At 38.3% G+C, this 59,106-nt stretch overlaps 4 protein-coding genes across 4 annotated transcripts; 3 read left to right on the plus strand and 1 right to left on the minus strand.

The window, feature by feature from the left end:
• Positions 1-10,692: 10,692 nt before the first annotated feature.
• LOC146610463 (dihydroxyacetone phosphate acyltransferase-like) lies at positions 10,693-23,137 on the minus strand. The gene is made up of 16 exons (XM_085344388.1): positions 23,086-23,137; positions 21,185-21,385; positions 20,918-21,094; positions 20,118-20,247; positions 19,861-19,988; positions 19,689-19,764; positions 16,743-16,894; positions 16,508-16,638; positions 15,829-16,070; positions 15,035-15,292; positions 14,872-14,951; positions 14,479-14,619; positions 12,176-12,275; positions 11,123-11,216; positions 10,945-11,006; positions 10,693-10,760 (listed from the first exon to the last, which is right to left on the minus strand). The coding sequence occupies exons 1-16, from the start codon at positions 23,095-23,097 to the stop codon at positions 10,693-10,695; spliced, it is 2,052 nt and encodes a 683-aa protein (XP_085200514.1). The 5' UTR covers positions 23,098-23,137.
• Positions 23,138-34,038: 10,901 nt separating this feature from the next.
• LOC146610464 (taste receptor type 1 member 2-like) lies at positions 34,039-37,758 on the plus strand. The gene is made up of 6 exons (XM_085344761.1): positions 34,039-34,220; positions 34,429-34,726; positions 34,820-35,545; positions 36,128-36,334; positions 36,609-36,729; positions 36,830-37,758. Exons 1-6 carry the CDS (start codon positions 34,039-34,041, stop codon positions 37,756-37,758), a joined length of 2,463 nt encoding a protein of 820 aa, XP_085200887.1.
• Positions 37,759-40,758: 3,000 nt separating this feature from the next.
• Positions 40,759-46,342, plus strand: tas1r2.2 (taste receptor, type 1, member 2, tandem duplicate 2). The gene is made up of 7 exons (XM_085344988.1): positions 40,759-40,774; positions 40,892-41,039; positions 41,229-41,526; positions 41,645-42,370; positions 43,598-43,804; positions 44,103-44,223; positions 45,414-46,342. The coding sequence occupies exons 1-7, from the start codon at positions 40,759-40,761 to the stop codon at positions 46,340-46,342; spliced, it is 2,445 nt and encodes an 814-aa protein (XP_085201114.1).
• A 7,080-nt stretch (positions 46,343-53,422) lies between these two features.
• On the plus strand, positions 53,423-54,433 carry hes3 (hes family bHLH transcription factor 3). The gene is made up of 4 exons (XM_085345487.1): positions 53,423-53,476; positions 53,581-53,676; positions 53,789-53,870; positions 53,979-54,433. The coding sequence occupies exons 1-4, from the start codon at positions 53,423-53,425 to the stop codon at positions 54,431-54,433; spliced, it is 687 nt and encodes a 228-aa protein (XP_085201613.1).
• The last annotated feature ends 4,673 nt before the right edge of the window (positions 54,434-59,106 follow it).

Raw genomic sequence — 59,106 nt, forward strand, 5'->3', positions numbered from 1 at the left:
ATGTTATTTGATTTTTCTTTCTGTCAGCTTGGAGTGCCGATATTTAGGATCCTTTGTAATTCTAGTGTCCGCATAACTCCTGATTGTAACTGTAATGTAATTACTGAATTTAATACAGTAATACAACACATTACATTTCTATATTATTGAAAAATGTGATTACAGTAACACATTACATTCATCACTGCAGAGAAGGAGGACTGGACCAGGACAACAAAAAAAAAAGTCTCCGCCCTGCAGGTGGTCTACCCTTCAGGCTCAGGTCCTATATCAGAGGATTGGGAGCTTGAGGGTCCTACACAGTATCTTCCTAGTCCTGCGCTCTTCGGCACAGAGTTCTCGAATGTTGTTGCCTGGATCTGCTGGAGCCACCCACCCAGTTTGTTCACTTTGTATAGCTACATCTTTCACTACAGCCATCTTCCTATATTAATTGATCATAACTGTTGAGGGATGCCCAAAATTTCAATTATTTACTGTGTTTAATAAGTATTAAAACTGAATTTATCACTCTTCTTCATCTCTCTGCAGAAGAAATCAACAATACTACCAAACTACTGCCAAATGTGTCTCTTGGCTATGAAATATTTGACCATTGCACAGATACTATCAATTTCCCAGGGGCTTTTAACCTATTTTTTAATAGTTGGTTTAATCCGACCTCTGGAAGAACCACACAAGAATTTGTCCGAAGTGATAGCAGTGGTTGGGACTTATACAATATAGATTTATGTTACTGTGACTGATTATGTTGACATTTCTCTTTTACTTCTTTAACAGGTCAGTTATGAAGCTACCAGTTCAATTTTTTCAAGAAAACAGATTTTTCCATCTTTCTTGAGAGCAATGCATCCCAATAAAGACATAGCAGACCTGATTTTTAGCATTTTGAGGGAGTTCAACTGGAAATGGGTTGCCTTCCTTTATGCTGATGATGATTATGAGAGAAATGGTCTAGAATTATTTATAAAGAAAATTAAAGACACTGATATCTGCCTGGCTTATAACAAAGGCCTTGATCACAAGTCCCATTACAAAGTTGTATTAAAACAGATCAATTCACAAAACATAAATGTCATTATTGTTTTTGCACCAGAATGGACAGATGAAAAACTCCCCAAAAGCTGATTCTGTTCATCTGGACATAGCGTTTTCAGTGGGAGAAACATTTTATCACTCATCCAAGTGACGTCTTCAGTCTCAGGTGACTGCAGGTTTCCCCAACCTTATAAACAGTACATTTGCATAATGACTGAAACCAGCACCACTGAAGGAACAATGAGCTGGGAGGTCAGTGAGACTGAAGTCACTTTGATGAGTGATGTGGTTAGACTGGCTTTGTCCTGGGTGAGGAACCAGACAAAGGTTCAGAAGACCCCTATGAATACAATATCAAGGGAACAGTTCACCCTTCCCAGGATAGTGTTACCGGGGCTCTGCCCTGGAGCCAGGCCCAGGGAGGGTGGCCGAGGGCGAGTGTCTGGTGCCCGGGCCTTAGTCCTTGGGACCCGGCCGGGCACAGCCTGAAAAAGGGACATGGGCCTATCCTCCTGCAGGAGGCGCCATAGGGGTCAGGTGCAATGTGTACCGGGCGGCGGCATTCTCTACTTTGTACATTTGTCAATGAATGACCGCACATCATTGTGAGAGCGAGAGAAAAATGAACTAGCAATACAACAAAACTCATCAATAAACCAGGGCAGATAATGGTTTGAGCATGAGCTTTCTTTCATTAGTGGCAGTTTGCAGATTGATAAAGAAGTGAAACCATATTCTCAAAATCCAAACAATGAATTAGTTTAATGCAAACAATGTTAAGGCTTTACTGAATCTTTTAGCAAATTTTTATTAACCTTAAAAAACATCAAATAAATGAAAACATAAAACAAAACATTAAAAGACAGATAGGCGCGACCCTTTGGAAACATCCCATCAAATCAATAAAAATCTAAAACTGGTCCATTAGATTAGTTGGTTTTTATTTTGTTTGTTTTATGTCATAACATGAAAAGTCAAAAATTTATTGTAAATGAAGGATTATAACAGAATTGACAGAACATCTAAATCTAAACTTATCACTACTGTATCTTAAATACTAAAAGCTTTTTTTAAAGTTAACAAAAAGAGATGGTGAGATATTCTGAGCGTACTATTAGTACATTTCGAATAACTTATCATTACTACTCTATATCTTAAACTTAGCAGTAACTATGTAGGTAGGAAGAAAAAGAAATGTGAAAAGAAATGTGTGGCTGATGGATTTGCCACTTAAAGACTCTCTAATGGAGACTGCCCTTGAGTGAGTGAGAAATACTCCATCTGTGGTGTAAATGAAGACCTGTTCCACCACCCCGACACCATACCCAGTACATACAATATTAACATTAACAATTTTTGGTAGAAAACAATAAGGGAAGCGCACGGTGGGGAGGGACCCATCGATGTCAGTCTGGACTCTGTAGTACCCGCTCCGGAATCTTTGGCGTTCCTGCTGCAGTAACGAAAAGGAACAAACAGGTTAAAAATGCTTCAGTCATTAGAGATCAGAGGACAAACATTTAAAGCTGAAGTGAATACAGTGAATACATGACAGTATTTTTTTTTCTTGAAATATCCACCACTGATGCTTACAGCATTGTGCTTACTCACCTCTTCCTGGTCAGCCTCCTCTCTCCCATGCTTGAAGGCAGAGGTGGAGGGCTGAGGGCTGGATCTCCTTGCTCTCCAGTCACGGTTCAAGTGTAAACCAGAGGTGGAGGGCTGGGGGCTTGACCTCCTCACTGGCTGGGCAGTGTTTACCTGTTAGAGATGGAGTAATGTGTGTCAAAACTCTTGGCTTGTCTACAATGCCAGTTTGTATTTTTTCACCGCTCAGTTCTTGTTTTTGTAGGATTTAGAAGATGTCAAAACATTTACATTGTCTATGAGCTTATGAATATGCTTTCTACTCACCTCTTGATTGGCATACTTGGGTTGTCTATGCTGGAAGCCAGAGGTGGAGGGCTGAGGGCTGGAGCTTCTCGCCAGCAGAGCACCACATGTGGTCCAATATGTTTTTTCGGGAGGGTGTTGGAGGGATTCAGGGCTGCTGTCCTCTAGCCACTTTGTCTTCATCTTTGCCTGTCAGGGACATTCAACAACCAGGTAAACATAAAGGGCAAACATACTCAAATATATGAAGTCATGGTACAAGTTTTGTTGTGATCTGCTTTGTTTTATTCTTGCTATTATTTAGTTAAACCATTTCAGTGTTGATGTACTGATACCCATCAAAACACTGGTGCTGAATAAATGACAGTGACTGACACTGAGATCATAATTCTGATTGCCAAAGCTGCCAGACAGGATTCAAGGTGTAAAAAAAAAAAAGATTTAGTTGTATTTATTTCACTGTAAGACATTTTCTTAAAGAACTAAAAGAAGTTTTGTGGATTAAACAATAATGAAATGAAAAATATATTCTAGAAACCACTGTTCTGTTATTAAAATGTTAACTGTAGTGAAAAATATATTGTAGGTTTATGTTTTCTGTTTCAATACACATTTCAAGTAATTTTTTATCATGATATGACACCACATTTAAAGGAAAAAGCAGAGCATTAGAAATATTTCATTTTTACATAGATATAAACAAAATGAAAACAGTTCATTTTATCTGAAGATTTAAGTTTTGTAATGCGTTTTTTTGTTATCATTATTAATATTATTTTTGTTTTGTTTCGCTTTTTTAAATTTGGTCAGTGGTTATTATTTTGTTTACCTTTAAAATTTTAAATGAGTCAAATTCAGTAACTGTGTGTAAAGGCTACAGCTGTGTGGAAGGAAGGAGATAGGTGCCAAATGCAGGACTTGCAGGACACAGAGGGATGAACTAAACGAGCTTACGCTCTAGAGAGCTGAAATAGGGGTAACAGAAAATAAAGCATAATAACTAGAAGCTAAAGAAAGTAAGGTCTCAGGAAACTGGAAAACAAGACATTTGTGTCCCACAGTAAAGGCACAGAGAGACAAGACAGTGAACAGAGGGAAGGCACATTAACAAAAGGTAAAGACTGGAAATAAGGAGATGCTAAAGAGCTTACAGAACTAGAAATACAGAAACAAAAACCAAGAGACTAGCAATGAAAAATCATAACAAATTTAAGTTCAATTCATAACAATAATAATACGAAACACTGGGTCACCGACTGAGGACCGTGACAGAGTGTCTGTTATATTTACCACAAGCTGCTTTAAAGGTTCAAAATAAATACAATAACTAAAAGATGCTTTTTACTCTTGTTACAACAAAACAGTGATTCAAAAGGTTTCCTTTCACAGGACTGCACAGAAAAAATGCAGGAATGTAAAAAAAATTGTACAATCTTTAGATTTGCAAATATGAATTTCAAGTTTAAACACCTGAGCGATTCAAATGAAGTGACAGTTTAATGTATCTTTGCTAGATTTTGTTTTTTGGTGAGTTAGTTTTCAACATTCTGTATTAATTATAATATTTTCATGTACAGCTGTGTAAAAATCATTGATTTAATTAATAGCAACAACAATCAACAACAAATCGTATGTTTTTCTCGTTTTAGGATTCCTGTAATATTAATCTCACCGCTAGATGGCACCACTGCACAATGTCTTTCATTCCTGAGTTCATTACGTTGCTGAAAATGTTCAAACTGTCACTTCTGTCATTACATTACATGTAAATATACAGTATCTTTGGCTTAATTTTAAAAATAGGCCTAGTCCATTCAAAACATAGTAAACATCTCTAAGACAAGTTACTCTAGTGTGAATCAAACCAGCCACTTTACAATTATTTATTTGCTTATTTTCCAACATTGTTCAGGTTGGTGATAAGGCTATTATAGGCTATTATTGGATCAGAGATCAAATGTTTTGCTTCATATTCCTTCTTTTAGTTAATTGTGTACTAATGCTATGGGGATATTTTCCTGCCTCACACTTACTCTATAGTCAGACGTAGAGATACATGCAGCTGCTGAAGGCCAGGTGTAACGTGACCAATGGATGGAGTTTCACTGATGATGATTCCCTTTTATTTTTCCACAGAGGGAGTTTGCTGGTGGGTAGTGGAGCGCCAGGGAGGAGGTCAATTGAACAGTCATATGCTAAATACTACCTGGATATTCTTGGGGGACTGTTGTTAGTTCTGATAGGTGATGATGGCTAGAAGATGACTGTTTAGTGCTGAAGCAGTGATAGGTTATTTGAGTGGTTTAATGGAATGCAGACTTGTTCAGTAAGTGTAGAGTCTAAAAGGTTTTGTTCAGCTGCAACTAAGGTTTGCAGAGGTGATAGAGTCATAATTGTAACAGAGTGTGGCAGGAAGAGTAAGGCTGTAAAGTGCAGTTTGTAATAAGCCACCCACCAGTATCTCCAGCTTTACTGGATGTCTGGCCTCTTGGAAAGAAGCAATGAAATGACCTGGTTGACCACAGTAAATGCAAACTGTATGCACCTCTGCCACTCCTCCCATGATAGTTGGGCTCACCCAGTTTGCATCAGCTCTGGGTTGTTAACACCTGATGGGCGAGTCGGTTGACAATTAAGATAACTTCTATGACAACAAATGTACAGGGTGCAAGTCAGTTGTTATATATTGAACTTTAGCTACATTAAATTAAATGATGTTGACAACAAACCTATGTTTCTCTTTAATTTAGTGAAGACTATTATTTTAAACATACTCACTAGATTATACTGCATGTAACTTAACACACTCAGGACATTCAGTCTTTCAGTTCTTTCTCTTGGAAAATTTAAATTGCGTTAATTTTACATTTAAGCATACAGCGTTTTACATGAGAAAATGTCATTCAGTAAAATTTCAGTGTGGTGTCTGTTCAGCTGTGTCGAATATAAAGTGCCTTGAGGCGACTGTTGTTGTGATTTGGCTCTGTATAAATAAAATTGAATTGAAGTCCAAAATGTCCATCAGTTGTGTGTAATAATGAGAAAAGTATTGAACAAATACTTAACCCTAACCCCTTAGTACAAATTAATATCAGCTGGTACAGTCCAACCTGATGGCCTATAAAAAGGTATCTCATTACCAGGGTGTCACACAAGAAACTTACAGTATCACGGTTGTGGATTTTGGATAAAACCCTCCATGTATGCTTTCTATCATATCTACTCATGCCTTTTTTTTTTTTCATTTGTGGTAACACAAATGAGGAATGCTGACCCACATCCACCCATCCACATTAAAGGGACGGCTGTGGAGCGTGTGAGCAGCTTCAAGTTCCTGGGAGTCCACATCTCCGAGGATCTCACCTGGACGACCAACTGCTCCAAGCTGGTCAAGAAGGCTCACCAGCGCCTCTTCTTCTTGAGGATTCTGAGGAAGAACCACCTGTCCTCAGACATCCTGGTGAACTTCTATCGTTGCACCATCGAGAGCATCCTGACCAACTGTATAACAGTCTGGTACGGGAACTGCTCTGCCTCGGACCGGAAGGCGTTGCAGAGGGTTGTGAAAACTGCCCAGCGCATCGCCGGAGCATCACTTCCTGCCATAAAAGACATCTACAGGAAGCGGTGTCTAAAAAGGGCTGGGAAAATCATCAGAGACCCCAGTCACCCATCACATGGACTCTTCACCCTCCTGCCCTCTGGGAGGCGCTACAGGAGCCTCCGGACTAAGACCACCAGGTACCGGAACAGCTTCTTCCCCAAAGCTGTCAGACTCCTGAACTCTGCCTCCTGACATCTGACCCACGTTAACACATGGACTGAACATACACACACCCACAATGGACAACTGTACCCTCAAACACACAATAATAACATGGACTGAACCACCACTCACAACCACTAGCACTTTATATAGCCTCCATAGAAATTATCCACATATCTCACTTATCTTAACTGCACTACTGTATAGCTCTGTGTAAATAATCATTCTGTACATACGATAATTTTTAACCCTACAACTGTTTACAACTTGCATAGTTCCCATTTCTGTATAGCTGTATATCTCAGATTCTGTAAAGTTATTTATTTCATATTCTGTATAGTTTTTCATATTTATATCCTATTCATAGCCTGTACATAGCTTGTACTCACTACAGCCTGTACATACCTATAGTTATAGAATATTCACAACATACTTCATACCGTGTACATTATAACATACCATAATAGACCCATTTCTGTAATATGCTTACATATCTATATTATTGCTCATATATATTGTAATATATCTATATCACTAAAGCACTTCTGGATGGATGCAAACTGCATTTCGTTGCCCTGTACCTGTGCATGTGCAATGACAATAAAGTTGAAATCTATTCTATTCTATTTGTGAGTAATTTTAGCCTGCTTCACTTTGTCAGACTAGTTCTATTTAAGTGATTTATTGATTCAACATGTCTGCCAGTAATCAGACCTGAGCCAAAATTATTACCAGTTCACTGGTAATAATTTGCATTTTAGATTAAACAGTTAATAGCATACAGTGGTTAAATCTGTGTTAAACCTAACACAACACACCTAAACCTAATATATTTATCATTAGCTGAAAATGACAAGTGATGGAGGAATATTTCAAACCATCCCTTCAGGAAAAGAAGCAATAAAACACTATGAAAATACCTCAGTACACACAAAACTGTATTATTAGAAAATTGTACATAAAGTATCAAAAATGAAAATGATTATTCTGTAGAAATATTTCCTCCATCAGACTCCATCTCTTTATCTTATTCAGGACATGTAAGCCATCCCCAAAGTATCTTAATATGCTGTACATACCTTTATCAGATCTATTCCTCAGTGAATTTTAAAATGATGAATATGGTTGTTTCGATTTGGCTAAAGGATAAACCCTATACTTTTAAATGAATCTGGCATTAAAAGTGCTTAATCACGATGACTCAGTGTGTATACGTCACAGGAATCTGAGTACAGTTGCTGTGTAGACGCTTTTGGATATTGATTTGTGAAAAATCTCCCAACCATTTGTTTTGTTTTTGTTTTGCTTTTTTCCATTCGCATGGAAATGATTAGGCGTAATAGTCTGTTTCTCACAAGAAACTAAAAATCCAGGCAAATCCATTTAGAGTTTACAACAAAGGCAGTAATTATATATATTTGAGATTTTCTTACTGTTCTGTGTTAACTAGGAACATTTCTTCATGCTCTGACTTAAGGTACACCCTAAGCCTCAGACTTTGGGTAGGTGGACTACCTATAAACCTATATATAAGCTATAATACATATGAGTTGATATTTTCTAAGTTGTAACTACTGTATAGTGACTAGCAAAACAGGGACAACATTTCAAGGGATCCCTTGAAATGTTTCACTATAAATGCATAAAAAGATACACACAAACAGATTTCTAATAAATTACAATAACAGTAACTCTCCCGCTCTTCCTCTGTGAAAAGTTTGGGCGTCATTCTTGACAGTACATTATCCTCTAACTCTCACATCAATAATATCACTCGCTCAGCATATTTCCAACTCCGTATCATCAATCGCCTCACTCCACATGCCACTGCTATTCTCGTCCATAGTTTCGTTACCTCTCGGATTGATTACTGTAACTCACTTATCTGGCCTGCCACAAAAATTCATCAACAAGCTTCAACGTGTCCAGAACTCTGCTGCCCGTATTATTACTAGGACTCCCTCTCACCACATCATCCCTATCCTGAAGCAGCTTCACTGGCTCTCGGTTCAACTCCGTATTAATTTTTAACATACTCCTTTACACATTTAAGGCTATTCATTCTCTCTCCCCACCATATCTCTCTGACTTGGTAAAGATCTCCATCCCATCCCGGTGCCTCAGATCCTCCTCTTCTCTTCTTCTTTCTGTTCCTTCATTTCGTCTTATTACCATGGGGTGCAGGGCTTTAAGTTGCTCTGCCCCTCGACTTTGGAAATCCTTACCCCCTGACCTCAGAAACATCAGTTCTTTCCCCCTTTTTAAGTCCACCCTCAAAACCCACCTGTTCAAGATAGCGTACTCTGTATAACTACTCCATGCTCTTAAACTTTGTTTCCATTGACAGTGGAAAATGCTTCATGGTGGATGTCAATCGATTCACAAATTTTACAGTAAGATTTCTTGTTACTGATGTAAATGTTTTAACTAAAATCACTTTGATGCCAAATTTGCTAAAAATCATTGAGTTCTACTCTATTTACCAGTTGAGCAGAGCCTTTCAGTCAGTGATGCCAAGGCTGTGGTTCAGGCAACCACTGCCACTACATTTAGTTGACTCTAAGGACTCTTTGACAAAGCAGTTAAAAACATTGTCGTTTAAATGGGCTTCTGTTGAAAAGTTAATTAATTATTATTATTTACTTATTGTAAAACTACCTGTTTATTTTATTGTTTTACTGTATTTTTTATGGCACTTAATGTTCTTATTTATTTGACTCTTTATTTTATTTTGTCTATCTATAGTTCCATCCATCCTTTCTCTTCCACTTATCCAATTCAGAGTTTCTGGGGGTGAAACTGGAGCCTGTTCCAACTACCATAGGGCAAGAGGCAGAGTACACCCGGTTAGGAAAACTGTCAGGTTGTCCAGAATTCATGTTTTGCAGTTTTATAACAAAGAAAAAGTGTTTCCCACACACAGATTTTAAGATGTAGGTAAATGAACAGCTGCTAGCCCCAGACCTTTATGGCCCCTATTTTTCTTTACATAAAATGCCGCATCATCTGTTAGTCCAGGTTTTGGAAAATATCAGTTTTCACATGCCAACTAATCCTCCTCTATCAAAATCAATTTTGTTTACATGAAGTAGCTGTAGGATCATCTTTTTGGACAGGGACAGTAGCACAGCTTCTTGAACATCCTCTATCTCCTGCAGGTTTAGGATGTCATCAGTGGCAGCCTGGGAAAAGTGACTCTCACCTCACTAAACATTAGACATGCAGATCGTGTCTACAGTAAGGGTCCTTCTTCTAACTGCTGAGGGGTTAGAAGTACAGCACAGTGTTGATTGGTTTGCAGGGAGGGCAGGAGATTCAACTCAGACTTCTGGTTTTCATTCACTGTTGAGGGGAATTGGTGGGGAAAAACAACTATGGCGCATTTTGTTACATTTGTTTCACCTTTATGGAAATGTTAAGAAAAACAATGTCTCAAACAAAACCTGAGATCTTTGCTTTTTATGGTGTTTAGAGCCTTATTGCAACATTCTTTTACATACAACCAAGTGTTTTATGCCAAATCTTATTGGAAACCAAGTTTAATTAAAGTGCTCTCTTATTAATTTTCTCAGTTAGTCATCTATGGAAGTAAACAATACATCTATGGCAATATATTAAAAAAAAACCCCACAAGATCAGCAATGGAAAGTACAGTTATCTTAACCTAAATGTTAGTATTCACCTACTGATTTTGGTTAAAGTGAAACAAAATCAGTAATAGGCCACCTTTATATTACCAGTATTTATCCTGCAGGGCGTTTAGCTTCATCTCAGTCCTCTCAGGTCTATAAAGGACAGAGTGTTAGCCACCATTCAGTAGATTAAGTCTGGCCGGCATCAAGGATCAAGTATTTTGCCTGTGAGCACAGACTGTATTTGTACCGATTTGACTGTGTAAAGATAAAGAGACCACAGGGATGACAATGAGGTAGAAGTAGCGAATAGACGGGTAAGTTCATTGGGGAGGGGGCTGTGAGCTGATACTGAGGATGAATTTATTCCACTTGACACTGAAGCCTTGCGTCAGGTGTAGTGTGGAGGCTCTCAAGAGGGACTTTCCCAGCTACAGTGAGAGAACAGGAAAAATGGATCCCTTAGTCTACCGTACTAAACAGAATAGCAAACTCAACCACAGTAAAGACATTTTATAATCAGTATATTTAAAGACAGCAAGGTAAAATAAATAATAATTCTCAAGACGCACAAAAAAAACTTTATCGTTACTGGAATATCACAAATAAACTTACAGAGTATGTCACCAGTTCTGCTGACAGCTGCTTTGTTCACTTTGTATTCCTTCTGCTGGGACCTGAGATGAGAGGAGTGCATCTGTAACTTTGGCATCAGCATTATGGACAGCTCCTCAACCAGCAAAGAAAATGAACTTAAACCAAACAGGGATGTAGGTTTAATTTCATTACTCACACCCTCAACTTCGTCACCGCCTCCAGTCTCCGCAGTGCAGAAAGAACATTTTTCTGTGTGTCAGAAGACAGGACTTCAAAGGTGCGAAGGTCACCTGCAAAAAAAACAAACAAACAAACACCCCACAAACTGTAAGTTTGTAAGTTACCAGTAGGGATGGGAATTTATAAGAATTTTGCGATTCCATTATCGATTCTCACTGGCTCCACTTTGAGAGTCGTGACCATCTCTAAGCAGCATATCAATGACATTACATTCATGCAAAGTAATTACAAATTTCCCATCTTAGTTGTGATCAGTGTTGGGATCATTACTCAAAAAAAGTAAAGTAAAAAAGTACATTACTTAATTACACCCAGGAGAAAGACATTTGTTATTCTACTCATTACAAAAGTGATCTTTCTCTAAGTATTTAGCTATGAACACAAAGCTGACAACACAAATCAAAGATAAAAAACCAGCACAAAGACATTTTAAAGTGATCGTCACAGTGACTCTACTCTAGAAACATGAACAGGTAGAAACGGAGGTAGCAGCCTGACTGCTCATCAGTTTGTTACCTGTTGAAGTTAAGCAGCGGCTTCACCGCAAATGAAGGCTCACTTTATCATGGTGCTGGGCTGGGGTCAGCATTTACTCAGCTTTAACGCAACTCTTGGTTCTTGGCTAGCTTAGCATTAGCATGCTGTCTGTGCAGGTGCTTGCAAAGAGCCTAAGTTGTATTAACAGTATAATGCAGATGTTTCTGTTCTGGATCAGTCTCCACTTTACCATCAAGCTCTCATTCTTTTTTGCAATAAAAATAAAAGTGATGTCCATATCCACGCTGGAGACTGTGCCACTATTTTTCCAATTTGACACACAAATTAAAATCAGCTGATTGTAACGAGAGTGCAAGAATCAAAAAAAGGGACTGATAAGCAGGCTGACTAACGATTCCAAGGATTTGGGCTAATGGGAACCAGTTCTCTACAATAACCGGTTCTTGATCCCTAGTTACCAGGTGGGAGAGGTCTCTAGTGGTCAGAGGTCATTTCACACACTCAGTTGTACCTGAGAGGATGAGTTTTGTAGCCAGGTTTCGGACATCAGGTAGGAACTGTTCCTCAGTAAACACGTGATCTTCCTTTTCACACAAGTACCTGAACATCAGCTGGACAATAAAAAAAAACATTCCAGTGAATTTTAAAGCACATAAGTAGGACTCATCTTTAGTATCTCTTCAGATTCTGTGATATGAACTGCACCCCCTCTCTAAAGATGATCTTAATATATTTGTGCTGTATGCAGGCAAACCATGAAGTGGACAAAACTGTATTTGTCTTACTAAAGACAAAAAGTTTTCAAATTCTATAAATCAAGTTTTTAATACAGTTTTGTTTTATGGTCATAAAATGGCTTAGGGAAAATATTTAAATTTTATAAGTTTAAAAGATGAGAGTACAGCATGTCCTTTCATGTTGTTAGAAACAATGCCATGATTGTTAGTCATAAATATGTGAGAAATTTTTTAAAAGTGATTCATGTTTAATGACCTTTCTTAGATTACACTAAAAGGTCCATAATTTGTTGGACATTGACACTTTTTGTGGTTTTCTCCTCAAGTGAGGGAACCATCATTAGGCTGAAAAACCCACATAAACCCATCAGAGAGATAGCAAAAAAAACTTCAGGAGTGGTCAAATCACTAGTGAACAGAAAGGTTGCACCAGCTATAAAATCCACAATCAAAACATCTGAAAGATCACAGAAGACAACTTAAACTAGATTGTGACGGATCTAACCAAGTCAAGAACACTCTCAGGAAGATAGGTTTTATCATGGTCAGTGTTGAATCCAGAAAGTCTTCAAGAATGTAAACCCTCTGGAAATACAGAGGGTTTAGGTGTAGACCACTGATTACACATGTAAGAGGAAGGCCAGATTAGACTTTGGCAGAAAACATCTAAGAGACGGCACAAGCAATCTAAGGGTTTTATCAACAAAGAAATGGTCTGTAAAAATCAGTCATCTGACCTCAACTCAGAAACTGAAAGCCTCATAAACAAGAAGCAGCTGAAGGAAGCTGTAGTAAACGCCTGGCAGAGCAACTCAAGGGAGAAAGTACAACATTTGGTGTCCATGGTTTCTAGACTTTAGACAGTCATGGACGAAAATACTGTACATTCAAAGTATAAAAAAATCAGTTCATATATTTCAAAATAAAATCAGTAAATCTGTCTGCTTTCACTTATTCTTGTCAGGGTCACAGGGGGCTGGAGCCTACCCCAGGTACTATAGGCAGGGTACACCCTGGACAGATCGCCGGTCTGTTGCAGGGCTAACACATAGAGGCAGACAAACATTCGCACCTATGTGCAATTTACAATTACCCTAACCCCACTAACTGTATGTCTTTGGACTGTGGGAGGAAGCGGAGAGAACCCACACAAACATGGGTAGAAGCGAACTCAGGACCTTCTTGCTGTAAGGCAACAGTGCTAATCACCACACCACCATGCTGCCCCTATATTTAAACGGTGCAGGAATGATGGCTAGAGTGGAGCTGACACCGCTCCAACCGTGGAGCTACTTCTTTCCTGGCTCAGATTTTGCAAAATGGAACAACAGAGTTGTCAGCAACCTGCTTTATTATCAAACTAATTAAATGGCTTTGGTCACCGCTGTTTTCCTCTTCGTTGGGATCCTGAACCCTCCAGGGACATTCATAGCCATAGCTGTGGTGTCGGCAGACATATTTGGACCAAAGTAGTTGTTTATGCTGGATGCTCTGGTTCAGCAGGAGGAAACCATTCAAAAGATCCACAACTTTCAGGATTAAAAGTGAAACAGTTACTGAATTTGAGAAGAAGCAAATGCACGTGTGCTCTTTTCTTTCCAAAGATTATGACTTTTGTTTTTTTTTGCTAAGATTTCATTCCTTTCTGTTTCATGCACAGCTTGTGATTTGGAAAGCAAGATTGTTATCTGAAGGGCTTTATCTTCACCTCAGGGCTTCTGTCACTCTATCTAGGACTTGTTATTTCTATTCTTTGAAATCTCTAATGATGAAAAAAGATTATGTGATTGCTGCTTAAAGTAGAATTAGACTCCTCTATACATCAAGTTCATTCTTTAAACAAATTAGAAATGTGCGGTTGAAAACAGTTACAATTAGTGTACGTGGCAGCATGTCAAGCTAATAAAACTATATGACAAAAGTGGTATGTGTAATCAAATAAAGTTCCAAATTAAAATTGGATAATTCTGGATTCAGTTCTGCTCAGAAAAAACGGTGTGCATAATATGTTGTTCACAACAGTCACTCCTCACTAAATACACTTAGTCACAGAGAGAGATACTCAAGTTAAAAGGACCTGATATGAGTCTAAGAAGGGTTGCAGCAGCTTCTGCAGAAAGGATAAAACTTCCAGCCCCGTTTCCAACACGATCACTTCCTGCTGACTGATGTGGACTGCTCCACATTTCTGCAGGAGTGAACATGCCTCCTCAAAGTCCTAAATGATGGAGAGACAGATATATGCAAGATGAATAACAATAAATATATACCCATGATAATAATCTGCCTCATGGTTAACCATACAAGTGTGTATGAATATGACAGTAGCAAAAAACGTAAGGACCATAAGCACAAAATTTCTTAGGTCAGCTTTTCCCAAGAATGGGATAAATGAGAGGCTACAGTGACCTTGGCCTTTGACTCAATTCATGCACAAAATAATGCTGATCCTAACAAACATGGCTGTTACCTGCACTGCCCTGCCAGGGATAAAGATAAATTCATTGGAGAAGACGTCCTGCAGGAAGCAGAAAAAGCTGAAGAGCTCATCTGTGAACAGAAAAATGGGTCACAGCTAAACAAGATATGCCCATTCATGAGACTGAGAATCTGTAACCCCACCTAACTCTTACCCTTCCGTGTGTTTTTTGTGATGTGGATGGCTGTAGCAAGTATTCCTGGACGCACAAAGACATGCAATGCCTGATTCCTGTAGGAAACCAGCATCAGCACCACTACCGCCATCCTCATCACACCTTCCTCTGGGCTCAGTGGATCTTGCCTCGCAGGGTCTTCATCCTGAACCAGGTAGATACGGTCCTCTTTATGATGGACAATGGAGTGATGAAGAGCCACGGTGGATGACATCACTTCTGAGTCTGGGATGTGTGCTGCAAAATGCAACTTTCACATAAGTTTGAGGGTCATAAGACCTTCACAAAGTCATGTGTGCGAGTGTGTGTGCATGTGTAAGTGTGCACACGTGCCTGCATGTGTCAATGTTCACACACAGGACACCTGTGAAGTGAGACAGTTCAGTGGCATTCTCTTAGGATAAGTTACTTAAAGTGTATTAATCCACTGAACATCTCCTAAGTGATTCTGGACACTTGTGCCGACTTGCATTCACCTAATCTTTATGATCCACACAGGACCAGGTCAAAAAGAGCCATTGGTGCCCTGAGGTGAGACGCTGTCACATGCACCAACAGGGAAACTACTAACCTTTCTACATTAACTGTCTGGTTGTCTAGCATTGCAGTATCCTAAGGCCACCTACTGGTTACTGAAGGGAAAGCAAGCTTCATTAAAGGCCCATTATAAGCAAAGCCTATATTGATCTTAACCCTAAGCTTGATGCTGTGGCTTTTCTACACAGCATAATTCAAATAAATTGATATCTTTGAAATCTATCTGGCCCACCCACCAGGCCAGTTCAGACGGGCCCCGAAATCCAGCACCAGCTTCCTGAGCCAGAGGGTTTTTTCTGTGAGCTGATGCCACTGCAGACCCTCTTCCGTTAAAGTTGTGAATGGAGTCTGGAGCAACAGGCAGGCCATCAGAGACCAAGGGCTGATCAAAGAGCCCTCCTCCTGGGTTCGTACAATCAAATGGGCCAGCCAGTTCACACAGTCCTGGGTCTCTGCAGTTGGCCTCTGGGGAAGATTTCTGAATAGAAAACGAGACAGATTCTAAAGTTATATACAGGCTGTGTCTTGAAGTTTTGAAGGTTTACAGTGACACAAATATTAATTTAAGTTATATTATTATTAAACTTGTTAATGTTTTTGTTAATTTGGTGCATTTTACCAAGTTATTTTGGTTTAATTTTTTATTACTCACTGTAAGTAAAACCTTTATAAAATTACAATTTTAAAATGTAAAGGTTTTTATATTCTTCAGTTGAATTACCTGTATACAACTAATGGAGATTACAATTAAAGAATATATAGATGATAAATTACAGTTATTTAAGTTATTTAGTACTTAAGACTCTATAGACTTTTTCTATTTAGACTTTGGTTGGTAGATACTCAATATTCATATTTGTACCTACAGCCATGTGTGATATTGGCAAAAAAAGAGAAAAAAAGGGAAATCTGTACCTTGGTATGAGGTTGTACTCGCTCCAATTTATCTTTCCTTCACACAGCTGTCGGGCAGACAGGGGGCGGCCAAAGTTCACATGCATGCAGCCATAATCTTCCTGCAGGACTCCGCTAGCTTTAAAGAGTCCCTGCAGGGAAAGAGTGAGGGCAAGAGGCATGTAGTTTCATATCTTTTAGAAACAAAGATTATATGGGAATTTTTTATCAAGTCATAAATGAGGCTGAAACTTACGGTGATGCTTTCTTTTGGTCTGGGGACACCCAACAACTCAAGTGCAAGCAATGACTCCTCCAGCACTCTGTCATAGCTGATACTGATGGGCACCAGGGTAATATCAAACACCTCACCTTTAAAGTATGGCTCCAGCACCATGTCCATCATACCTACAGAAAAAAGGTGAACAATAAATATTAAAATTATACATAAAATGACCAGTAAACTTGTTTGACTTTTAACTCTTAAAATATCCTAAACCTAGAACAACCCTTCAATTTAAGAGAACTAAAATAATAGAAAAACATGACAATATGACCTAAACATAAATTATTAACCAGATAAAGATCTCTGTAATTAGGGTCGTGGAGAAGAGCTTTCAGAAAAGCAGAACAGAGAAAGTCCATCACATTCATATGCAATTGTAACAGTGTTTATGTTGTATGTGATTCCACTTGCCATGTTAACCACGATCTATTTGTGTATTGTGATGTTTACTGACTCAATGGTGCCCTTTTCTCATAGGCAGTGGATTAATACCACTGGCAGCGTTACAACATTGCCAGATTACGAGGGACAAGCCTGAGGTGGGTTGTATATCACAGCACTGCGCATGATCATTAGATTTTGGCATTTGTGCAACCACTATGGAGGATATTCAATTCAATTCATCCATCCATCCATTCGCTTCCGCTTATCCTTTTCAGGGTCGCGGGGGGCGCTGGAGCCTATCCCAGCTGTCATAGGGCGAAAGGCGGGGTACAACCTGGACAGGTCGCCAGTCTGTCGCAGGGCTAACACATAGGGACAGACAACCATTCACACTCACATTCACTCGCACATTCACACCTAGTGGCAATTTGAATTATCCAATTAACCTATCCCCACAAACTGCATGTCTTTGGACAGTGGGAGGAAGCCGGAGTACCCGGAGAGAACCCACGCAAACACGGGGAGAACATGCAAACTCCACACAGAAAGACCCCGGCCTGATGGTGGAATTGAACTCAGGACAGTGCTAACCACCGTGCCACCGTGCTGCCAATTCAATTCAATTTGGTTATATTTATACAGCGCCAAATCACAACATCAGTCACCTCAAAGCACTTTATATTGTAAGGTAGGCCCTATAATAATACATACAGAGAAAAACGCAACAATCATATGACCCCCTGTAAGCAAGCACTTTGGCGACAATGGGAAGGAAAAACTCCCTTTTAACAGGAAGAAACCTCCAGCAGAACCAGGCTCAGGGAGGGGTGGCCATCTGCCACGACTGGTTGGGGTAAGAGAAGGAAGATTAAATAAAAGACATGCTGTGGAAGAGAGCCAGGGATAATAACAAGTGTGATTCAAGAGAGGTCTATTAACATATGTTGAGTGAGAAAGGTGACTGGAGAAGAAATACTCAATGCATCATGGAAGCAGCAGCCTATGCCAATTGCAGCATAACTAAGGGAGGATTCAGGGTCACCTGATCCAGCCTAGCTATATGCTTTAGCAAAAAGGAAAGTTTTAAGCCTAATCTTAAAAGTGAAGACAGTGTCTGCCTCCCAAATCGAAACTGGAAGCTGCTTCCATAGAAGAGGGGCCTGAAAACTGAAGGCTCTGCCTCTCATTCTACTTTTAAATACTCTAGGAACAACAAGTAAGCCTGCAGTGTGAGAGCGAAGTGCTCTAATAAGGTGATATGGTACTATAAGGTCATTAAAATAAGATGGGGACTGATTATTTAAGACGTTGTATCTGAGGAGCATGATTTTAAATTCAGTTCTGGATTTAACAGGGAGCCAACGAAGGGAAGCCAATACAGGAGAAATATGCTCTCTCTTTCTAGTCCCTGTGGTACTCTTGCTGCAGCATTTTGGATTAACTGAAGGCTTTTTAGGGAGTTTTTGAGACATCCTGATAATAATGAATTACACTAGCCCAGCCTTGAAGTCATAAATGCACAAACTAGTTTTTCAGCATCACTCTGAGACAGGATATTTCTCATTTTAGAGATACTGCGCAAATGAAAGAAAGCAGTCCTACATATTTGTTTAATATGTGCATTGAAGAATATATCCTGGTCAAAATGACTCCAAGGTTTCTCACAGTGTTACTGGAGGCCAAGGTAATGCCATCCAGAGTAAGAATCTGGTTAGATACCATATTTCTAAGGTTTTCGGGCCCGAGTACAATAACCTCAGTTTTATTTGAATTTAGAAGCAGAAAATTAGAGGCCATCCAGGGTTTTACGTCTTTAAGGCATTTCTGCAGTTTAACTAATTGGTGTGTGTTATCTGTCTTCATGGATAGATAAAGTTGTGTGTCATCTATATAGCAGTGAAAATGTAAGCTATGCCTTCTGGTGATAAGAATATGGCCACTGCAAACTGTCTGACTGTTAATAAGAAGAGTTCAGGTGAATTGTTGCCAATGTGTGGTGATAAAACAGTCACATAATAGTACTGTACACTGGCTAGCTTAGCTAGCAAGATACTATGCTACCATAATATGCTATTACCTTTGCATGCAGCTCAAACACAGCACACTACAAATACATAACCAGAATATGACCAGTACATATTCTGTTCTTATCCAGGTACACAATATTTATATTAATGAACTTGTTATATTAGTTTTCAGCATTAAAACATTGCCAGATTATGAGGGACGAGCCTGAGTGCACTGTGTTTAACTCACCTGCAATGAGTCAACCTGCCTGGCCAGTACATACTTAGTACTTACCCAATTAATAAATGGCAGCACTAAAAGATAAGCAAGTCTCGTCCATCATTTACTACACAAGGCAGAGTCAAGTCATACTTTTGAACCAGTCAGTTACAGCAAAGTATAATTTAGCCTAGTTACACAATGAAATTAAAGCAAGACAGAAAAAGTCCAAAAGAATCAGATGCACGCACTTTGATATCCTGGGACACACTTAAAAAAAACAAGGTGGTAAATTTGGACACTTACCAAGCTTTGGCACTAGAGACTTCAGTGTGCGACTCCTGAAACCTTCTACATAAAACTCCAAAGGAGCATATCCTGTCTACAGAAAACACATTATGCTGTTGGAACCCTTCCTTTGATTGAAGTTTATTACCAAAGATGCATTCAGGAATATGCTGAAAAGTCATCGTCTTACCCTGACAATTGTTTGTACATATTCTAAAAGCACCGCCCAGTACAGCTTGTCAGAGCCGATTGCTCGTCGGATATAAAAAGCTCCAGAGCGACGCAGAAGCCCTCCAATAATCGCCACATCTGCAAGACCTTTAAAATGGAGCAGAAGAGACAAAAATTTAAAAATATATTTTTTTGTTGCTACACTATAATTAACTGGATATAATGTAGTATGATTTAAAAAAACATTTTGTTGTCTTAATATGAATAGATACTTGCGAATTCCTGCAGCAATGACAGGTACTGGGATGTCATAGGTGAACAGGATGTAGGATATAATCAAGAAGTCCACATAACTCCTGTGATTGGGTATCAAGATCACAGGACTCTCCTGGATGGCCTGCTGCAGCTGCAGTGACAGAAAAATTAAAATTTTCCAGAAATCAGTGAAATTACACACTGCACTAGTAGGTTCTATTTGTAGTATTAGTAAGATGGAACAAAAAAAATCCTAAGTGCTAAAAAGTAAAATAAATCTAATAAAATACTGTGTAGCTAAAGTATGTTAAATGGCAAACCTCCGAATCCTACAGCAAATATATGAAAATATATGAAAATACTGGTGGTGGCCAGTTTCACTTGAGGATGCACCAGTTGTTTCAATTTCAAAGTTCTACGTCGTCATTCTCAATTTATCAGATTCACAAGATGTACAGAAAATTACACCTCTGACCTCCAACCTTGAGGTCAAGGTCAATGAGATTCACACTCATCTGAGATTTTTAGTAGATACCCCTACAGTATTAATGTGAAACTCCTACATTGCTTCGTTTTCAAGTTATCAAACTCACAAACTTAGGTGTCCACGCTACCTGCCTGCTTGCCTGGTGACTACAATACTGTATCAGCCTTTTACGGCTGAGGAGTAAAAATGGTTTACTATACATATATATATATATATATATATATATATATATATATATATATATATATATATATATATATATATATATATTCATTCTACTATATATGTTGAAACAAACTGTTAAACAATTGATTAAAGTGTATTGAGTCCCCACCATGTTGAGTCCTTCCATGTTGACATAGATGCTCCTGTAGAGTCTCTTGAACACCTTGTTTAGAGTGTAGCCCATTAGCCTGATAAACCCCAGCTGCAGATTGTGAGACATTTCCTTCAAAATCCTAGAAGCATCTTCTTTCACCTTCTCCACAGATGACCCCGTCTCCATGGCAATCTAAGAGGGAATATGAGCCAAAAAGACTCACTCCATATTGGCAACGCTATAGTGTAAAGCTTCATTGCCTTAAATAAAAAAAAGACTCACCTCTTTGATAATATAGCACAGATACTGGGACTCCAGTACAGCTTTGTTGAGGTCAGAGGTGGAAAGGGTTGGGGCTCCTTTGTACGGTTGCGGGTTAAAGGTTCTCAGGGCATAACCAAGATCAGTGGTGCGCCTCCTCTCCTCCAATATATCCGTGAACTCTTCCTCATCCTTTAAGCTTGCAGTGGCTGAATCTTTATACTGGAGGAAGGAGTAAGGTTTATGTTAACAGTCGTAAAGTTAAGATGTTGGACACTTGTAACAGGATAGAAAACAACAGACCAGAGGTGTGGGCAGCAGCACAGGACACCATTGTTTGGATTCATTAGCATCACGTTTTATAGACTTTCAGCTTTAATTAAAGGAATTCAACAAAAGTATTTAATTATCTATTCAGGAATTACACCCATTTATATACACAGTATTTTTTTTCAGAGGTTCAAATTAATTTGACAATTGACAATAGAAGACAGCTCAAGTGCATTATCACAGCATTATTTCTAAAGTCGACTAAATCAAGCATACCACATCATCTGTCAAACATATTGGAGGCCTCGGTATGGCATCGGCATGTATGGCTGCCAGTGGTAACAGTTTATCAGTATTTATTAATGATGTGACTACTGATTAGAAGTACCAACATGAATTGTGAAGTGTACAGGGCTGCTCTTTCTGTTCATATGCAGTCAAATACTGCAAAATTCATTGGACACCACTTCACAGTGCATGCGGATAACAATCCAATCCCTACTGCAAAACCAACCCAAGAGTTTCTTAGGTCACGAAATAAGATTTTCTTTAGTGGCCAAGTCAATAATCTGGTCTCACCCAATAGATCATAGTTTGTTTGTTTGTTTTATGAGGACAAAGCTGAATGGAAAATACCCCAAAACAAGCAGCAACCGAAGGTGGCTTCAGTGGCTGCACTACCTTATATTTCAAATGATTTTAGTTTGTTCCATTACTTCATCGCTTTTTACCCTGTTAAACCTCTTGAATTTAAACAACCTGGAGGTCTGTAGTTTAGTCACTGTGAGTCCGTCTGATTTATAACCCAGTGTGATGGTGTACATAGGGAAAACTACAAAAAAGGGTCATTGTAATTAAGGATCCAACTGTATTTTTTTTTGCCAGAACAAAATGGTGAAGATATAAAATAAAATTTCTTTGCTACAAAAGCGGAAGCAATAAAAGCAAAAATGAAAGAACAACGAAAGAAAGAAGATGAATGACTGCTATTCACAAAGCGGGTTCTTTTGAACAATTATTTTGTAATTGTGCATCGCTATAGTTATCCAGTTAATCTGCTATTATGCTGTACTGTGCTCGCCTCACATTATAAGCAGGGGGTTGTTTTTAATTTTTGACACCCGAAATACCTTCGAAACCACTTTTGGCCTAAAGCACACGTGACTGGAATCGAAATCACATACAGTGGGTATTTATAGTTTCTGTTTCTCTTTACAATAAGGGAAAAATACGTTTTGGGCTTTGTTTTTATTTTGAAAAGTGAGTTAAGAGAAAATAAATACCCTATAAAGAATACAAAGTTTATCGAGGAAACCCCGTAAAAAGTCATTATTTCCTCTCTGCTCTATTCTGCAGGCTGCTGTGACCTGCCAACACTGGCTGGTGACAAACTATTAAGCAACACCGGCTTACATACACTTTTTTTGACCAGCTTACGGCTGCCAGTCTACATAGGACATCCCTGCCTGCGTAATTAACAGTAAAAAACATTCCTGCTTGAAGACAGACAACAGCGAACATCCCTACAAGTTTCGTTCAGCGGTCTCCTTCTGGCTTTTATATATCATGGTAACTTTGAAAGGTTTAGAGAAAAGCGTCGACAGGCCCGAAAGAAGACGATAAAACAGACACTTTTAACACTTGCTTCTTACCGTACTCGTCATTCTATAGGGGTACTAACACGACCAAGGGAGGTGATTGGCCTCATTGACTTTCGGTTTTTGTACTTGGACGTTATCTTCGCTCAACACTTGTGATGTATGCAGCACTTCGGGGCCCAGGGCCAATGGTGTGGCTGGGTTTTGGAAACTCCTCCTCCAAATTGTAATGCTCAGCCCTCTGCTCTCAAGTAACCCCTCCGATGTTGTGTAGGATAGATGTTTCAAATGAACTGGAGTTTGTCTATTGTAGAAAAAATGTCTGAATATTTTGGGGTGGCACATAACCAGGAATTAAACGTTAACTGAAAGGCACATGCAGAGGGGGGCTTGAGCACCTGCCTCTTTCCCGATGGGTGCCCCAAGTGCCCTTTTCTTGAGTCAAAGGAGCTTGCAAAGAAAAGCGTCTGGACTTCTTTAAGTTACTTGAAGACGTTTCACCTCTCATCCGAGAAGCTTCTTCAGTTCTAAGGTCAAATGGCATAAGGCCTTTTCTAAGGCCTTTTCTTGAGGCATTTTTTTTTATATGTGTGTGTGCGTGTGGAGTCCTGCCTCTGCCCCTCGACAATAACATTTAACTATTAATTAAAAATTTGAAAAGGATCTGGCTTGCATCAGTCACATGACTACCATTAAACAGTGCACGCCCCTGACGGCAGAGGGCGCTGGTTCCAAGCCGGTGTAATGACAAACCGGGAACGAGCTCGCCAAGAGCACGCGCATTTTTTGCCGCCTGAGCGATGTGGAGCTGTAGGAGAAACACAAATTAATTGGGAGACGCAGGCTGATGCAAAGAAAACCATAGCACACAGGAGTATTAGGTTATTATGTACACGTTAGTAAGTTGTCTTGTGGCAACTTGAATTGAAATAAATAAATAGAATAGAATAGAATAGAATAGAATAGAATAGAATAGAATAGAATAGAATAGAATGGAATAATCCTTTAATTGTCCCACAAGGGGAAATTTGGTTGTAACAGCAGCCAGAAAGACACATATACAAACAAACAGTACACAGGACACAGAACAGGAACATACACATTTTTTTTCTTACATATTTACATTAAGGACAATGGTTACTATAAACAGAGTACTGTACAGTTATTAAATTAAATAAAAATAACTACAGAGAGAAAAAAGGACTCGGTCAGGTCGGAGCTGCTGGCTGCCAGCTCAGAGCGGCACCGGTAGCGTGCTGAGCGTGCTGTGTGTGCAACAGAGCGATTAAACATTACCTGTCCTTTTATTAACTGCAAAGCTGACTGCTACGTAGAAAAGGAGAGTACGACCATGTAGTATTTAAAGCGTGGAAGTACTGATCTTAGTTTGAGTTTGATTCCGTAAAAACTGACAAAAACATTAGCGTCCGCTGTACAGACGAAGAAAACTTCTTTCCATAGCAAAAATGTAACTTCAAATCTGAGCAAGCACCGAGCATGCTGCCACAGGAATGTGAAATTCACAGAGAAACCGCCGGATCCCCCCACTGACATGACCGCTGCAACACTGGGCAAACCTCCACTGGCTGCACTCCTGCTAAACAGGTGAAAATAGATTTAGTGATGTCGTCCTCATCACTGATGGGGACGACAAGGAGTACAGAGGACTGACTCAAGACTTTGTGGACTGGTGCCAGCTGAACTACCTCCAGATCAATGCCAGTAAAACCAAGGAGCTGGTGGTAGACTTCCTCAGGCACAAGCATTCTCCACTGCAACCACTGAACATCCAGGGTATGGACATTGAGGCTGTGGACAGCTACAGGTACCTTGGTGTTCATCTGAACAACAGACTGGACTGGACTCATAACTCAGACGCCCTCTACAGGAAAGGGCAGAGCAGGTTGTACCTGCTGCGGAGACTCAGGTCGTTTGGGGTGGAGGGCCCACTCCTGAAGACCTTCTATGACTCTGTGGTGGCTTCTGCTATCTTTTATGGTGTGGTCTGCTGGGGCGGCAGCATCTCTGCTGGGGACAGGAAGAGACTGAACAGGGTGATCCGAAGGGCCAGCTCTGTTCTAGGATGCCCTCTGGACCCAGTGGAGGTGGTGAGTGACAGGAGAATGGCGGCTAAGCTGTCATCCCTGTTGGACAACGTCTCCCACCCCATGCAGCAGACTGTGACAGCACTGATCAGCTCCTTCAGTGGGAGACTGCGGCACCCACGGTGTGGGACGGAGAGATTTCGCAGGTCTTTCCTCCCCACTGCTGTCAGACTCCACAACAAAGACTTTAACTGAACAAAAACACACATCCACACATGTGCAATAACACTAAGTGCAATAATCTTTTCTGGCATCGTTGTATTTTTACTCAGTTGTATATAGCATTCGTATTCTATTTTTATCTTATTGTATATTTTTATTCTATTTTATTCTACTGTATATAGTATATTATTTTATTCTATTCTGTACAGCTGTGTACTGTATTTATTCTTATTGTATTCTAATTTTTGCGTCATAACTTTTGCACTGTCCACTTCCTGCTGTGACAAAACAAATTTCCCACGTGTGGGACTAATAAAGGTTATCTTATCTTATCTTATCTTATTTAGGAGCTGCTGAATCTTTGATTTTATTGTTTGCAGTGTATTACTTGCATCTATTTGAAAGAGTGAGTGTAAAGTTTTGCAGAAAATCAGTTTAAATGTTAAACAAATTTCTTCAAGTCAAAGACTATTGCATATAATTAAATTTTTGCTTGATGCAATGTGCATAAAATGAAAAGATTAAAACTAATAAAACAAATTAAAAAAAGACTTTTCCATTTGGTTCAATTTTATGTGATGGATTATGCAGAAAAAATAGAATTGGGCTGAAAGGTCTATGTGTTATTACATATTCAGGTTGTGTATCATGTTTTTAAAAAATAACAAAGTAACTAATTACTTTTGAAAATAAGTAATCAGTGAAGTAACAGGATTAGTTTTTTGAATAAGTAATTAGTAACTAATTACTTTTTTCAAGTAACTTGACCAAAACTGGTATTTAAGAACTTTGTTTTCTTCCATCCAGTGTTGCATTCTCCCTCATTCCACACTGTGTTCCGCCTGCCTGCCAGTCTGCCTCTCTGTTTAGTTTAATTTGTAATTCCTGTTCGGTTAGTGTCGGTTCCAGGTGTTCAGCAATAAAGCTGTTTTTTGAGTTTACCTTTTGCCTCCTGGAGTTTGAATTTTGGGTCCTCTAGTCCTGCCTACTGCACACAGCCCATGACGGTAAGAAGGTGGGGACATTGCTCAAAATCCACTGTGTAGCTGTTCACTTTTGTTTTAGCAGCAAGAGCCTGTGCCATCGTCATCAGCTGATCACTCTGCTTTCCTTTACACATAACGGTTATGATCCAGCAGAGGTGTGGACTCGAGTCACATGACTTGGACTCGAGTCAGACTCGAGTCATTAATTTTATGACTTTAGACTTGACTTGAAAAAATGTTCTAAGACTTTTGACTTGACTTGGACTTTTACACCAATGACTTGGGACTTGAATTGGACTTGAACCGGTTTACTTGAAAAGACTTGATATTTTACCCCAAATATAAAATTTAACATGCATATTATATAGAGATTGAAAATGTGACGTCATTCACGGGTAGAACCGCAAAGGATTCTGGGAACTCGTGGCAAGCGGTACTAGCGCACGCAGGCTTTCAATTAAAATCAGTTATACAGCGATAAAAAGAAACACAAAAATGTCAAGAAGCTGTTGTATTATTAACTGCAATAGCCGGTCGCATGACAGCCACGGGAAGCCGACGGGTAAAGAGATCGTTTTTATCGGATTACGTCGTTGAAGATAAATTGTTCGAGCCATGTTTCCGAAGTAACAAAGAGGCGACGGATGGCCTGGATTGCAGCCATTCAAAGACCAAATATAACGTCCCAGAACACTCCAGCTCACAGGTTAGTCTGCTCCAAGCATTTCCACAAAGGTCAGTCTGCTGTTGTAGTTAATGCGTCATTTTTCTTAACATAATTGGTGATATAGGTTACAAGCAAGTCTGGCGCTGAACAGAAATTGTCGCGCTATGCTCCTTTGTTTATTGTGCATAAATAGTGAATTGTCCTGACACAATATTGTGTTTCGCTTCTGTTATTATGGTACATTGACAAAAACATATACTTTTATTCACAGGATAAAACAGTTGTTTTGTATCACTAATTGTCCAGTACGATTACAGCATACAATATTATTGTCACTGCTACATTTCTGTGATGCTACCAGAAATTATTTCCACTGCTAATTAATTACCATTGAGCTCAAAGGTTATATTAATAAACGGTTAACGAATGTGTATTTATGACGACGATTTGTGAGACTGGTAAACTTATGATACGTACGATGGTCTTTACTTTCTACATGGTGCATTTCAAGGTCCCGTACCCATCCGTCGGTAAACTGTACCTGGGCTTGTTGCAGTGACCGGAAGTTACTAAACTTCATGAGTGTATGCACTCACTCCAAGAAGCGTATAAATATGCATATAAATATGCTACGATGAGATAGCTGACTTCATCTAACTAGCAAATGTTTTCCAGGCTACGTTGGTGATGCAGTTTTTTTTAAAATGATATTTAAAAAAAAAAATCATTTACTTATGTATGATATTTTTGTCATGCGATTTTAAAGCCGGTCCTACAACCGCATCCAAGAATAACATGCAGCTTATCTCAGAACTGTCGGTGAAAATTATTCTTGGAGCTAGGTTTAATTGAGCTGCATTTTAAAGAGGTGCAATTTCACAATTTGTGTATATTTTCTAAGTTCACTATTTTGTCATGTGTTGAGAAAAACACAGATTTAAAAATTACATGGTCTAATATTTACATTTAGCATAACTGCAACATTATTTTTTTCGTTTTTTTTTTAAAGACTCGAAAGGACTTGAAATTCAAAATTTCAGACTTGTGACTTTACTTGGACTTTTACACCAGTGACTTGAGACTCGACTCTGACTTGCCTGACATTACTTGAGACTTGACTTGAGACTTGAGGATAAAGACTTGAGACTTACTTGAGACTTGCAAAACAATGACTTGGTCCCACCTCTGTGATCTAGTCCCATTTCACAAGGTGGTGTACTGTTCCAGATCATTTTCCAATTGCTTCATTTGATTTGTTTCAGCCGCAGATGACAACTGGAGACACATTTAAAGGTGTAAACAAAGTGATGAAAAAATTAAATGGTAGCCTATAGAAAACATATCCTCCAATCTCTAAAATGAGTGTAAGTTTGACATTGAAAAGACATCCACAACAACCACATTTGAACTATAAATAGCTGGTACACGAAGGTCTGACGGACAACCACACTAGATGCGCAGTAGACATTGAAGAAAGACGCCATCTGACTTTACAAAACAACTCCTTCAGTGGACGTTCATATTTTATCCCAGACAGTTCACACAACATTTGAAATACACAGCTGGCTGAAGCACAGTTAAAACTGTATTTACATTATTTGACATTATTTTAACCAGGCAGTGTGCAAAGGTGAGACAGGCCCTTATATCACCCAATATGCCAGTAGCTAATTTGTTATAAACCAATCTCACAATGCCACAATCTCACATTTCTGAATAAAAACTCGGACAAAGCAGTTACCTTCATTATTACTTTCAATGAAAAGGTAACTCCATAAAGGAAGCATATTTGACACGACAGTTTACAGTACAGTGTACAGTACAGAAGTACCACCCCAGCCAGTAAATTTTAAAATGAAAATTTCAAAAAGCCTCCTTCGCTGACCAGACCTGTTGTGGGTTCACAAGGGATCACTGTTTAATGGTGCCCTGTCCATAGGCAGGTGGATCCTGAGGGCCAGTGGGGTGGGCTGCCCAGAGTCTGTTGCTATCTGGGAAAAAGAGTATTCACTACTGATCAAGTTTTACCTTAACGTAGTTGTCAATTATATTTTATTACTAATTCACCTTGTCATGGTGTGTGCATTTTACTTCCTGTTTTATTTTGATGGTGTCATATCTCATGTGTGATGTTCAGTTGTGTTCCCTGGCGTTTCCTATCTTCCTAATTACCTAGTGTGTATATATTGCCTGAGTCTCCCTTTGTTCGTGTCATCCCTCATAGTTGTGTCCTCCTTCACAATATGTTTTCTCCAATGTATCCGAGATTAGATTTTCCTGGTTTGCTATTTATTTTATTTTGACCTTTTTTTTAGTTCAATAAATCCATCTTTAATCTACCCCTCATGTTTCTGAATCCTGCATTTAGGTCCTACTCCCGCCTGCCAAGCAACCACCTTCACATTATTAATATGAAAACCACAGATAACTGATGAGATGGATGACAAGTAGTATGTCCTCTCTTTCCTCTGCCAGATGTTTTCTACAGTCATTGTGCCAGATATGAAGAGGAGGGGTGAGCCATCTCACCACTTTGTGGCAGAATTTACACTTAAGACCCTTCTTTAATGAAATAAAACATTTAGAAGATTAAGGAGTGTGTTTATTGGAATTTTTTTAACAATTGAATACTTTTGGTAATATAGTGTATTACAAACAGTTGTACTGTAATTATAAAATCCAAACAATTATGTGCATGTAAAGCTGTTGGTGTACCATTAAAATTTAAAGATGTGAAAATTCTAATGTGAATAATTTCTCACATCTCTCTACATTAAATGCCAACTAGTGATGAAAAAAATGACATTAAATCTGTGTGATTTCTCTCTTGACATCGTGTTAACATTAAACTCATCACATCGTTTTGTAACACTGTAAAATTACATGGCTTACATGTCTGTAATAATGGCATCTAAATACATTAAAAAGAGTGACTTCATATGTTTTTCCATGCTTGACAAAATACTTCAATAGCAACAGTTAATTTTCTTTAAGCAGTTATCCAAAAGTTCTTCTTGAATACTGGTTTAATATAAGTGGTGCAGTTATGCTATTTATAAGTTGTGTTCTAAGTCTTGGTAGCATTTGTTTATGCAAATACTGCAGCCACTTGTATACTAAAGTAGAAAAAGAGGAAATGGTATTTCATCGGATAAGAGCAAGCATTTGCTTATATATCGGGCATAAGCCTGACAGTCAAATTCTGTTATAGTTCACAGTAATTTGGCAAAAACCTCTTTAAGAATGAAGAATATTCTTGCTTATCTGTGTGCACTGGGGTCTTTTCTACATGGCTTTGATCAATGCACTGTGCCAGATTCTGAGTTTCAGCGAGAAGGAGATTATTTGATAGGTGGACTTTTTAATATTCATCAGGCCAATAGCTCTATCCATCTATCCATCTAGATAGATAGATAGATAGATAGATAGATAGATAGATAGATAGATAGATAACCTTGTAAATTGTGTGTAATTGTTTTACTGAGAAATGTATTTATATGCAATGCACTCATACAGTTGAACAGAAATACTGGAAATCTTTTCTGACATATAGCTGATTGTTTCATGGAACAATAAAATGAAAAAATGAAAAAAATTCCATCCATCCATCCATCTTCATCCGCTATGTCCGGGGCCGGGTCGCGGGGGCAGCAGCCTAAGCAAAGAGGCCCAGACCTCCCTCTCCCCAGCCACCTCCTCCAGCTTGTCTGGGGGAACACCAAGGCGTTCCCAGGCCAGCCGAGAGATATAATCTCTCCAGCGTGTCCTGGGTCTGCCCCGGGGCCTCCTCCCAGTGGGACATGCCTGGAACACCTCACCCAGGAGGCGCCCAGGGGGCATCCTTGTCAGATGCCCGAACCACCTCAGCTGGCTCCTTTCGATGTGGAGCAGCAGCTGCTCTACTCTGAGCCCCTCCCGGATGGCCGAACTCTATCTCTAAGGGAGAGGCCAGCCACCCTTCGGAGGAAGCTCATTTCTGCCGCTTGTATCCGCGATCTCGTTCTTTCGGTCACTACCCACAGCTCGTGGCCATAGGTGAGGGTAGGGACGTAGATCGACCGGTAAATTGAGAGCTTCGCTTTTACACTCAGCTCCCTCTTCACCACGACGGACCGGTGCAGCGTCCGCATTACTGCAGCTGCAGCCCCAATCCGTCTGTCGATCTCCGGCTCCCTTCTCCCATCACTCGCAAACAAGACCCAGAGATACTTGAACTCCTCCACTTGGGGCAGGAACTCATCCCCGACCCGGAGTGGGCACTCCACCCTTTTCCGGCTGAGAACCATGGCCTCAGATTTGGAGGTGCTGATCCTCATTCCCGCTGCTTCACACTCGGCTGCGAACCGTTCCAGTGCGAGCTGGAGGCCTTCACCCGATGAAGCCAACAGAACCACATCATCTGCAAAAATCAGAGATGAGATTCTGAGGCCACCAAAGCGAAAGCCTTCCGCCACTTGGCTGCGCCTAGAAATCCTGTCCATAAAAATTATGAACAGAACCGGAGACAAAGGGCAGCCCTGGCGAAGCCCATCACCCACCGGGAACGAGTCCGACTTATTGCCGGCAATGCGAACCAAGCTCTCACAACGGTTGTATAGGGATCGAATGGCCCGTAGCAATGGGCCAGACACCCCATATTCCCGCAACACCTCCCACAGGACACCCCGAGGGACACGGTCGAATGCCTTCTCCAAGTCCACAAAACACATGTAGACTGGTTGGGCAAACTCCCATGCACCCTCAAGTATCCTGGAGAGGATAAAGAGCTGGTCCAGTGTTCCGCGACCAGGACGAAAACCGCATTGTTCCTCCTGTATCCGAGGTTCGACTAACGGACGAACTCTCCTTTCCAGCACCCTGGCATAGACTTTCCCAGGGAGGCTGAGGAGTGTGATCCCCCTGTAGTTGGAACACACCCTCCGGTCCCCTTTCTTAAAGATGGGGACCACCACCCCGGTCTGCCAGTCCACAGGTACTGCCCCTGATCTCCACGCAACATTGCAGAGGCGTGTCAACCAGGACAGCCCTACAACGTCCAGAGCCTTCAGGAACTCGGGGCGGACCTCATCAACACCAGGGGCTCTGCCACCAAGGAGTTGTTTAACTGCCTCAGTGACCTCGCCCCCGGAAATTGGCGGGTCATTCCCCTCATCCCCAGACTCTGCTTCCTCCTCGGAAGACGTGTCAGTGGGATTAAGGAGGTCCTCGAAGTATTCCTTCCACCGCCTGACAATTTTCTCAGTCGACATCAGCAGCGCTCCGCCAGCACTATACACAGTGCAGGTAGAGCACCGCTTTCCCCTCCTGAGACATCTGACGGTTTGCCAGAATCTCTTCTGAAAAAAATTCTTGTATGTAATAATATGTAATATATGGTTTTATGGTTGTTGTGAAATAAATCTGTATAAAACAATTTTAGGTTCAAAAACATTGGAAATATCATTTTGATTTCACAGTCACACATCTATATATGTTAAGAAGCAATTGTATTTCAAGCTACTAAATAACAATATTTCCCTCATGGAACTTGTACTTTTGTTAATTTCACTGTAGATCATGTTCTTAAATATACAAACACTTTGAAATCTTACAAGATTATATATTAATTAAAAGGCTAATAAAATTCAGTGATATTTTTAATTTTATTGTCTTAAACATTTTAACATCAAAATGTACTGCAGTTTAATAACAGTAAATTTCATTCAATTAAACTCAGTTGTGTAGCGGGCTTCATTTTCTGCTCAGCTATTTGGTTACTGTTGTCATACAAATCTGACCACATGTGCGCAGGACTCCATATAAAATTATTTTCTTTATGCATATTTTAAAGAAATATTTGATACAGATAACATTTACATTTTTCATCAAATTGAATTGAATTGCAGGTGACCCATAGGGGCATAAAAATACCTGTACACAAAACACGAGAAGAACACACATGATATTAGGATATATATTTTCTAAAAATAATCAGTTTTATGATGAATACTATGTTGAAACTGTAGCTTATGCCTGGCCACTTGTCATTGTTATTCACAGTGTAGTTTGTGCAAATGATCTCACCAATGTCCTGTTTGGTCAAAGGTTAGGTCATGCAAAACAGGATGTTTATGCAACAGGATGTATCATTTAGGCATAACCCAAAGATACATCCTCGAATTATTAATACAGTTTGCATGTATGCATATGCTTGTAACCCCATATTATTTTCCAGCCAAATCAGTACTTGTATACCGTCATACATGGGTTTTCCCTTAAGCAAAACCTACATTAAAGAAAACTCATCACTTAAGACTGTTGAAAGGTTGTAATAATGTGTCTATTCACTTAATTAGTTCTCTGATTTACTTTGTCTTACTAACTGTCACTTTTCCTATGCTGCTCTCTTTTAGAGATCTGCAAGTAAATTTACAGTGCCTTTATGGTTTAGCTGAAAAAAGTGTAATAATAAATAACTGTATATAATATAAAATAATAATTGTATCATAAGAGAAAGCAATAATATATATAATGCTTTATCAGTCTCTAACAAAAAGTATATTTTGCCACTTTCTTGCAAACCCCTAATCAAAAAACTTTTACAACTATGAACATATTTACATGTAGTATGAGCCATTAGGGATTGTTAAAGACAGTGGTATTATTACATTCTTTTGAAAATTTATTCTAACCAGTGTGCTGCCAGTATTTATCAAGCTTCTCCAAGGATTCTTGGCTTAAGTTTTATCATGCAGTTTTCAGGCATTATGACAATGGGTTTCTGCATTGGATACATTTTTTTAATAAATCATTTTTGGTAACATATAATCAAGTGCAAGTTAAAAGAATGCCTCATTTATCCACAGCTGGGGGCATTTCAGTTACTATCCAGTCATCAAAGGCACTTAGCAACTTGAATGTGTTTTGCATACTAATTTGTGAATTGTCTTCCAACCATTAACAAGTACGTATGTACGATATCAACAGCCATGCATCATTAAGCTCATGGAAATAAATAGTGGTAACTTGCTCATACAAGTAGTGCATTGCTTCTTATAAGCACAGTGTAATCTCATTAGATGCCAGATCAGACTGGCAAATGGTAACTATGAGGCATTTTCTTACTTCTCTGTATCTGCTGGGAACTTTTTTACATACTTTGACTAAATGCACAATGTCAGCCACAGACTTCCATCTGGATGGAGATCATTTGATTGGTGGACTTTTTAATATTCATTATGCCCATGGCGGTATTTATCAAACAAAACCACAGGCCATTGACTGTTCCAGGTAAGCTTTCTAACCAAATCTTGATATGTGGAACTCTAAAAGTACCAAATGACACACCTTACATTATATAACTTCACCTAAACTAAGTCACTGAGTGTAACTTAGTAGCACATTTACATGTAACTACATTAAGATAACTACATTAAGTCAGCTGTGAACAATTTTTATGTTTCATTTAAAAGCTTTTACTCTCTTTCTCTGTCAACAGTCAACCATTCAGTCTCTCAGACTATCGGAGGTTTCAGATGATGAGATTTGCTCTGGAACAAATTAATAACTCTACCTACATACTGCCAAATGTGTCCCTTGGGTATGAAATATTTGACCACTGCTCAGATACAAAGAACTTCCCAGGAATTTTAAATCTTATCTCAGTAAATGGCCTGATTCAACCTTGGTTTGAACCACTCAAGAATTTTTCCAGAGTGATGGCAGTGGTTGGCCCTTTTACAAGCACAGATGCCCTGACTATAGCCCCGCTCTTCATGACAGATCTCATTCCTATGGTAAGTTAGAATTATAAACTAAAATGAAGTTCACCTAAAGTTGTGAATATATGACGAGAAATAGTAAAAATGTCTCCATTACTCTCTCGACAGGTCAGTTATGGAGTTGGCAGCTCTCGCCTATCAAATAAAATAAAATTTCCTTCCTTCCTACGGACAGTGCACTCCAATGACGGGATGATTGAAGTCATTGTTAAGATCATAGTGCACTTCAATTGGCGCTGGGTTGCTTTCCTAAACAGTGACAATGATTATGGTCGTGATGGCCTAGATCTTTTTATAAAGAAGATCGACGGTACTGACATCTGCCTAGCTTATACGAATGCTCTCAATGACAATACAAACTACTCCCAAATATTCGAACAGATAGAAGCACAAAAAATACATGTTGTCATTGTTTTTGCTCCAGAAGCGACTTCAGAAGCTCTTGTTGAGACAGCAGTACAAGTGAATTTCAGAAATAAAGTGTGGATAGCATGTGACACCTGGTCCATTAACAAAAGGCTTTCCAAGATGAAAGGAATCAGAAACATTGGAACTGTACTAGGTGTGTCTCAGCCAGTAGAGACAGTACCTGGCTTCAATAATTTTATCTACTCTACCAAAAGACAGACGTTTTTTAAAAATGAAGCACAAACTGGGTTTTGTAATCAGGCTTGCAATTGCAGCTACGTGACACCAGAGGATATCATTTCAGCAGATGCGTCTTATTCATTTACTGTTTATTCAGCTGTGTATGCCATTGCTCACGGTTTACACAATGCCTTGCAATGTGGAGATGGTAAATGCAGTGATAAGATTACCCTGTTCCCATATATGGTAAGTGTGCAAACAGTACTCAAGAGATTATGTGTTTCATCTTACTGACAACTGTAACCTCTATGTGTGTCTAAACATTTTAAAATACTGATCCTTCCTATCTTTTTTGTGATCACACACTGCATAGAGCAAGGTATATAAGGTGGGTAAACTAGAATAAGATGCCACCCTCTCTATCTCTAAGTTTATTGAGCTTAAACGTCAGTATCAGAAGTAACATCAGAAATAGTTCTCCAGGCTTCTTGAAGGACATTGCAGCTGCATTTTGTTCTATTCTCTGTCAAGATCACCCCATACTGCACCAATCATGTTAAAGTCTGGACTCCTTTGGCTAGATTATTATTCCAGCAGAGTACCTGATCAAGTGGAGGGCATAGGCATAGTATCAAACCTTACGTCTCTCTTAAAATGCATCCATCCAGCCATTACCTCCTACTTCTTGTGTCCTCAAAATCCTTAAAATGTACCCTTTCTGTAAAAGGTTTCACCATTCTGCAGTTTCTCCTTTCTCTGGGATATTTCAACAGCCTAAGTAATAAGTGTGAATATCCTGTTACAGTTACCTCTTTATGCCTACAACAGGTTTTAGAAGAGTTGCAGAAGTCAAACTTTACACTTTTAAACCAGAATATTCAATTTGATGAGAATGGAGATTTCAAGTCTGGATCATACTCAGTAGTTTTCTGGAATCAGACTGGAGATGCACAGGAGATTGGCTTTTACAGCTTTTATCCATCTCTTCAATTCTTCATCAACAACACCATGATTAAATGGTACACAGATGGAGATGTAAGTTGTGTTTTTGAATCTTTTCATACAGTATATCAACACTTTAGACAGTATAAAGTAATCAAATCATCGTTTTTTGTATCTTTTTTCCTTTCAAATGATACATTTTTACATAAAGACACACTAGTGTAGTTATTCAGGGCAAAACATACTATCGAGTAAATAAACAGATGGTGGTTGTTAGTATTTAGTGAGCGGCCCTAAATTTTAAAAACTGTGGCTGCAGTCCTTTTCCTGTTGTCTGTATATTTTACAAAATAATATCCTTGAACAGGTACCTACTTCATTATGTTCAGCAGAATGTCCTGTTGGATATGTACAAAAGCAAACTGGAATCCACAAATGCTGTTTTAACTGTGAAATATGTCCAAATGGAACCTATATCAACATCACAGGTAAATTATTTTAAGAGTTTCATGTATCATAAGTTACCTGCAGCATTTTCTTTTTCAAAAATCAGTTTAATGATGGTCTGTCCTTTTGTTGTCTAAACAGAAGATCGCTACAACTGCATCAACTGCAAAGACACACAATGGTCTAAAAAAGGAAGTATTTCATGTGATCTGCGTGTAGTGGAGTATATGCCATTTACAGACAACTGGGCTATACTGATCATGGTCGGTGCCTGGGCCTTAGTGGGCATGACATTATCCATGTCTGTTCTCTTTGTTGTTAACTATAACACACCTGTTGTCAAATCTGCTGGGGGACCAATGTGCTTCCTAATTTTAGGCTGTCTCAGTCTGTCTAGTCTTAGTGTATTTTTTTACTTTGGCAAGTCAACAGTTGCTTTCTGTGTATTAAGATACTTGCCATTTCTCTTATTCTACACTATTTGTTTAGCATGTTTTGTTGTGCGCTCTTTTCAAATTGTTTGTATTTTCAAAATAGCAGCCCAGATACCCAAACTCCACAGTTGGTGGATGAAATATCATGGACAGCACCTAGTCATCACTGTGGCATTTATCACTGAGGCTTTCTTGCTTCTTATTAGCTATTCATATGCTGCACCCAAACCCTACCAAAACAAAGTTTGGTACCCAGACAAAATCCTACTTGATTGTGAAATTAATCCTAAAGCAATATCTTGCTCTGTGATTTTACCTTTATTGTTGTGCTCTCTTTGCTTTGCTTTCTCCTACATGGGAAAAGACCTACCAAAAAATTACAATGAGGCCAAAGCAATAACTTTTTGTCTCCTCCTGCTGATCTTAACCTGGATTGTTTTTGTCACACAATATATGCTTTACCGTGGGAAATTCATCCTAATGTTTAATGCTCTGGCTGTACTCTCCAGCCTCTACTGCTTTCTGTTGTGGTACTTCCTCCCAAAATGTTACATCATAATTTTTCAGCCACACCGAAACACACCTAAGTACTTCCAAAGTCTCATTCAAAATTATACCAAAACAATTAGCCAATAGCTGCCTCTAATAATTTTGTGTCTCCACAGGCAGAAAAACTAATGTACTCAGGACCTTCTGCTAAAATGTTGCTTTTAAGTAATTTTCTTATTTAGATCAGGAGTTCTCTTTTGGTAAATATGCTTATGGATTTTTGTGACAAGAGTTAGATGAAAATGAATGAGAAGATGTTCTCTCAAAAGTTACCAGTCTTACTTACACTTATGTTGCTCTAAATGAAATTATCTCTAAATGAGATAAGACAATTAATTAATTAATACCTGTTTACAATGTAATTACATAAATATATATTTTCCTTTGGACCAAGATAATCTGGTTTTTTACCTTGTTCCTAGGCTTTACGATCAATTGGTTCTGAATAGAACCTTGTTCTCAACAAAGCCGTAGGAGAGTGGTATCAATTCTCTCATCTTATTCACAAGAAAGCAATTATGTGTACTGTATAAAATGTAAACTTTTCTTGAATGGATAGGTTTTCTTAGGTTTTTCTGTAGTAGTAGCAGTACTAGTGCTTTTCACTCATATTGCGCTTAATTAATAAGCAAAACCCAATAAAGTTTAACCATTACTAGACAAGTCGTGAATTCTCCAGACTTAATTTATTTATCAACACATCAAGTTTGGAAGCCAATTCTGTCCAACTGCAAAATGTTGTTTTGTAATTTTCCCTTTGTTATTGTGCTCTCTTTGTTTTCCCAACAGGCAACTTGTTTAAGCAAGGTACAGACAAATCAGTGATCATGTAGATAAGACATGAGATGTTTATTTACATTTTTCAGTGATGTTCTGTACCCCCTAGAGCAGGGGTGTCGAACTCCAGGCCACGAGGGCCGGTGTCCTACAGGTTTTAGATAACATCCTGGGTCAACACACCTGAATCAAATGATTAGTTCATTACCAGACTTCTGTAGAACTGCAAGGCACATTGAGGGGGTAATTTAGCCATTTAAATCAGCTGTGTTGGATCCAGGACACCGGCCCTCAAGGCCTGGAGTTCGACACCTGTGCCCTAGAGTATAGTATAGTAATACAACATCTCACTAAAAACATCCTTGTATACTATCATTCATTGTTCTGAATTTAGTCCAAGTACCTGTAGCTGCATCTTTATTACAATGTGGATTTCTAAAATGCCTCTTTTCATGATAAATTGTGGGGTTTCCATCATTAATCGCCCGTTCTAGCAAACTTACCTAGCATTTATACAAAAGCACTGCTCTGCTGCTTGTTTAGACACTTTTTAAGGGTACTCAAGCATCCTTAAATTTCAATTCTATTATTTAGAAGTAATAATGTAATTTTATGTTATCTCACCTCTAATATCATATTCTGGCAAACTGTTTATTGACAATGTTGCATGTCAGAAGGAAACAGGTTTAAATGTCCAGTGTTCTTGATGTCATGATGTCACAGTGCACTGATAGAAGCACTGGATGCTTTAACAACAAGGCTTTACATTAAAGGTCATTTTTTGGCATTATTTATTAGGAAAAAAAGCATAATGTATTCATAGATATAGTGTGTAATTACGTCTTCCAACAAACTGATGCATTCTCATAAACATAAAATGTATCTTTTAAAAATACATAGGAGTGGGTTTGCTGTATGTTCCGATGTTCCTCCACCATATTTGAATACAGTGGCTGTGAAGGATATCTTCCTTCCAACTAATGGCATTTTACACGTGTGTGTATAATTCGCCAAAGGTGGAGAGTAAAAAAAGTCATAGGCATTTGTGTACCATGGAGGGATTTTTATATTCATGGGCACACCTTCAGACTCAGCATATACAGCATCATACCTATGTTTTATCATTAAAGACAGGGTCTCCTTCACCAAAGCAATGTTTTGGTGAAGGAAACTGTGATAATAATAATAATAATAATAATAATAATAATAATACTAATAATAATAATAATAATAATAATAATAATAATAATAATAATAATAATAATAATACAAAACCTAACGTAACTGCAATAGATGCACTTTTAATTATAAAGTAAAGAAAATGTTTTGGGATTAAAGTACAAACAAACAGATGACTGTTATTATGCCTAATGACTTTAACCATTAGCATATAACTGATTCTATATGAAAGTGTTTCAAACTACTGACTATTGCTAGTTAAAGCAAGTTTATCTGTAATATTTTGTTGCATTTGGTCTTAATGCAGAGTTATAGTTGAAACACATTTTTTGTTTATCAGCCCACAGTCTCACCAGATGAGACCTATCTCTTAATATGAACCAGAAAGTTCTGCCCTTCAAACAGGGAGTTACCTTCAAATTTGGGTTAGGGTTCTTGTCATTCACCACTTACATCTGCTGAGTGATTGCAAATTTTGAATGGCCTGTGTGGTTACATGTTAAATTATACAGGGATCATTTGTAAGAGGATGTGGTCACTTACTGTTTGGTAATGATCAAGGGGTGAGTTGTTGTTTTTCTGTCTTTTGTTGCTCTGACCTAGTGCAATCTTAGTTGAAGTACACATTTCTTCCAAAGGACAAATGCATTTTGGCACATTTTCTGCAGTGGAAAGAGCAGCTTGTAGTTAGCATTAGTGTGCTTCAGTCATTTTAATAAATATCTACAAATACGAATAAATAGTTTGACGGTGGATGTAATGATTTTGTGATAGTGTAACATGATTTAAAAACATAAAACCAGCCAAAGGGCTTTTAAATCAAGGCCCAAACGTTTTATGCCAGTATTTATGCCAGCATTTCAGAATTCTAGCTTTGGTTGCGCCCAAAGAAGACAAAGATATTTTAAAGACCTCATATCTGTCACGGAGTCAAATAAAATCTAAAGTAAATGTGTTATAATGTCTAAAGGAAGGAAATGATTAATTGAGTTATTCCAGATAGAAGCATTACACTAATTTGCTTGTGATGGTTGTTCAACTTTGTGCACAAACAGCAGCTTGGATGCTTTTGCATACTGATTTGTGAAAGTTCATTCAACCATTTATAGCATCACCATGTGCATGTAAATGATGACGGGAGGGGACAGTCATCACTGTATTATAACTCACTAAAGGCAGAGGCACATTTTGGTAGAGTGCACAACAGAACACTAAGAAAGAGCTTCAGCAATGAAACATTTTTTAGAATCTTTCTGTCTGCTAGGAGCATTTCTACATGTCTGCACTCAACATACTGTCCCAGCGTCAGAGTTTCAGCTGGAAGGGGATTATTTGATAGGTGGACTTTTTCACATTCATGACGACATTGGCTCTGTGTATCATGAAAGACCAGAAGCTCTCGACTGCACCACGTAAGTTTTATGATAAATCTAGTTGGATGCCTTTACAAAGTCCAACTACGTAGTATAGAATTTAATCTGATCTGTGTCCTTGTTCAATTGAATTTATGTAATAATAACAAAACTACAGAAATACGAAGCTTTTAAGCAATATTTCAGATTTTTATGGTTAATCCTGTTCTCTTGTCTTCTTGTCCTCAGTAAACCACTCACATTCTCAAATTATCGGAGATTTCAGATGATAAGATTTTCTGTAGAGCAAGTTAATAACTCTACCAATTTACTGCCAAATGTATCTCTTGGCTATGACATATTTAACCACTGCTCAGATACGCAGAATTTTCCAGGTGTTTTGAAATTAATCTCAGCTAATGGTTCAATACAACCTTGGAGTGACAAACAAAGTGTTCTGTCTAAAGTAATAGCTGTGGTCGGTCCTTTCACAAGCACTCAATCCCTGACCGTAGCCCCGCTATTCATGGTAAATCTTGTTCCTATGGTAAGTTGTTAACAAATAATATGACAAAAACAGTTTTATAGAAAGATTATGACTTCTTTTTGTCATTATTTATTGTACCTGAAAATGATCAAATTCTCTATTATTTTCTATTTAACAGGTTAATTATGCAACTTCTACTTCTGTGTTCTCAAATAAGGCAAAATATCCATCGTTCCTGCGTACATTGCCTTCCAATTTAAATATGATAGATGTGATTGTAAGAATTTTGCAAAAATTCAACTGGCGCTGGGTTGCTTTCCTTAACAGTGATGATGATTATGGTAATGATGGTCTGTATTTGTTCACTCAGAGGATAAAGGATACTGAGATCTGCCTACCATATTCCAAAGGCCTGAGTGACAGCACCAATTACACTCAAACGTTCAAACAGATGGAGGCAAAACAGATAAATGTCATTATTGTTTTTGCTCTAGAAAACAATGTTGAACCTCTCATTGAGTCAGCAATGCTACTGAATGTGACAAATAAGGTGTGGATAGCAGGGGATGCATGGGCCTTGAACAAAAAACTCCCCAAAATGAAAGGAATCAAAAACATTGGAACCGTACTTGGAGTAGCTGAGCCAGTAGTGACAATACCTGGTTTTAGTGATTTTTTGCATTCTTCCAAAGCCCAACTTCATTGTAAATATGCAGAGCAAGACACATTTTGCAATCAGAAATGTAACTGTAGTTGCATGAATCCTGAGGATATCTTTGCTGCAGACCCATCATACTCTTTTGCAATTTACTCTGCCATATATGCCATTGCTCATGCCTTACACAATACCTTACGATGTGGAGCTGACAAATGTGATAGCAATATCACAGTGTACCCCTACATTGTAAGTATACAAGCCTTTTTTTAATCATCCTGAGAACTGTCTAATAATGTTATGTAAATGTGGTAATAATGTACTATAATACAGTACAAGTTATTGGACAAAAGGACCCCCCTGATGATCCTCTAATCGCCTGAGCAGAGGTGTGAAACTGGCTCAGGCGATTAGAGGATCATCAGGGGGTCCTTTTGTCCCTCTGTCGGGGGACACTCCCACTAGGTTTAAATCTGGGATTCCCCACCATTTGACCTTAGAACTGAAGAAGCTTCTCGGATGAGAGGTGAAACGTCTTCAAGCAACTTAAAGAAGTCCAGACACTTTTCTTTGCAAGCTCCTTTGATTATATATGCTTCATTTTCCAGTTAAACACACTTTAACAACCAGGGTTTTTTTGCACTCCTGAATCCAGGTTATAATGTAGAAACTACTGCACATGTTTCCAGGTAGTCATGACACTTCCTGGAGGTTTTTTTTTTCTAATATGTCAATAAGTAGTTAGAAACTGGCGGTCTTGCATTTTGCATCCCTGATTTCTGGTTAATACCACATGCTTCCAGGTAATAGGCCACAACATTAAAACACAGTCTTTGCATTTTCATCTTGAAACAAATAAAAATACTGAGGACCAATGTAGGATTAGTTTTACCATTATAATAGGATAAATATGTCCCAGAGTCTTGAAGCACTGACCAATATTACCTTATTATATTTTACGAGTTTACTACAACAAGTGTTTCTTTTCTTTTTTTTATTTAAATGCACAGGTTATCATATTACTACCACCATATTAATACATTGTATCATATTATATGCTATAATAAACTATATACTTCTACCAACTGGTTTCTTGGATAATGATTTGCTAATGAACTTTATGATACTGATAATAACTTGATACTTCTATATTATTACTTTCTTGTTACCAAATTACCTAAATATTACCAAGTCATTACTGACAGAAAGTACTCTCTATGCTTCTAAGCAGTTAGAACAGGGAATTGCCTTCTACTGTGTTGAATTCCATCTTTTAACAATAGCCTGCAAGTGGTTTGAAACTGAGATGACGTATTGTTGTAATTCTGAAACCAAACTCTTTTTCAATAGTTGTAGAACTTGTCACTTCATATTGTGAAAAAGTTTAGGTCTACTATCTATATCATCAATATATGATTTTTTTTTCTTTTAAATACAAAGAATTAATGGTTGTGTAATTTTTTCTGCACACATCAGGTTCTAGCAGAGCTGAGGAAGTCAAATTTTACACTTGTAAATAATAGTATTCAGTTTGATGACAACGGAAATCTAAAGCAAGGATCCTATTCAGTAGTTTTCTGGAATAACAGTGGTGATGCACAGGAGATTGGATTTTATCAGTTTAATTCAGAAGTGCATTTCTTCGTGGATGATAGCAAAATTGAATGGCACACCAATGGAGAAGTAAGTTTTTATTGTTGTTGTTGTTATTAATACAACATTTAGTTAAACATAATATATGAAAAATGTTTGTTTGTTTGTTTGTCTCAAGATGATTTAACAGCACCAACCAAAGTCAAAACACACTATCAAAGATCCTTTGTTTTTATTTTATTTTTTTCAGGGGTTTTTTGGCATTTGTTGTTGTATATAAAGCATCTTTTTTGTGTTGGTTTTTCTCCCCAATCTGTTGCTACCCTTCAGAAATGCTTTTTTTTTTTTTTTTTACTTATTTTATGTGCTAAATATATGTCTTGTACAGGTACCTACTTCCTTATGTTCCCCAGAATGTCCTGCAGGATATATAAAAAAGCGAAATGGAATCTATGAATGCTGCTTCGACTGTGAAATCTGTGCAAATGGAACTTACGTCAACATTACGGGTAATGGTTTGCAACGTGACTAAATATACAGGTTCATCATGGCAAAAGTACATACTTTCTTTAAGTACAAGTTTAGATATACAGTATGTGTTAAAAAAAAACTTTGATTAAAAAAACAAAGTACTGATTTAACTTCTTTTGCTCACATAAAAGTGAAAAGGCACAAGTATTAATAAAAAGTATTAATATAATATATTTTTTTATTTAGTAAATGGAAATACTAACTTTTTCACACCTAAGAAGAAAGAGCACAGTCAGGAATTAAAGTGTGGCAGGTTGGGAAACACTAAAATCTGTTGTAGGGTCTCATCAATATAGTACATTTAATCAACAGAAGTTGACTCAAAAAGCTTTAAAGACAAGCACATTTACATTTCAGATCTCTAAAAAACTGCTTTCTTATGTTAACTCATTGTTGTGGAAAATAAGTAAATCATGACGTTGTTCTCCCCCCCTAAATACGCTGTAAGTATCAGTATCAGTATTGGAATCAGCAATACCGGTCCGGTACTTATGTGGTATTGGATTGATACCTGAATTTGTACTATCATATAGCACTAACTGCGACCACAACTTACAGACATCTGGACCAAAAAACAAATAAAGAATGCATCATTCTGTCCTACTTTAACCCCTGAGTATAATGATATAAATCATACAAAACAGTATACATAAATTATATATTATGTGTTTTTTGCCTCTTTCTTCTGTTATTTCAATAAGCTCCATTTAAGCTCAAATCAGTTGGAAGGCACTCAATGTTGGGGGGAGAAACTTACCTTAAATGCATAAAATCCGAAGTAACAAGCCTGTTCTGAAAATCTAATGAATAGCACAGACAATTGTGTTAAAATGTAGGGAGTAAAAAGCTGTTAGAAAAATGAATACTAAAGTAAAGAGTAAAGTACAGATATCTAAATTCTACAGAAGTGCCGTAACAATGTTTTTAGTACTTTGTTTCTTCCCATAAAGATAACTATACTTTTATTTCACGTGGTTTTAAAGATTCACCTTGATCCTTAAAAACTAAATGGACCACTGTCTCCTCAATAGTATTGATGCAGTTTTTTCAGTTATTACAGTTATTTTGGGTGTAATGAAGCTATGAATAATGCAAACAAATTTGATCAAAAACTGAACATTTTCAAATATAAATCTATTAATATGGTTTATTGTCTCTTGTAAAACAGAGAGTCCATACACCTGCCTCAAGTGTAAGGACATCGAATGGTCTGAAGAGGGAAGTACATCATGTAATCTGCGGGCTGTGGAGTACATATCAGCCACAGATATTGTGGCTACATTGGTCTTCGTAGCGGCCTGTGCATTTGTGGGCATGACGTTAGCCATGTCTGTTCTCTTTTCAGTCAACTACAACACACCTGTCGTCAGATCTGCTGGTGGACCAATGTGCTTCTTAATTTTAGGCTGTCTAAGTCTGAGTAATCTTAGTGTATTCTTTCATTTTGGTAAGCCGACAGTCCCTCTTTGTACTTTGAGATACTTACCATTTCTCTTATTCTACACTATTTGTCTAGCATGTTTTGTTGTGCGCTCTTTTCAGATTGTTTGCATTTTTAAAATAGCAGCCAAGATCCCCAAGCTCCACAGTTGGTGGGTAAAATATAACGGACAGTGGCTGGTCATTGTTGTTGCATTTGTCATTCAAGCAATCTTCCTCGTTATTGGCTATTCTTGTAAACCTCCAAGCCCCTATAATGAAACATCCTGGTACCCTGACAAAATCATACTCAGCTGTGACATCAGTCTACAAGCATCTACAGCTTCTGTGATTTTACTGTCATCAATATGCACTCTTTGCTTTATTTTCTCATACATGGGCAAAAACCTTCCTAAAAACTACAATGAGGCCAAAGCAATAACCTTCTGCCTCCTCCTGCTGATCCTCACTTGGATCATCTTCGCCACAGAGTGCATGCTTTACCGTGGGAAGTACATACAGCTTCTTAGTGCCCTGGCTGTACTTTCCAGCCTGTACTCTTTTCTGTTTTGGTATTTCCTCCCAAAATGTTTCATCATTCTTTTTCAACCCCACAAAAACACACAGCAGTACTTCCAAGGTCTCATTCAAAATTATACCAAAACAATTAGCCAGTAGCTCACTTCAGGAAATGTATCAATCACTTCAGATAGAGACGTCATAGATGGATCTTTTTTAGTTCAATGCTCTAATGTCAAATCCTCTTTGAAATATATGTAAATCATGCTTGAGTTACTTAAAGCAAACAATTTTATTTTTAGAAATGTGCTTTATATTCTAAAGAGCTTTCACATAACTCATATCTGTAGTCAGCTATGTAGGATTCTGGCACAAGATTAAATTAACTATTTGGGGGTTATGGTTTCTGTTTATGTATATCATGTTAAAGAATGGATGTATAGTTTTCAAAATCTTTTAAAGTTATATGCATTTCCATCACTTTGAAGCATGAAGTAAATATACACATGAATGAATTCTGTACTAATTCTGATATTTTCATGAACAGCTGTGTAAAAATCAGTGATTAAAAGAACATGAAATAAGATGTTTTCCTATTTTCTTTTTTGGTTGCTGTAACACAAATGTGACCACTTGGTGGCATCACTTCACAGTGTGCCTACAAGCAGGCCATTGGTTCAACCATACTGTACTTCAACGTTGCCAGTGCAAAGCCAAACTCTGGCGAAAAATATGCAGTTTTGTATTGCACTATGAAAAGAATTGTACATGTTACAGTGAAGAACTGTCAAAAATTGGATAGTGAATACAGGCTTCTGGGCAAATTGAGCTTGTGAATTTATACACTTACCACCGCTTTACATCGACTATGAATAACTTCCAGTCTGTGACTGACCGTCATTTTGTGAACATACTTTTATTTCAATTTAATTTTAAAAATAGGCCCAATGCATTCAAAAACCTATCAGACATCTCTGAGACGGGCTGTCCAGGTGTGAATTAAACCACTAACTCTCGATTATTCAGCAGCATGGTTCAGGTGGGTGGTAAGTTAAAAGTAAGAGCTAAATGAATACCAGCAGCTTGATTTTTCCATAGGTGTTCGGGTATTCAGTAAACGTGAGTAAAACTGATAGCTGGCAGGCATAGCCTTCATAGTGAAGTTATATTGACAAACTAAATTAAAGAAATACAAACCTTATTGTCTTCGCTTATCCTTACTGACATCGATGAACATGGTTCATTTTTAGGGGAGATATATATTTCATTTGGATGCATTTTATGCCTACAGAACATAAAAAATTTTGTGTGTGCGTTTATTGGTGATCTTAAAGATGATCACATGCAAGGATCTTCACTCGTTTTTCTTTGTAGGCTATTATTGGATCAGAGATCAAACGTTTCCCTTCATATTCCTTAATTTAGTTACGTGTACTTTTGCTGTTTGGCCTCTTTTCCAACCTCGTTTTGTTACTCTCTTCTTTGATGTCCCGTCAAATTTATAGCCAGACACAAACTATTGAGACAGCGCTGACAGCACTGATGGTCAAACACTTCTCTTTCCATTTGAAAGTCAAAGTTTCACGTCGTGACGCTTAGTAGGATTGGGATGCCCCGCAAAGTGAAACGGAAAGAGCCTTCCCCGCAGGGGGTATGCAGCAATTCGAGAGGGTAAATTGCCATTTTGTTGTGGCCATTCAGCTTCCTGGCAGGGAAAAGGGGAGGATGGACCGTGAAAGTAGGAACGAATTGGTGAATGGTGCCACTTAGCATGGCATATGGCGCGTTTGGAGGGCTATACGCTGACACCAGCAAATTGACAATTTCTTACTGATTTCAGAGTTACATTCGCCACACACGATGTTATGCAGAATTTCAGTGTGATTACCAACTTCAGCAATTTAACTGGGGTGAAATGAGCCTATGCTTCCAATGTGATATGACTATCTGCAACTTACAACAGACTCCAACAGCTTTTTTCTATTTAACAATTTAAACTTGGATTAGCCTCGCATTGAATGAATTTCTTTCCTTAAAAAAAGTTGGTTCAGCTAAGGGGGCACACATTTCTGTCTGACAAAATATAGAGCGAGGAAAATCAGGGTAACGCCCCACGCCTTTTCACTTGTACCTTTCAATTTTCCACTTTGCCCAGATAAAGAGAAAACCATGGGAAAAAAAAGTTGGTCAGCAACTGGTCCCCCCCCAAACGCGAAAAACAAAACACATTTTAATGGAGGCAATTTGCATTTGGTGTCCATATGGGATTTTCCTTAAACGTTATATACCTTTTTTTAATCGAAAGACACAGATCACTCGAAGGTCAGAGTCCATACCACGAGTTTAGATTAACATATAGCTTCCATTAGTTCAGTGTTAAGGGTTAATAATTCCTTATTGTGTTTAGGAACAGTTAAACTGGAATATTAGTGAAACTTTTAAATCTAAGTTTAAAAGTGCTAACGGCTAATTAAATGACTGCACTTGAGCAATTTTTCAGTCTGCACATCCTTAACACAAAGCCTTTAACTGTCTCATCGCTGGGTTGCTTTTTTTGTTTGTTTGTTGTTGTTTTTTTTTGGGGGGGGGGGGGGGGGTTGTGTTTCGTTTCGTTTTTTGTTCTGGTCTTTTGTTAAATATTAACACGTAATTTAGTGTATCCAACCAAAGTAAGAGTCTTTAATAAGCCTTTAAATATCCCGAGGAAATCTGTGTCTTCTGTTATTTGACCAGAGCCTACAACTTTCATAATAGCTCTTGGCTTTTCAGAAAGTCCCTTAAGCATCTGAAATACTTTTGCACCTGTCCGTGCAGCTCTATTCACAGTGGTCTTTCTACTCACAACAAGCAGTCACACCAGCAAGCCTCTATCATTATAGGGACCTGTCAACATTAAAGTAAGACACTGTGAGTTGAACTTAGACTAGATTAAACGTCTGCAAAGAAAAAAAAAAGTATTGCACTATTACAGTTAAAGAGGGCGTCGTGTGTTGATCCATCTGGCCACACTGACAAAGGAAGGTTTGATGTTTTTTAAACCTGAAAAACAAAAAGGGGGGTTTTCCAAGTTGCTCATATGACTGTTGTTTTACGCACGGCTACAGACGCGGTGTCTGTAGCCGTGCTAAAGGCTGCTTGGTTATTTTCATTTAAATTTCGCTCTAGTCGTTCAGAGTAAATGGCAGATGTTTTGCAATTCAAGGCACATCAATACCCTTGCGCTTTAGTGTTTATTAACAAAGGCGCCCTCCTTTTGTCAGGCTCTTGTGTCTTTCACAACAGAGCCCAACAAAGGTTTCATCCTCCAGCGAGTTATAAAGTTACTTTCCAGTCAGTTCATTTCGGCCCTTGAGAAAACCTTAAGCGATGTTAATGTGCACCTCTGTCCTTTTCATGCGGTAACCCCGGCACACACAAGCAAACACAGGCCATTATGTTGCCAAACCAAAGTAAGAAGTCTTTAAATAACCCGAGGAGCAGTCTATAGAAATTCATGATGCCGTTTTCATTTGATGTGTGATCAGAGCTTTGCCAACAGGTCCGTCGCGTGGCTTTTCAGAAAATCCTGTCAATATTTCCAATATTACTTTTGCAGTGCACCTGTTCGTGTACCTGCTCTCTTTACTGTGGCCTTGCTGCTCAACAATTAGCCTTTTGGGTGCACCAGTGCTGTCCATCTGAATGGGAGGCGGTACATCGATTTGCTCCGCTCACGGTGAGCCAACTTTTGGGCCCAAGTTTGCATATTTTAACAGGTCTGCGAGGCATGAGGAGTGGCTATAACCTGCAATGTATTTCCATTACATGGGCTAAAGTGGATATAATTATAATACTAAAGATTTCATTTCTGCTGTTTTTACTTTTTTCTTGGCCTGTTATATATATCTAAATACACTTCACTTGCATCACGTAAATAAGCATTCCTTTATAGCTTCTATATAACATAAATGTTGCTCTAAAACTATAGTTTTTAATTACTTTTTAAAATAAACTATTTTACTCTGACGTTTCCTAACATGAAGGTGACCTCTGTATTTCTACCCATGTAGCCTACTGTTAGGCACAAGCCTATTGGCTTGCAAATGCATCACTTTCCCTTTAGGAAGAAAACAGTTATTGCAGTAATTATATAATTACCTCACTAATTGTTGTTAACAAGTTCCCCAATAGTCCAATTATTACCGCATCTTTGTCAGGTCCCCTCCGGCAGGAATCCATGACAAAGGTCCAATCGCGTTAATGAATGGCCTGAGGCTGAAAAGTAAAAGTGGAGCGAAGGACCTGTCCTTTTTAAAAACATACACTTAACTTGTCATTTAATAGCACTTGTATTATGATGCCCGTTGAGGACACAAGTTTCTCGCTGCGCTATTCTCATGGGTAGATGATGCCGTAAGAACTTATGACAGAGGTGAGGCGGTTTTGGAGGAAAACAGTTTCAAAGCCTGATTGCATTCCGCCACTTCAGAAACAAGCCTGTTTTCATTTTGGAAATCTAGTTTTGTTTCTGTTGTTTCTTTTTTTTTTTTTTATTCCTTTGTCCTAACGAAAAATCCAACACTAATTGAAATTACACCGAGTAATCAGCGGGGAAATCGCTCCTCTGTGACACAGAATAACAAGACAGGCGAGTGTTTTGATGCAATGACTCCACGCTGAAATCAGCCCTCCACGGTCCTGTGTAAAAACCAAGCGTGAAAAAGCAGATAATGTGACGGATATTGGACAAAAGGCATCAGAAGGCCCACTTACACCCAGAGCATTTCGGCCAAGTTTCATACCGATTATACGCTGAAGCATAACACCAGAACTGTGTCCCACAATTTTTCGGTTTTTACTCAATTAGTTACTCCTGACACAACTCTGCCAATTCAATTCATTCGACTGAGGGACTTCACGGCTGTGGTTTAGTTCTGCGAAGGCAATACATTTAACATCAGCCTTGGATTTCAGAAGCCCGTTAAATTAAATTAAATGTCCGGTTGGTAAAAGGGTTATAGCAGGGACATTGTAGAAGTTGACTGATTACCATTTCATAGCAGGATGAAGAGGGAACTAGTGTTGATTCAGTTTATAACTGAAAGGAGTCTTTTCATGCAAAAGAAAAGATCAGTGGAACACCGCTAAAATTTGGCCTCTTTTCATTCTCGGCCTCTATAGACTGAATACAAATATGCCCCTCCTTTAGCAGGGCCTCACTCATTTCAACACAGGCATTGTACACAGGATCAAGCAGGAGAACAGGGGCAGTGTGAGACAGGTTTTCTCTACTGTGTCGCGTGTCTCTCAAATAAACTTTACTGAAGTGCGCAACCAGCTCCATACATCTACTGAATGAACTGCATACACCTGAGCCCGTTTACCTTAAAACGACAGCGATAAAATCCAGTGCGCCATAAGCCCTTGTTTACTTAGTCCCACTTCGATCCCACAACCCTTTAACTTTCATATCTCATGCGTGTTTTATAATATCAGTTAAAAATGAACACCGTTTTGTTAATCAGTTTTTACTGAGTCTGCATTTTTTGTTTTGCTTTGCTTTGTTTGTTTTCAATGGGTGCTTCAAAAAAATTCTTACGGGGTGCAGAGTTCCTGTGGGCCACACCACGTGCCCTCGTTTAAAGTATCACCCACTGCTAGGGAATGAATCAACTAGCAGTTTTTGTATTTTGTCGTGCTGTCAGAACAACAACATGTGGCATGTTGTGTTTATAGTTTTATATAAAAGAAATAACACCAAATGTTATTTTAATTGACTGAAAGAAAAATTATCACAGTGTGGACTATACTACTACTACTACTACTACTACTACTACTACTACTACTACTAATAATAATAATAATAATAATAATAATAATAATAATAATAATAATAGTAAATATGAGAATTTTGCTTGTGCATAAAACTTTTTTTGTTAAGTAAAGACTAAAAAGTCTCTCGGCCTTATTAAAGACAACATTTATTCTTTTTTTACACAACATGCCAATTACATATACAAAAACTAAGGAATAAAGGAAGTAATTTATGATGTTTTCATACTAAAAAAAGCTTAGTGAACATTTTGCTGATATTATTTTATTATTGCGTTATTCTGAGATCCCGGCCGATAGTTCTGTTACACATCTTGGTAAGATGATTCATCCCTTTTTTCCTATTTTCAGATGGTCAGTTTGAGCACAAAATGCCCAGTGGACTGCGGTGATCCTATGGTCAATACATTGTTTCAGCTGCTATGACTTTCCCAAGGCTCAGTTCCTTTCAGCGGAAAGTGTGGAAAATCGGGAAGCGAGGGAGCAAGGACAAGGGGCGGCCCGCGATTCTCCTCGGTGCCTCACTGAGGCTGGTATGAAGACAAAAAGTGCTGACGCACAATAGCGAAAGAATGCTAAAAGTGTAAAAGTGTCCTCAAGGCACTTGGAACCTCGTCTGCTTTTTTTGTTCCAGCATCTAGGGCGTTTATCGTGTATAGTCTATATATAAATATATATTAAAATACCTGCACTGTTTGCCTTTAAAAAGCAGTCTGGCTGATCTAATAAGATGTTGCAGGTGCAGAGGTTTTACTATCAGCGGTCACCGGAAAATTGGAATGTTGTGGAGACACGACGTGAATTTCCACGGTGCTGCCTTCAACCTGGTGGCGTGAAACTCACGCACAAAGACTGAATACAGGAGTCAATAGTGTCCATGCTGCATACCAAGCAAAACCATTATCATTATGTTTACTATTTTTACGCTACTTTGCCACACAAGTTGATTATTAGACACCGGGTAGACACTGCACAACATATGAAGCAGTAGATTGCATAGACTCTATAACTAGATCTAGAGCTATAAGTCTGTTTTCCCGTTAAACTCCAGTCTGGTTATTCCTCTGTGCCCTGCACGAACCTGAGGACCTGAAGGAATAAAAATATGAACCAGATAATTTAAAAAATACTTCCAGGCTGTGTGAGTTTGGATCAAGGCGAAATACATTTATACTCAGTTATTAACCATGGAGCAGCATAAAAAATAGATTTTCAAATAATTAGAGTCTGATTCTATAGTTAGTGTGGGCTGCCAAGCCAACTAGCTGCCAGTGTTGCCCATTTGAGCGCGAGAGACAGAGGCGGGCCTGTTTGCATTGACATGTTAAGTGGGTGTCTCTATATAAATCCACTCAGGATAAACCCCCTCGTCCGTGGGCCAGAGAGAGAAAAAGGTTAACTTCAAGGAAATCAAAACGGACTAAGAGAATGGTGGCGACGACAGACTGCATCGAGAAAGTCAAACCCACTGCTGGAAACAAGGTGTGTAAAAGAACTTGTTAAAGGGAACTTAATAAACGGCAAATTCCTCACAATTACTACGAATTATCGAAGCATGGGTTGTTGACTTTACGCGTGCTTTACAGGTGTCCAAACCACTCATGGAAAAAAAGCGAAGAGCGCGCATAAACCAGTGTCTGGACCAGTTAAAATGTCTCCTGGAGAGCTACTACAGCAGCAGTGTAAGTATGAGAACCACAACTTTAGAGCTGGAACAATTTGGGTTGCTACTTTTGATGAGCTAGCATTTCTTTTACGAAAAAAGTTTAAGTAATGTGTAATCTCTTTTCTCAGATTCGAAAGCGCAAACTGGAAAAGGCTGACATCTTGGAGCTCACCGTGAAACATGTGAAGAACCTCCAAAAAATTCAAATTTGTGAGTTATGACTTCATTCTTGAAGACATATTCATGTATTTTTGACAACACAACTTTATGCAGAATTTGAATGTCTCTGACCTTGAGATGCCTTTTTCATGATTTAAGGCGCAGCGTCTGCTTTCGACGTTTCCGACTACCAAAGTGGCTTCCGCAGATGTCTAACCAATGTCAACCAGTACTTGCTGATGACAGATAATCTAAACGCGAACGACCGCTGGATGTTATCGCAGCTTTCCAATAAACTCTCTCGCTCTCGGAGAAGAGCGGAAATCTTCAGCACCATGGACAGCGGTCTGAAGCAAACTGACACTCAGAGTGGGGCGCAGAAACTTTCCCCATCCGCATCCGGAACCGAGGAGAGAAAAACGACCAGAACGAAAACTTTGAAAGTCCATGATGCAAGCACGTCTTCTTTTCCACCAGCAGAAGAAGCATTCCGCTCCACTGAAGCCAAACAGGCTGTTCTTTTTGCGGCTCCTACACAAAATAGTACTAAAAAAGGCTCTAGCGACATAAATGAAGGCGCGAACGTTCAGCAAAGCCTGTGGCGACCTTGGTAGCTGAAAATCTGTAAATATCCTGTAAATAAAGCTTGATTTAACTGTTTGTGTTTATGATTGCACTATAGTTTCCCTCGACATGTTGTTACTTATTTTTAATACAGTATTATTTCCATAATAAACGTGGCAAAGGAAACGTCCCTCTGTGTTGTTTAGTAACATGACATTAACCTTTCAGTCTGAATGTCAAATACAACATGTTGTGTTCAAAGTGGCACATATATTGCTGTAAGCACGGATTAGTGTAAAAAAAGAGAGAGAGAGAGAGAAACAAAACGATCCAAAACAACACAGATTACTGTAAAAAATGTAAACCTCAAAACGTTTAATGTGATTGTGGGAAGCCAGAGAACCTATGTGTGCTTAAAACTTTAAAAATGAAGCACTTCATAATTTCTATTTCTTTGTGGCATTTCTCTAAACTTAATTTGACTTGTGTCATGGGAAATTATGACGTAATTTTGTGGAGTTTTGAGGAAAACGGACTCGGTGGGGTTTGACTGTCATTTCTTCCATTCTTCTCTGGTTTCACGCGTAAGTACCGAAACAGTAGCGGGAAAATCAGATACTTGTTGGACAGCAAAGCAATTTTCTGCTATATGCAACTAATTACATGCTCAGTGATGTCCTCTAGATTTGGATACGCTTATTTGATTCTGATCTGAGCTTTATCATGTTATATTTCAATCTGAATTTATCCAATTAACTTTTTTCACCTTTTGGATTTTCTATTTTTTTTTTCAGCTCCTTCTTTACTGGGATTTCCCACTTTTAGGTTAAAGTGTCTCCTTTTATTTGAAAATAATAATAATAATAATAATAATAATAATAATAATAATAATACCATTATTATAGATTCATATAACTCCTCCCTGGGCTTTATATAGTGAAGTTCCAGACCATATTTGTAAAACTTACTGTAATCCTCATTAATCTGACGTCTTTTTTATTCTACATGCGCGTAATCCACAGAAGAATGGAAAGTAGCAACTTTTTTTGAAAAATACATCTGAGATTTTTCATTTTGTTAAGCAGTGGTGAAAAAAGTGTTTGTAGACTAGGTCACGTAGTTTTGAGGATAACTGCATAACCACATCAACTTGTTGCACTATAGGCTGTGCTGGCTTTAAGGCTGCTGTAGACCTCTTTTTAGGTGCACTTTTCTTCCGCTGCTTCAGCGGAGGTGCCATAAAGTGTCTCCCCTTTCTTTTCTAGCAGCGCTGGAGAGGATAGCACCTTAAAGCGAGTAGAATTGCTGAAACGCCCACAGCTATTTCAGACGACCCATGCTGAAAACACTGCTGTCTCACAGAAGAAGTTTCCATGTGATAAGGGCAGCCTGTTTTTTGTTTTGTTTTTTGGGGTTGTTTTTTTTGGGGGGGGGTTTTTTGGCCAGAGAAACCTCAGTTATTATCCTGTCTCTGTCCAAACTATTTGTTATTCCATCTTTTTTTTGTTTGTTTGTTTGTTTTGTTTTGACTGGTCTGCTAATAAAACCCTGCAATCTCTCCCCGCAAAGTCAAAGCTGCGCTTTCCATGAGACCCGTACAAGGGTCTCAGACCACGGCACAAGAAAAGTTTGTTTAATACAATAAAGAAAATGCCACGTGACCTTCACACTGAATGACCTTTAAACTATTTCTAAGAATTTCTATGAACTCTTCTTGCACTGGCCTAGTTTGGTCCACTATAATAGCTAACTATATTAGAGCCGAAAACCTAAGGGAAAGAGAGAATACTTTATTAGCATTAAACTGCGCCCAGTGAAGCGCACTTAAGAGAGCAGACGTGGATGAAGTGCGCTTCAGACGTCTCTGTTCCTTGCCAATAAAAGCAGACCTGGCTCGCCCGGGTTCAGCACAGCCATGCAGTGCTTTAATTTATTTTGATGATCAGCGCAATTAAAACTGTAGTTTACAGATTGCTGCCACAGTCAGATGCACACACACACTAGAGATTGTCATTGGTTTCAAGCTGTTTCTAAACCGCGTGAATTACCTTTTGGCACGTAGAAGGTGACGTGAACATGCTCATTGTTGTTAAAAAACAAACAACCTCTGGCTACAGACAACGCCAATTTCTCCACAAATTTTCCCTTACTTTAGAATAATGCTCACTGTCGATCAACAGCTGAAAGAAATCAACGTAACCAAACACTGATCATAAAATTAAACTTCATCATCACATTAACAGTCAATTAAACCTCAGGGATATTTCCGATGAAAATCAAAGTGACAACAGGTGTACTTCAGTGGCAACAAGATAACCCACAAAGAGGGAATGGTTTTGCAGGTATTGGCGAAAAATCATCTCTTTATCCCTCTGAACTAAGCTCAATTATTATTCCTGTATACCCAAAAGTGATCATCTGTCAAAAAGTCAATGCTTTGTTTGTATAGGTTATATAAAATCAAGAATAATCTGTTTTGCAAATATCCCTAAGAGCGTGCTTTATTACACCAGCTCTGTGTTCTACATCATAACCAATCCAGTGCTTTTTGCTTTGCCAAAATAGTTTTATTTATTGTAATTTCTACTGCCCCCTTGGTTAGGCTGCTTGAAAAAGACAGATTGCAGCTTTTACCGTTTGACAGAAATGTTCTTCCTCATTCAGAATGACTTCATATTTTTCATTAGATAGATTTTTGACTAATTATAAGTCAATTAGTCATTTGCAACAAATACAGACAAACATTTTTTTTTATCAAATGCCACCAGTCACTTTTTGGCACAGCAGGTATGGCATCGAATTCCTTTATTAAAACATGTGAGAAGCCAAATCATTAAAACAATAGTAAATGAGTAAAGTAACAAGAGATTTTATGAAAAAGTTGTTCCAATTTTAATTAATCTGCGCTCCATAAGTAATGAGGGCATTCTAAGGCAAATGACCAAATCTATATCCTGCTAGAATCCCAAATGCTTTGCAAATTAAAGGTGAGCTCAGAAAATGTGTGGCTGTACTAAACTAAGTAGAACTAACCATTGTTAGTCAAACCTTAGTCTTTAACCGAGGACTTAATGAGGTTCACTTTCATCTGGCCTTGGTGACACATAAAATGATGTCATCTCTTTGCCTGTCAGGGAAATTCTGCTCTGTTCCATGAAAAGCACATATTGTACAAGCAACAAATAAAGTGGACCTGAAACATCATCTTGTGAATTTAATCAGTCATATGTTTTTAACAAAGTCATCATCTGAACAAGAAAATCATAACATACATAACATCATTCATATTTGAGTCATAGATCTTTGAATATGTTACAAAATTAGATTATGATATAATAAACACAACAAAATCCCAAAAAACAAAAAAGTCTATGACACAGCAAAGTTTGACAGGGGAACATGGTGATATGCTTCCAAAGACAGACACATTTCAGCTAACTTCTCCTTCTCCATTTTAATACCTGCAAGTAAAGGCAGGTGCACCAATATATGAAAATTAGAAAGTTTACACGACTGCAGATGACCAATAACTTTATCACTTGAATAGTATGGGAAAAAAAAATCACAACTAATAAGGCTTCAAGGGGGATACTGTTGTTTTCACTTTGTCCTCATGCTGTAATATCTTTGAAAACTTGCACCTAACTTGTGCAAATCAGCTACATTCACATTAGAAGTTATTGTTAACTGAATTTGGTTCCGCTATTATTATTTTGTTATTTTAAGTCAAAGAATTTTCAGTCATTTTTTAAACAAATTATCACTGTGGTATAAATTAGATGTGACTCTTTAATTTAACATCACCTACACCCATCAGTTCATTTTACTGCCTATTCTGAGTGAGGGTGCTATGTGACAATGCCTCAGAAAAACGCTTACTGTTTAAGCGTCATTGAACTTTTGCACCTTACAGTGTTAGATAATCACAGTCTCTACCCAAATCTAGAAATACATTTAAGCTTTAATCCTTCAACAGCATTACTCACTGATACTTTGGCTATGTTTATATTTAATTTGCTTTATCTTTGATTTTGGTTTGACTTTGATTAATCTGGTGTTTAAAAAAAAAAAAAGTAACATCACACTAAAAAATGCTCACAAAACAGTTCAGATCCATTATTTATATTTTGTGTGTTATGAGTTGACAAGTGAAATATAAGGTTGGGTTTTTGCTGTGTGTGGAAAATTACTAGAAGTATTGTTCAATCAAAAGCTTTTTTATTTAAAACGCTCCTCATTTGTGCTAACATTTTTGAAGGTTTAAGATGCGACAACTCCATTTAAATTATGCTACATCTCAATCACATCCTGAAGGCTGTGATTATTGAACCTTTGGACTAGTTAGCAACTTTTAAGGGTTCTGTCTTAGCTGGCTACTTTAAAAAAAAATCCTTTCTGATATTTCTAAGCGGTTGACATACTGCGCTGTCATGAAGATGAAGTTCCATTTGCATATTAGTTTGATGATTTGATTTAAAAAACAAAACAAAACAAAACATTGGGATATTAAGACTTGAGGGGAAATGTTCTAACCATAGGTCTAATTAAACAGAAAACACTAAAACCATTAATTAAGATATCCTCTATATATACACGACATGTCAATCTTCTTTAAAAAAAAAATGACTTCACATTTTCATTAAGGATTTAGGGGTGTTCAGGCTATATCTCAATATCTCACAGAGTAACTGTAAAAGTATAGGCATTTCAGAAACTGGAGTTA

The sequence above is a fragment of the Diplotaxodon limnothrissa genome, linkage group LG20, assembly GCF_057381915.1.
Source record: "Diplotaxodon limnothrissa isolate DT_005_m linkage group LG20, D_limnothrissa_male_GT1.1, whole genome shotgun sequence".
Lineage (NCBI taxonomy): Eukaryota > Metazoa > Chordata > Actinopteri > Cichliformes > Cichlidae > Diplotaxodon > Diplotaxodon limnothrissa.

Coding starts and splice junctions, on each gene's coding strand:
- tas1r2.2 (XM_085344988.1), top strand. Junction 41,040..41,228: donor GAAGCTCTCGACTGCACCAC/GTAAGTTTTATG, acceptor TCTTGTCCTCAG/TAAACCACTCACATTCTCAA. Junction 44,224..45,413: donor AACTTACGTCAACATTACGG/GTAATGGTTTGC, acceptor CTTGTAAAACAG/AGAGTCCATACACCTGCCTC.
- LOC146610463 (XM_085344388.1), bottom strand. Junction 20,248..20,917: donor ACATGGAAGGACTCAACATG/GTGGGGACTCAA, acceptor CTGTCACTGCAG/CTGCAGCAGGCCATCCAGGA. Junction 14,620..14,871: donor TCCCTGGCAGGGCAGTGCAG/GTAACAGCCATG, acceptor TCCATCATTTAG/GACTTTGAGGAGGCATGTTC.
- hes3 (XM_085345487.1), top strand. CDS start 53,423: ATGGTGGCGACGACAGACTGCATCGAGAAAGTCAAACCCACTGCTGGA. Junction 53,477..53,580: donor AACCCACTGCTGGAAACAAG/GTGTGTAAAAGA, acceptor CGTGCTTTACAG/GTGTCCAAACCACTCATGGA. Junction 53,871..53,978: donor CCTCCAAAAAATTCAAATTT/GTGAGTTATGAC, acceptor TCATGATTTAAG/GCGCAGCGTCTGCTTTCGAC.
- LOC146610464 (XM_085344761.1), top strand. CDS start 34,039: ATGAGGCATTTTCTTACTTCTCTGTATCTGCTGGGAACTTTTTTACAT. Junction 35,546..36,127: donor TTACCCTGTTCCCATATATG/GTAAGTGTGCAA, acceptor TGCCTACAACAG/GTTTTAGAAGAGTTGCAGAA. Junction 36,730..36,829: donor AACCTATATCAACATCACAG/GTAAATTATTTT, acceptor TTGTCTAAACAG/AAGATCGCTACAACTGCATC.